The following is a 72089-nucleotide window of genomic DNA, read 5'->3' on the forward strand; positions in this document are numbered from 1 at the left end:
GGAAGAGATGCCATTATCTGAATAAACAGATTCCCCCCCAAAAAAAATGAAAATAGGGGCCTTAGACCTAATTTAACCAAATGATCATGCTTCAAGCCTGATGGCATGCCTCTGTTTTGTTTACAGAGACATGAATTTAGGGGTAGAACATCTGTGGGCAGGAATTATGGAGACATAAACCCCATATTCGTAAATCCTTTGCATGTAATTTTATACCCTGCTTACAGGACCGAGATGTTAGACTCATACCACGTGGCAGGAACACATGCCTGCCCAGATATGCACATGGAGAGCTCTCTCTGGCCTTCCAAATGCATTCACCTCTTCGGAGACTCCCTGACTGGCCTCCCTAGTGCGCTGTGGTCAGCCCCTTGGGCCCATGTGGTCCTAGAATGTGAGATTGCTGCATATGTATTGTCTTGGGTGTTGAATGTGTAGAAGAAACACTTTCACTAGGACAAAAAAAAAAGACCGATGAAAGTTAATAGTACAAAAGATAATACATTGAGAAGATGTAGAGAGGCAGAAAGGAGAGAGAGACAGAGACAAACAGAGAAGGAGGGAGGGAGGGAAGACTAGAGAAGCTAAGAGCAAAGCTCTAAAAGTACTAGGCTCCTATCCCCTCCCCTCTCTGTGCCCCAGATGGCTCTTACATTCGGTCACACTCAGCTCACAGTCTGGCCTTGAGCACTTATCCATGGGACACCATAGCTGAAAAAATTCTCTTTTCCTTCCGCCAGTAGGAGGAAGGGGCTCTGTTCAATCTTTTAATTCAGTCATTGTCTTACCATTCTCATAAGACAGGTCTCCATCACCAGGAACAGAGACTTTCTTCAAATCTTTTTTCTTTTTTCTCCAATAATCCAAGTATTCTCTCTAGAAGTCAGATATTACAGTTATGAACAATAGTTACCACATACACAAGTACTGTGTTAAATCTTTTATCTCTTACTTAGAATCTTGACATCTTAGTCTTCACTCCTGTAAAATAGATACTGTTGTCGCAACTTTATTGATTACTGAATAAGATACGATATAGCTTTAGGCATGAATATAAACACATATAGTTGATAATTCTACATAAAACCTGCTGTTTTCCCTTTGCTCCTGTCTGCATCTTTCTCTGTCCTGCTTCTGTGGGCTCTGATTTTCCATGGATATCTTCAGGTAGGAACTTTGAGTACTGAATCCTGGGCCACTTTTTACAGTTTCCTCCTTTTTTCCTTTTTACAATAGCTCCTTATAAGTTCTCAGAGCACTTTCCAACTTAAACTGAAATGCACACCTCCATTTCTTTTGGTTTCTTACATGCGTCCCCTTTCCTTAAAAAACAACTAAGTACCCTTTGTTCCCTGGGTTGACTGAATTCAGAGGGCCCAAATCCAACTCTTAAGTTTTTGAACTGTATAGACTAAGAAGTAGCAATTACTAGTCACTGAATGTCAATGGTTAAGAGACTTGATTTTCAGCCTTTCATAGACCCCAAACCCCACTTAAGTTTATTCCTTGCAGCATTGGAGTCCCCGCCAGACTCTGCAACAATGGTCAAGATCCTCATGAGTAATAGCATCAAGAAATAAGGGTTCAGAAGTATGACAGACATTTTATCATCCTAAAAACTGATGTATATCTAATAGAAATTCCACTCCTCATTTCAACACAAGACTTTGTATATCCAGATCACTTGGAATACTATGATAACTTAGGCACAATCAAGTTTAGAAGATGCCTCTGTGCTCAAATGTTGGGTCTGGGAAAGAGCTAGCTGGGTTTTGTTGTTAGAAAAACAGATATTCAAAGGTTGGGGTAGCAGACACACTATCTCTGTCACTTCACTTTAAAGTTAGTTTTAGATAAAAAGATAACTTAATAATGGGGCTGGTTGTTGGGAGGGTCAGGCTTCTAAAAACCTTAACACGCTTTCAACTTTCCCCGGAAGCAGGTGATGGGGTAGTTACAGTCCACATCCTCTGCTCAACAGAGCAGCTTCTCTGTTGGCACATTGCTTGGCAGAGCTCCAAGGAAAGCTGTGTGATGACAGCGGGATTAGGATGCAGGAAGCAGGGCTGGGTCAGAGGCTCTAAGTTGCCTATTTCTCCTAGTCCCTTAGTATGGTCAATTCCACTAATGCAGCTCATCCCTAAAGCCAAGCCTGCTAATGAGCACTTGGGCGTTTGAATTCCCATCATATCAAACAATTTCATTTGAGACCCTTTTCCATCTCTGCCATACTTGTAATGATGGGATCCCTTACACTGTAGCTTCCTTGCCTCCCTTGAAGACCAGAGCATCTGTGTAGAAATAATACCATACATGGTGAAGGCTCCATCTTGTTGAATATCCAAGATGTGGAATTCATCACATTGAGCTCTATGTTTATCAATGATTTCATGCTTGAAATTGTTTTATAAGCATGGCCCAATAGGAATGAGGCTCTTATGGTGGCATCTCTATGCTAAATTCTGCTCTTTGTGGATCTGGGTATATTTACACTTACAGATGCTATATTATATAGAGTTTCTAGTGTAAATCAGGGCTTCTGACTGTGATTCCTGACTTAGACGCCATAGCTTTCTTCAAATTTATTATCTATAACTATGTTTTCTTCCCATTAGTTTTTCTGTGTATGTTCTCTTTATAATTCCAAAACACCCAATAACTGCAATCCTTAGCACATTTCCCAGAATGATTCTTAAGATAAATAATAAATGTTTTAAAATCTCTTTAAATTTCTCCATATTATTTTGGAAAATTAAACAATGAAAAGTTTTCTAAATGTTAAAGTGAACTTGATATGTTTTTAATATTTTGTCATTTACTTCTCCAGAGGACACACTACTTTAAAATTTTTCAGCGCTGTGAAAAAGATAAAGAATTATGATTTCCTCTGTTTCAAATGTGGATAAATGAATGAATAAACAAATGGAGGAAAGAGCCTTCTCTGGGTTCAGCCTTCATAGTGGGCTTCAACAACATAAAGAACAAGAGCTTTTAGACATTGCTTCCCACTCTCTAGAACCATGAGGAAGCCAGTCTAATCAGCGTATCTGTAGAGGGACACGGGTGTCCTAGACACATTGGTCCTTTTTATTGTTCTCTTACTCTGAATGATCAGTTTTCTTTAGCAATTCTTCTGCCCCCCTTGTAAGCAATCTCTGGAGTTTACAGGTGATTCACATCAAAGTTAAGGGAACAACTGGAGGTGGTATGGTTGACAGCCAATGCTCAGAATGTGGTTGAAAATGCAGGTTACGATTCTGGAAAGAATCCTGGACTGGAGATTCATTCAGAGACTTAGTGTCGAGTCTTAGCTCTGTCAGTTAGGAACTAGATAAGTTCCTTAGACTCTCTGGGCCACAGCTTTCATAACTCTAAAAATACAAATTGCAATAGGATGATAAAGGCTAATACATAGGGGAATTTGAAAATTAAATGAGGCATTAAATTTTCTAAAATGAGATTACTGTTAAATCCATATAAATATAAGGTAAAAAAAAAAAAACTGCTCTGAGGATTACCAAAGCCCCTAAAGTGGTCATTTAGCACTTACATATTCCTGCTCTGAGGCAGGATCACACTTAAATTCTTCTCTTCAGATAAAAATCTAAATATATTGCTTGAAAATACCTTCAGAGAAGGCGAGGCTGTAGAACTTGGCTCCACAGAAATGGTTACACTAGACATTGAAACAAAAGTGTTTTCAATATTTGCAATCATGATTCTCTTGATTTTTATTTATTTCCCCATCCAACATTTCTTTCCTTCTGCCATTTTGTGCTGCTTTTTTTTTTTTTTTTGGCTGCCTTGGGTCTTTGTTGCCGTGTGCGGGCTTTCTCTAGTTGCAGCGAGTGGGGGCTACTCTTTGTTGCGGTGCAGGGGCTTCTCATTGCGGCGGCTTCTCTTGCTGCAGAGCACAGGCTCTAGGCGCGCGGGCTCAGTAGTTGTGGCCCGCGAACTCTAGAGAGTAGTTTTGGCGCACGGGCTTAGGTGCTTTGCAGCATGTAGGATCTTCCCAGACCAGGGCTCGAACCCGTGTCTCCTGCATTGGCAGGCAGATTCTTAACCACTGCACCACCAGGGAAGCCCTTTTGTGCTGTTTAGTAGCATGCCATTCCGTGGCCGTTATTATTCTCTTCCTTCTCTCTGGTAAATTCCTCCAGCGGTTTCCTTCATTTTAAGCAAACCCCACTTTTCGTCTTCTCCCCAGAGTCGGCCATCTTGACTTCTGCACAGGAAGAAGATTCCACAGTGTTCCTCAGCCACTAACTCCAACACATGTAACATTCTGAGAAGGAAGCTTTCCTTCATGTTGCAGTTGAAGCCCATGTCCTTTTCTTATTTCTTCAGAATAAGTTTCAAAAGAGCTGGCTGCCATCCTTTAGGTCTGCCCTTCCCAGACATTACTTCACAAACATCTCAGTTTTCAGTCTGTTTTGTCAAGCGTGAGTTCTAGAAGTTCCTTTAACCTTTTCTCATCAGGTATATTGTTCAGCCTTTTAATAAGCAGCATGATGTGATTGAAAGAATATGGGCTTTGCAGTTAGACCTGTGTTTGAATCTGCGCCATGGGACTCGGAGTGCCTAACTTCTCCGAACTGCTGTTTCCTCAGCTGTCAGGTGCGGTTAATGGGACCTATGTCACATGGTCCTTGTCGGAATTGATGTAATGTTTCTAGTGTATAATCGATGCTCTGATAAATATTAGTTCCCTCTCCCTGTGACTCTCCTCTACATCAGGTCACTATTTCCTACTAGTTTGGAGCCTAGGATTGATCGGAATTTGAAATAATTCTGCCTACCCATCACCCCCCAAGACATTCTTTTTATTCCCTCCATTATACTGTTTCATCACTAGATCTCCTCTGAGGTATTCATGCTATTTCCATATGCCCTCTGATGCTATGTCCACACGGACAAGCTACTTCCAAGAATCAGCTCTGAAAAGAGAACACCCGGAGGAAACAATATGCAAAAAAGTCACTTAATTGGCTTTGGAGGAGTCCAGGATAGCTTTTTTTTTTTTTTTTTTTAACATCTTTATTGGAATATAATTGCTTTACAATGGTGTGTTAGTTTCTGCTTTATAACAAAGTGAATCAGTTATACATATACATATGTAGCTCTTGACCTCATTTTCACCTCGAAGAGTTGCCCAAGTTACCTCTGTGTGGCTTCTTGGTGGCTCTCTCCTACATAGGACCTGTCAGATGTCCTTCAGATCATTTTCAGAACTGAGTTACTCATTCTTGGGTTTCCACCTGAGATCTAGATGAATCCCAGGATGCATTTTCACTGCTGCTCTGTGTGGCACCTTTGTGCAAATTATAAAAGGCACCCATTCTCAGCAGGTGCACCGCCATGCCTGGGAGGATAGCCTGAGGGTTAAAGGGTGGACTGAACTTTCAGCACCCTTGTACGGATTTAACCTTTCTGTAGAAACCAGAGTGTTGGCTCTGGTGTGGTTTAACGTCAGAGAACAGATGCTGAAGAAGTACTCCCTGTCTTTGTCTCTTTGGTGTCATCCAACGTTAACCTTCCTTTCTCATTCTGTTGGCCTGCTCCTTTTCCTGTATCTGTTACTCCCAATACAATGTGTAATAACATTTCATTCCCTGCTTCAGTTTGCCCCAGTTGCTTCTACTGATTCTAGCTGTTTCTTTACATGCACTTTTGAATACCTGCCTTGGTTTTTATTTTGTGTAGAGTTACTCTGTGTTTAAATGCTAGGCAGTTTGGGATTAAGCCAAATAGATTTTCCTGAAATTTCCAACATTCTATTCAGATTCTTTTGAAAAGCAAATTGGCAAAATCGATATAGTTAATTCCTTTCAGGGTTGTTTCTGCCTCTTCTCCACTCTTCCTCTGGAGATGACTCTAATGAGCATCTAAAATGGCCTAAGCTGGGCTTCCCTGGTGGCGCAGTGGTTGAGAATACGCCTGCCAATGCAGGGGACACGTGTTCGTGCCCCGGTCCGGGAAGATCCCACATGCCGTGGAGCAGCTGGGCCCGTGAGCCATGGCCGCTGAGCCTGTGCGTCCGGAGCCTGTGCTCCACAACGGGAGAGGCCACAACAGTGAGAGGCCCGCATACCACCAAAAAAAAAAAAAAAAAAAAAAAAATTGTTTAAAATGGCCTAAGCTGAGGTAATAGGAGGACAGTGGGGAGGGGTTGCCAAGAGAATTCCATAATCCACACACTGAAAACTTTCACAGGAAGTGGAAGTTCAGTGGTTCTGAGAGGAGTCCTCTGCTCTCTTCCTTAGAAGGAAAGAAGATCCTTTTCCACTAAGCTCACAACTTTGCATAAGTCCCACATAGAACAATAAGGAGGTGCTTTGAACAATTCAATTGTCCAAAGCTTAGTCAAACCAGTTCTGGTGATCAGTGAAGTTAGAAGTCTCAGCCAGCTTGTTCTCATATCCAATAACTGATGGTTCTTCTTAAATTCATCTCGAGAAGGTAGAAGAAAACTTTAATGCAAAAAAAGGGATCAAAATTAAGAAATGAGGAACCAGAGACAAACTTTTCTGACAGCTTGATGTACTGCACTGCAGATAAGTCTTGTGATGGATATGCTTGGGAGTGCCATTATTAAATTTACCTTCCTTCTATTTTTCTTCATCTATTTCTAATGTGACCATTAGGCCAGTGCCTCCCTGGGAACATAATAATAAAACAACTACTGAGTGAAAGAAATAGGAAAACCCAATAAGTATTCATATAACTTCAGCTTGAAGCATTTCTTTCATGCTCTACAAATCACCAGAAGCCATGTGACGGGAACCGTTCCTGATCCATTTTAGGATGTGCAGGGCATCCCAGGAAAGTTTTCCTGTTTATTACTTCTCTGAGTGTGTTAATACGTATATATTTTTACTTGGAGATAGTTAATATCTGGAATAGTTCTTCAGCAGGGAAAATAGTGGTGAAAGATTGGATCTGAGGAGATGCTGCAGAAAGAGAGTTCGTAGGGCTCAGTAGAGACTTGAGGGAAGCGTGCCGGGCAAAGGGGACCATGAATGCAGAGGGGGCTGGTGGAAGATAGATCTGAGGACCTGGGGGCACCAGTGCTTCTGTGGCTGATGGGGAGATAGCCAGAAGCCGGGCCTGGGGAGGGGGTGGAGAGATGATACAGTCTCGTTTTGACATGTTGGTTTTAGATGGCAGTGAAATATCTAGTCTGTGTATTTTGTTGACATTGGGAAATAAGGGACTGAAGAGAAAGTGAAAGGTCAGGGCTAAAGATGGGGATCTGGGGCTCCTCTGAGTACAGGTTCTGATTGAAGCCACATGGGTGCCTCAAGGGAATGAGCAGAGGGGGAGAAGAGCCAGGAGCCTGGGGCTGAGCCTTCGGGGCACTAAGTGATGGTGCCTGGAGGGAGGAGGGGGGAGTTGAAGAAGAAAGAAAAAGTAAGTGGAGGTATTTGAGAGTCCTGTGGCCTCAGTCCCATGCCGCTGAGTCCATGAAGAGGTTGGGAAGCCCATCAAGGTGTGGAAGGCAGCTGGATCCCCAGAACTGGGACGCTGCTAAGAAGTTCGGTAAAGTACAGTGGTGTTTGATGACTCATAAAAGGGACAAACAGGGCTTCCCTGGTGGCGCAGTGGTTGAGATTCCACCTGCCAATGCAGGGGACACGGGTTCGTGCCCCGGTCTGGGAGGATCCCACATGCTGCGGAGTGGCTGGGCCCGTGAGCCATGGCCGCTGAGCCTGTGCGTCCGGAGCCTGCGCTCTGCAACGCGAGAGGCCGCAACAGTGAGAGGCCTGCATACTGCAAAAAAAAAAAAAAAAAAAAAAAAAAGGGACAAACAAAAGCTAGGATTCGAGAAAGAGGCACACTCGGGGCAGAATCTGGGTCTGATCATCTTGAATGAATGAATGAATCAGTCACATAAGCAGATATAGGTAATCATGGGTTTTTTTCCATAAAAAAGAGGATAATAGCATAGTACTAAACTGTGCCTATAAAGTCGCTGACAGGCCTAACACGTACAACAGGCAGAAGGGAGAAGAGGAGTTGAGAAAAGAAAGGAGAAGCATCGCTGAGGAGGAAAGGAGAAGACAGGGGTGATGAGGAAAGATAACCAGGGGTTCCTGGAGTGTGAAGTCGGAGAGGTAAACGACCTCAGTGTACGGGTTTGGCCTTTAATTTGTTTGACTCTCTAGCTGTTTCCCAAACATTCATCTTCTCCTTCGGATGGAACTTTAAGCTTCTTTGCAGAGACAAAAAACCTCTTTTGTATATCTCTTTGGTACCTAATGCGGTTCTACAGCATTTATTCTACACTTAATGACAGATTGAGAGAAAGAGAGACACGTTTTCAGTCATTTCTACAAGTGTATAATTATCCAGAAATTTAGTTGAAGGAAACCGTTTTTTTTTAATTGCAGTATAGTTGATTTACAATGTTGTGTTAGTTTCAGGTGTACTGTAAAGTGATTCAGTTGTATATATGTGTGTGTGTGTGTATTCTTTTTCAGATTCTTTTCCATTACAGTTATTACAAAATATCGAGTATACTGTACTATATAGTGCTATACATTGTTGTTGGTTATCTATTTTATATATGAAACCTCCAGTTTTGATAAATCAAACTGTGGATAAATCTCCACTCAAAGGAAACTTTTAACTTGGGTTTTCGAAATCATTTACCCAACCTCTTCCTCTAAAAGAATGTCTAGATGCATTGCTTGTGACATGTCCTTTAGAGCCAGCTATACAAACATCCTTCCTAATCTTAGCAAAATACAGACACACGGGCCTCAAGGTTTTGAAATATGCTTCTCTCACTTCCCTTACTCTGAGTTTTGTTCCATTTTCATAAGAATACCTGTAAGTATTTGCAGATGAATTAAAGACAGCATTGTTCTGGAGGGAAATCTGATGTCCATGTAATTTTGTGATAGGAGGACTTAAAAAGAGAGCTCAGGCTTATTGATGGTGAGTGTACACATTGGAAACAAAAGCAAAGCTGGTGAGAAAATTTGGTGGAGGTGGTTAATTAATTTTGCACCTGGGAAATGCCTCTATAGTTAGCCTATAAGATCTCCTTTAAAGAATCCCAGACACCTGGAAAAATCAACGTTTTTATTTTCTACCAATTTATGTGCAGCAGTGATCTGAATAAGAAAATGGTTTTGAAAGCATCAAAATGTAATTTTCTTATCATTTAAAAATGTCTGCACACATTTTTCTCAAACTGTTAAGAAGTAAAATTCACCTGTAGGTAGAGATCAAGATGGAAGTGTTGATAAATATCCAGAGGCTGAAGACTCGGGAAATAGCCTTAGGAATGGCATCTGTATGTACCCTTAGTATGTTCTACCACCAGTGTTCCTAGAAGGGCAATGAATAGACTGTTGAAAGGGCACCAATGTTACTTGTTTTATTAAATCTATAAGGGTTGCTGGCATCCATTTCCTGGCAGTCGTTCCTGTTTTTAGGGGTGATGTCAGTGAGGTTGCAGAGCAAGAGATACCAGTGTGTCAACCATAACAAAGTGCCTCTAGATGTAAAAAAAAAAAGTAGAACTACCATATGACCCAGCAGTCCCACTCCTAGGTGTATACCTGAAAGAAACAAAAACACTGATTTGAAAAGATACATGCACCCCAACAGTCACAGCAGCATCATTTACAATTGCCAAAATATGGAAGCAACCCAAGTGTCCATCAACAGATGAATGGATAAAGAAGATGTGGTATATATATACAATGGAATACTATTCAGCCATAAAAAGAATGGAATTTTGTCATTTGCAGCAACATGGATATGGAGGGTATTATGCTAAGTTAAATAAGTCAGACAGAGAAAGACAAATACTGTATGATATCACTTACATGTGGAATCTAAAAAATACAACAAACTAGTGAATAAAACAAAAAAGAAGCAGACTCACAGATACAGAGGAGAAACTAATGGTTACTAGTGGAAATGGGAGGGGAGAGGGGCAAGATAGTAGTAGGGGATTAAAAAAAGCATTATTATGGGATTATATGAAATCATGTGTGTGAAACTTTTGAAAATTGTAAAGCACCTTAGAATTTAAAGAATCTTTTATTTGATTAAAAAAAAAAGTTTCTGCAGGAAGGAAAGGGTACCACTCGGGTAAATCTCTCAGGAGGATAAGAAAGAAAAGGGAGGTCCAGACAGTCTTGGTTCATGTGATAAAACTTTCCGACAGAAAATGGATGAATATCAGATAAGAACTTTTATCAGACCTCATGGATTTTACAGCCACATCTCTGTGGGAACAGTATGCAGCATAGACTCGCTAAATCCCAGGCATGGATGACGGAAAGCACTATAAAAATATAGACTGGCACCCTGAGAAGAACAATAGCCAGTCTTCGTTAATCACATTGATGTAAACACTAGACATTGTGGTCTGCTTGTTAAATGACACATAAGATAGTATGACTAATGAAAGTATAGCAGTAGCCCATGAGCTCCTGGCCCAAAAGGAAGCTCAAGTGAATTAGGCAAGATATCGAATAAAGACATGGTAGTGGTCCTAATGGAAAGCCAAATATATGCTGATCCACTTTTCTATGTCTGCTTTTGTCAGACTTTCTTAAGACTGTGGAGGAACCTTGAGCATGACTGCAGAAGACAGATACCTATAGTCAGTTAATTCCCAGCTTTAGAAGCAAGAGGAAGTTGGCAACCGAGGAGATGCTTTCACTGATATGGGCAGGTGTTTCCAGCAAAGATCTTTGCAGATGAAATAAAATGTATGAAACAGAAACTAAACATTATTCAAAAGCTAATGCAGTAATTCTTCAACATGTATGTAAATCAGCTGTTTTCCCAACTCTGGAAGACAGAACAATGTGGAAGGGTGTGGCATGTTCTATTACATGCCATTAAATTGATGAGAATTAGAACATCTGAGAATCCATCAACACCACTGAAAGACAGGTCATAGAATCAAGTAAGGGGTAGAGTATGTATATAAATGACAAAATAGGACCAAAAGATGTCACCGGGTGGTGTTCAGATCTGCTCTTATTTAACCTGTTTTACCTCAATCTGTAGAGGATTCAGGCTATAAAGAAGAACATGAAGGACCTCAGACAACCCAAGTTTTCAGTGACCAGAGGTGGACTCCAAGATCTGTAACATTGAGTGGTTGCTATTTTTCTTAGGCACAAAGTTGAATTCTGGCTCCTGGAAGCTGATGTTTGGGAGGAAACTATTCAGTCTGTGGATGAAGGGAGGCAACACAAAGCCAGCAGTCCCAGAACAATGAGACCTGCTTGTCCTCTAGTTGAGGTTTACGTAGACCCTCTCTTTAGGAGACTAAACAACTGTTTTGGCTTCTCTGTGAAAATAACCATCACATGAGGGGTGACTCTTGGGGAAAAGTTGGAAAGGCAGTTAACCTCTCCCGCAGGAAAGGCTTGCCTCTCAATAGGAATACAGTTTTAGGAGCAATCTCCAAACCTGAGGAAGATATTTCCTGGATTCCCGAAGTTAGAGACTGAATTTGGGGGTTGCCAAATCCTCATAAAACATCAAGGGTCTACTAAAATATAATAGGAAATGATCGAGAAAAGAAAAAAAGACCAAGAAAATGTAAAAGATTTTACAGAATGTGTATTTTAGATCCAGTTCTCCTACTACTAACCACGTGGCCTTGGGAAAATCTGACCATTTCTTTGGTGTCTCCAGTTGGGATCGAGGGGAATTTGCTCCTCCTCAGTAACTGGTGTGCCCTGGAGAAGGGTGGCTTGCTCCTCTGGCTGATTTAATTGTAAATTCGGGTCCAGTAAAAGAGAAGCAAAAATTCCCTACAGCCATATGTATATGTATATATAGGAGCCATAAGAAGGCTCCTCAGGGAATAAGAGGACAAGATTCTAGGTCCTTTCCCACTCCCAGACCAGAGCACCTCTGTCCTTATCATTTATACAAATTGATGTTCTAAGATTGTGTGTGGGAAGAAGGGGAAGTGGAAGGGTTCTTTGATGAAGGAACACTGGTCACCCACAATGGGCTTCCCTGTATTATATGCAGGTCACTGTCAGTTCTCTGCTTTCAGGGAATAAGCTGGTACCATCACAGGCTCCGCATGCCAGCTCTGGCCCTGAACTAGGCAAACAAAATATGTTAGGATGCTGAAGAGCAAACAACTGTCTGACTTGCCTGGTGAGTACCTTAAGCTCCTGTAGGTTCCTGTACCCAGGGGGAACCAAGAATAAGCATGTTAGGACACCAATAGAAGTGCCATTTTATGGCTTCAAATGGGAGCTCTAGAGGTTGTCTGATCAGAGATGCCAAACTTTCACACCCCTCAGAAAGCTTTCCCCAATGGCAACCCCAGCCTGCCTGGGAAGGTACTACCTAAGAGTAACGAAAATTTCTCCTGTTGTTACCAAGATTCCTTTTGTCATGGTTTATTCAAGGCCCTGGAAGCTTTGCTTACTACCTACTCTCCTGCATGTTATTTTTATTTTTTTTTTTGCTGTACTCTGGCCTCGGACACACAGGCTCAGAGGCATGGCTCATGGGCCCAGCCACTCCACGGCACGTGGGATCTTCCCGGACCGGGGCACGAACCCATGTCCCCTGCATCAGCAGGCAGACTCTCAACCACTGCGCCACCAGGGAAGCCCTCCTGCATGTTATTGAAGCTAGGTTTTAAATTCTTCACTTCAAATTAAGGTGTAAAATTATTTTCCTCTATCTTCATCTGACCTGCTTCTAATCCCATTGTTCTTTTTGCTGTCTGAAGATACTCTACAATTTCTCCAACATGTTAATTCCTGGGCTGTAAATTGGATAGAGGGCAGGTACTCAAATTCTGTAAATGCCCTGTGGTTACAAATCCCAGGTGTCCTCTGTCTTGGCTCAGCCTCCACATGACATGCGCGCGTGCACACACACACGCACACACACAGAGTTCAGAGGTCACTCTAAACAGCAGTATCTATGAGGTCTCTGGCAGAGGGTACTTTGCTGTGCACTGGAGTAGAGTACTGTGTGGCTCAGAGGTTCCTCCTGCCTTTACATCTCAAGACAATGTTCTCAAGTATATTTTCATATACACAAGTATCCAATTTACTTTCCCTTTCCTTCTCTTTTCCAACTCTTTCAGAGTTTCAAATATTTATTTATGGTTACATTGGGTCTTCATTGCTGCACGTGGGCTTTCTCTAGTTGCGGTGAGTGGGAGCTTCTCTTTGTTGCGGCGAGTGGGCTCTAGAGCGCAGGTTCAGTAGTTGTGGCGCACGGGCTTAGTTGCTCTGTGGCATGTGGGATCTTCCTGGACCAGGGCTCAAACCTGTGCTCCCTGCATTAGCAGGCGGATTCTTAACCACTGCGCCACCAGGGAAGTCCCTCAGGTTCTTTCAGAACATGTCTTCCCACTTTATTCCATGCCTCTTCTACCATTTTGCCCCATTGCTAGAGTGGCCCAGGCAATACGCATGTCAGAGAAGAGAGAAACCATGTGTTTTGAGGTAAAATGTAAGAGAATGAAGCAAGAATGCCATTAATCTCCAACCCTTGAAAATGCCTAGAAGCTCCCATTCAGACCCTCCTCAAAAGTTTCCATCCACTGTCTTTTATTAAAATCCAGTATTCCTCAAATGTCAGGTTCCAAAATGAATTTCAAAATTGTTTCTTAGGAATTTTTAACTCCTTTAATTAACTGTGAATAGCTCAAGTGTTTCTTTCTGTCATTTCTGTTATAAATGTGCTACATTTTAGGTTATAGACTTTTGTCCCCAGCCTGAGAATCTAACCACCATTTACACCTTCGTTCACTCAAGGGAAAATATCTTACAAATTTGAAAAAAAATGACACCCAACTCAACTGTTGGACAGCTTCTGTTCTAATAAGGGTTTGGTTAGCCCTGAGCAGGAGGAAATAGTCCTCTAGCTTGTGAAATATAGCTAAGGAAAACATCACAGGTATAGCAAGGAAATTTCATTTCTGAGACCTTGGAAAGTAATTGGACTTGGAATTTAGGGGTGTATTTAGGATCGATAATCAGCAGTCTGGATACCAGCGTTCTGATTCTGCTCCTGAGGCCATCTTTATCTTTAGGGAAGTGTACTGCTTGCAGCTCAGCATATTTCGTGAACCCTTATTTGCCTCTGAGTCGAATACAAGGCTTCATAGTAGGGCACTTAGTAATTGCTCCTTGAACTGAATTTCACCCGAAGCTAATTAATGGTTCTTCACCATCAGATTTGGAGTAAAAATGAAATTAAATGAAAAGCATTCTAAAGTACTCAGGTTAAATCGCCTCAAATAATGATTTAAATTGTCAGTGAGTGGGAGGGTGCAGATCTTGGGGGCATTTTCAGTGGCCGTGTGCGGGAGATGGGAATGTGTGTGTCCACACGTGCATTCTTAACATAGTAGAAGGAAGGAAGTTGTGAAAGGGAAGAAAATAGAGCCATTGACTGAAGAGCCATAAAGCTGTTTTTAGAATGACTGCTTCTGTTGTATTGGGGAACGCTTCCTTTGAGAAGGGGTATATTATGCATCCTCTTTCCATTAAGTCTATTTTGGGAAGAAATTACAGAGGATAATATATTACCAACTCCCAGGGTTCTCTTATCAACACAGGCTCTATTCTCATTACACACCTGCTTAGAGCAAAATGAATTAAAGCTTCTGCTGTCAGGGACACCATCGCAAGACCATCAAAATCGCCACTAAATCACTGTATTTATTAAAGCTTCTGCTCTCGGCGACACCAAAACGCAAGACCATCAAAATCTCCAGTAAATCACTGGAGCTTTTTATTAGGGAAGCCACTGATTTTTTGAAAAGTGTTAACTCCACCCCTAAAAGCCATGTATGAGAGCAAGCACAAGGGTGCCGGTAGTTTGAGCGTTCAGTAAGTTTCAACCGTGGCAAAGTCTAGGAACTGTTTTCTAAACAGTGTAGGGCTTCCTACTCCGGGTGAAGATTTATCTGCATTTGGCAACGACTCCCAGAAGTTACTGCGGAACCAGAAGTTTACTTCTCAGTAGTTTTACAAATTCTGTGTTTAACTCTGTCTCTATAGAATTAATTCATGGGAGGCGGGAGGAGTGGGCGGGGGCAGAGGCTTTCAAGGCGGGTTTACAGAGTTGCGTTTTTAAAGTAATAGGAGCCATTTTCCCCCTGACCACAGCAGTGTGGTGAAGTTCTGTCTCAGCCTGAACGCAGTTTGCATCGGCATGTACATTGATTAAAACATGAAAATAAAACAGCCTCAGTGTTGAGCAATTTTTGTTTAAAAAGTCGTTTAATCATTAGACAACCACCGTTTTCTTTTGCCCTTTAAACCTGCCTTCAGTCAGCTCGGATGCTGGTTTACAGCCTCGTTAACTGCTGCGATGACAAAGGAAAGGTTAGCAGGATCACCACCAGCCGCAGGAAGCTCTGAAACGCACCCGCTGTCACATGAAACATTCAGCAAGACGCTCCTTCAGCTGTTTCCCAACACACATGCAGCTCTGAGGGAGGTATGTGGCGAGAAAAATGCAACCTCCAATCCCAGAAGCGTCTCTGTTCATTCAAGGAAAGAAAAAAATGTGTTCTTGCGTTTAATCTTCTGCACGGCTCTGTTGAACATTGTTAACGGTGAAACACGCAGGGTTCTTCTTGCCGCTGAAGTGTCATGTTGGGAGAGTGTACCATTGCAGGCTTCTAGGGAAAGGCCTGGATGTTCCTTTTTTTTTTTTTTTTTTTTGTAAAGGGAGGAGTTGCAGTGTTTTATGGCCTTCTTTCAACACATGGGAGTTTTATTACTCATTTTAAAAGTACAACTTAACACCATTTTCAAACCAGCCTGAGTTCCAGCCCTGGATTGTTTGCACAAAATGGCTCCTTTCTTCCTCCGAGCAGGATGGTCACAGGTGCCTATTAATTGCTATACTTGTAGGTACTGAATGTATTCCCTTCATGGTAGGAAAACCAAGAGCGTTTTCTGAAATGGAATTCTCTGAGCTACCATCCGTGGTAACGCCAGGCTCCGGGAAGGAATCACAACTTTCTGAAAAGACGAATTGCTCCTTCACTACAGACCATCTGCCTTTTGATTTCTCATTCTACCTCTGCCGGGGGTTCATTTTTGCTGCCAAATATATTAACCACACTGGAAAAGACATTCCTTCACTTTTAAGTGGCCGGGTCATTATTTCAGTTTTGAAGAAGGCGAAGACAAACAGTTCTTTATGCTTTATAGAATTGCGACATTAGACGTTTGAGATGGAAATCATGGAAATCTTGAGAGTTCAAGAGACTGGCCCAAGATCTTATAGCCAGCTAGAAGCAGAAAACGAGTTAGAAGCCAGAGTCTTGATGTATATAGTTTGTCATGCTTCCAGCTATCCAGATGCCTTTCCGAAATTAATACAAATATTTCCTGGTTTGTGCTCACGGAAGAGAGAGGCTTATTTGTCCCTATCCTATATACATATCCCCAAGACAGCTCTCTTTTAAAAAAATATTTATTTATTTATTTTGGCTGCCCCGGGTCTTAGTTGCGGCATGCATGCAGTATCCAGTTCCCCGACCAGGATTAGAACCTGGGCTCCCTGCATTGGGAGCACAGAGTCTTACCCGCTGGACCACCAGGGAGGTCCCCCCAAGATAGCTCTTAAGTTACCAGCATCCTCATCTTCTTCAAATTAAACAATCCCAATTCTTTTTCATTTCCTTTGTTATTTCCATTTTTTAATCTTTTCACCATTTTAACACAGTCTGTGCACAGCAGACTTTCAGATTCTGAACTAAAATATTCAGGGAATTGGCCAAGGTTTTGTATAGGTATTTGGATATTGTGTCTACGTTCATGTATATGAGTTGTGTATATGTATATAAGAGCAGTTTTCTCTGCTCTCAAAAAATCTTCTTAGGTAAAGACTGGGTATCCTTTCGGCCAGTTTGTTGAACCATTTCTCTCAATAGCAAAACCCTCTGTTTTCCATTCTTGTATTGCAGCGTTGTATCTTTAACAATGCTGATTTTTTGAGCTATATGCATCGTGACCACAAAATTTAAATAATTTTCATCTCTGAAGATGAAAGGAAGCTCTTGCTAATTTTTAAGACCTATATAAACTCACCTTTGTTTTTTAAAAACAAAACTTGCTCTTTCCTGAGGACATACATATTTAAGTAGTTAATTTGCACAGGTAGATAACCAACTAAACCTTACATCAGTTCTTCAAGTACCTTACACCAGTGACTTCAAAGAATACACCTTTACTCAATTTTAAACTAAATTCAACTGAAAATAACTCTGTATTTAAAGAGGATAGTCAGTCAACTCAGTGGGGAAAAACAGTTGATCAGACTAGCTGTTTGCCCTTACCCAGATCAAATCACTGATCCACTGAACAAATCTTTGTAACGTGTCAAGATACAGCTTTTGTTAACTACCATACACATTTAAGTATGGGGTATATGGCAGGGAATAGCAGGTTTTTGTAAATGGTGATAAGAACTGTAGAAGGAGGAAAACCATGAAGAATAGAAAAGGATGAGAGGGAAGAAGACAGAAATGATACCCTCAAGAAAAGCTGAAAAATTATGGATTACTTTCAGAGTAAAATATATTGGACACCTCAATATAGTTGAATGCTTATGAGAGGAGATGCTTGCTGCAATTCCTTTGTTCCTTGATGTATATCCTATACCTGAGCAAAATGCTTCTTCCCTGTGAGCTGGACAGTAGGAAGTAATCTATCTTCAACCTTGTTTGGTTTGTAAACAGCTCCATAGAAAAGATCTGTTGCACTCTGGAAGGACCTTTTCCATGTCCTCCCTCTCACCCTCAGAGGCCAGATAAAGGGCACAGCTGTGACCACCACCTTATTCCTTCAAGGACTGTTTACAAAAGATTGAAAAATGTGCCCAGGGCCCATCCCCTCCCCTCCGTGGAACTAGCCCCACTCAGGTGGGCTGGCGAGCAAGCCTGGCTTTAATAGAAACAGAAGAGAGTGTGTGGGTGGGCCTGACATCTTTCAACACATGCTTTTTGCTTTCTCTTACTGAATTTTTAATTTCCATGAAGTGTCAGTGGAAAAATGGACACTGGTCTTCTTTCTTTTTTTCTGCTCCTTTGCAGGGATTGGGATTCCGTGCTTTGAGATAATGAAGTAGGTTGTCATTTCCTCCCCTAAATAATACACTGCAAAGTGGAAATGCAAATTTCCTATGGAAGCTCTTAGTAGCAGGTGGTATTTCCTTAATATATTGTTTTTGACCTTTGGGGAAATTGGCATTATGAGCTGACTTTGGAAAATTAAAATAGCATCAAAGTCCTACATTTTAAATGAAACAATGTCTTAGTTAATTTGAAAACATTAGGCTGGAGTACTACACCAGGAAAAGACGTAACATGTTTCGCTTTTCTGTGTTATTTTAAGATTTGAATTCATGGAGGACAAGAAAAGGGACATGGCAGAACTGCATTTACTAATTCATTAAGAGATTTTTTAAAAGAAGGAAAAATATGTACTTTTAAGTTTTGCTTTAAACCTTTGGGGTTGACTAATGCTGTGATACATTTAGTCAGTTGTACAAAGAGTTAGGCGTGGGACTATTCAGATGGCAACTCTGAGTTGAGCTGAAGGTAAAGACATCTGTATTTTTCATTTATTTGCTCAGCAGCACTAAACTTCAAGCTTGTTTCTTGTTCAGCATCAAAGAAAAAGTTGTTTTGTGGTTACTGAATATTTTTTTCACTTACATATTTCATGTAAGGGACTCAAGTCACTAGATCTTTGTATTCCTTGTAGCTGTTTTTCTGCCCAACAGCCCTTCTGCACGCCATCTTGTCGAATAACGAAAACATAATTTTATTCTTTTTCTTTGCCTTTGAAGAAAAAAATTTAAGAAGTCGAAATACCATTCACATTTTGGAATTTCCTTCTTTACTCCCTCCCAAAACCATCATCTTACAACCATGTAAAGTGATCCAGTGTTGAAAGCCTTAAGAGATTCTCGCTCCTATAAATATCCTTTATATGGTTATAACTTCTTTGTTTATCAAGGGCAACAAGAATGAAATCCAGGAGCTAACAAAGTTGATAGATAGATGTATGTGTGTGCACACACGTGTGTAGGCAGATTGATATATATACAAAGCTTTGTGTGTCCAAATATGCATGATATTTTCAGCAAACAAATTGCCGATCAGGCGTCTGTATTCTTTTCCCTCTAAAAATTCTGAGCTGGGCTTCCCTGGTGGCGCAGTGGTTGAGAATCCGCCTGCCGATGCAGGGGACACGGGTTCGTGCCCTGGTCCGGGAAGATCCCACATGCCGCGGAGCAACTAAGCCCATGAGCCATGGCCGCTAGGCCTGCGCGTCCGGAGCCTGTGCTCCGCAGGGAGAGGCCACAGCAGTGAGAGGCCCGCATACCGCAAAAAAAAAATAAATAAATAAAAAATAAAAAAAATAAAAATTCTGAGCATGTGGACCTATTAGTAGCTAGAGGCCAGATCACCGCAACCAATGGAGGACTAAAATATTTATCAAATCCAAGAAATTGGAGTTGCTTGAATAGTTTAAACTAATAAATTTGGCTAGTTTAAATAGTTATCTTTGTTCGTCAGTTGTACAGAGTTTGTACAACAATTTGGCTTCAGGGTCCAGGTTTTTGAATGTAAGAAATCTACATTTTCATCCTAAGAAGCGTAAGGCAAGATACTTAGATTTCACTGAAGGTTCACATTCATCGTCATTGCACGACTCTTTCCCAGAAGAAAGGGAAAGTGAGAGCTGGGGTCAAAACCAGATACTGTAACTAATCTTTGGACTCTCAGAAAATATTAATTTTCCAGATAGTTAAAGATTAACATTGTTAAATTTTTAACTTGAAATTTTGATAATGTTGTATATGAAAATCTGGCTAATGGATATGGTTCGTGTGTCTCTGGCTACATCTATAAATGCACTGAATGTAATTGTTTGTGTTCCTTGATGACATTTGGTCATTATTGTATCACTAGACTTGTCAAGTGGCAAAGATCATATTCTTTCATCCTTTATTCCTTTCTCATTTCTTGAGTACCTACTGTATGAGACAAACCTATGTGCCGCTCTGATCCTAGTAGGCACTCAATGAATGTGTGTTGAAGGAATGAAAAAAATGAATGAACAAACAAGCTCAATGGGTAGTTAGAAGGATAGATTCAGTTCATCAAACCTCGTTTGGGGTGTAGGACCAAGCAGAGTGCTAGCTGAGACTATAGATACAGTTATATGATCATAAATAGTATGGTATATAGGGGTGAATGTATTCCCCACCAGACGTGGTGCCCTGTTCCATGTTTGCAAAGTACTCCTAACATGAGAGCAACCACTTTCTCATGAAATGGGAAGAAATCTGTGCATCTGCTGGACTCTCTGGGCATTGTGACATGGCTACTGTCTGCAAAATCCTAAAGCAGCCATCTCCTCCAAGGGTTTCCTCACTTTCCAAAAAACAGTTCCTATAACAACTACAGTCAATGAACTTTTTTCTTTGCCACTGCCCTTCAAAACATCCATGATTTTAGCATCCTCAGTGCACATCACAGACACCAACTTGCCAGTTTATTCCCCGGGCTTCTGTCCCATGTAGGCCAAGTCTGTTCTTGGGCTGTGATAGAGGAACATTCCTCACCACTTTGAGAATTGGGGCTAGGGTGTTTGGGGAGGTGAATTGTATTTGTACAAATACTTTGTCATCATTACACTCCTATGCAGCGTAAGTGGAGGGAAAGTGTGCCCTTTGGAATAGACTAGCCTGTGTCTGTTTCATCCATTATTAGCTGCTTGGGTGACCTTGGAGACCCGAGGTCCGCTGGTCAGTCCTCATAAACATGGTGATATATATAGGAAAGACCTTTGCAGAGCTCCACAAAAGCTTGTTCCTTTATTACTGTAACCTTATCAGATTATATATACCCAACCAGATACAACTCCGAGCTAGATGTCTTTTTTTTTATTTTAATAAATCTATTTATTTGTTTATTTATTTTTGTCTGCTTTGGGTCTTCGTTGCTGCTCACGGGCTTTCTTTAATTGTGGCGAGCGGGGGCTACTCTTCGTTGTGGTGCACTGGCTTCTCATTGCGATGGCTTATTTTGTTGCGGAGCATAGGCTCTAGGCGCACAGGCTTCCGTAGTTGTGGCTCGTGGGCTCTAGAGCGCAGGCTCAGTAGTTCTGGTGCACGGGCTTAGTTGCTCCTGTGGGATCTTCCTGGACCAGGGCTCAAACCCCTGTCCCCTGCATTGGCAGGCGGATTCTTAACCACCATGCCACCAGGGAAGCCCCTAGACGTCTTTTTTAAACTTTCCTTGATGTTTGTTCTTTAAGCATAAGCAGTACTACAGAGTTCCCCTTTAGTTTACCCCTGTCCCCACTGCTGGAAGCAGTGGCTTGATTGCTGGTCAATACCAGGGGACTTTCAGAGTGTGCACGACTTAGCATCCTGAAGATACTACTGTAGTTGTTGAGTCTGGGGGGAAACATTAGGAAAAGTAGATTGTGCACATAGGCAAGCTTTCACATCAGTTCTGCATTCTATTGATGTCGAACAATAGGTTGGAAACTTAGCTTGATTTTAAGATTATATTTATACAGGGAATATTATCAATTATTAGAACCATTAGAAGAGTTAGTAAGCAGTAAACATGTAGCGGAATGTCCTCTTTTGGATGCTTGCTTAGCAGTTGTTAGCACAAAGTAGCTACTCAAAATTTTGTCAAATAAATGAAATCTCTTTGACAGAAATATCTGCATAATGGCAGTGTGGTATATATGATCGTTATAGCCTAAGGGCATCTGTTTGATTAGGGGTTTTTTTTTTTTTCTGTCTGTGTAACACTCGTGTAGATGTAATGTGAATAATGCTGCTGTATCCTAAGAAAAGTGTTATCTCTTGACTCTTTTTAACAGCCTAAGCATTCTAAAGGTAGTTTTCAAGCAACATGTAGCTTTGAAAAAGGAGAATTAAATTTGCATTTAATTGAAATTCTAATGTTGTAACTTGCTGAAAGTTATTTTTGGAGGGAGGTAATTTTTGAAGAAAATAAAGTGTTGTGTTTTTTTTTTAATCCTACTGTCTAATTGGTAGTCACTAATTAAATTTAATAAAATATAGGTTCCTCTTAAAAGAAATGCCTGACAATAGCACATTTTAAAGCCTGGCTGTCTTTCCCAGCAGCCCAGGGTATTTTGAAGACAGGAGAACAAGGCAAGTACTTTAAGCCGTGAAGTCTTGCAGGGTTGCAGTTAAGTGCTTTAGGCGCTGCATTTTTGATGCAGCGTCATATTACAGTAATATTACGAAAAAAAGCTACAGGGAATTCTCATACATGCCTAACACATATAGCTTAAATGTTCACATGGCTGGATCCATTCAACAAATGGGATGTGTGGGTCAGATGCAGTTTGCAAGCCACTATTATTAAGCTGTTTTACCATTAAGTAATGGTTCCTGGTTAATATTGTGAATGCGTATGTTCTTTGCTCCTCTCTGTAAATCTTTTGTTCCACTCCTCTTTTTTTTTTTTTTTTTTTTTGCCTTATAAGAATGTGGGGGGAGGACATCCCTATCCACAAATCAAGTGCTTTAAATAGCCAGGAGAGAGCCAAATGAAGGAAATCAGGCTAGATAACATCTTTGTAAAATGTATGCCAATGAACTCTGCATCACACAATACAAAGGAAATTGCCATTGTCCTGTGCAAGTTAGGTGAACAAAGCACATAAAAAATCCTGTTCTCGTTGCCATGCATATTCCTGTGCAGCCAAAATCAGAATCTTGAAGGCCACAGAAGTGACACATTGGCAAATCAGAGAGGGGGGGGTTAAATTTATATTGCAGAGACTCCAGTAATCATTCACCAGAGTGAAACCCAGTTCTTTGATGTTGAACAATGCAAATCACCAGCCAGGAGGGATGCTGCCCTTGCTGGTGCTGCTTCTATTGCTGTTACTATTACTACTACACCACCCCTACCCCCTACTGCTATTAAATAATGATTATGAAGTTTTTACAGCAGCAATTGTGCCATGTGTGTTAGAGATGTTAATCATTTTTAATCACAACAGCCCCGCGAGGTATCCACATTATACAAATCAGGAAATTGAAGTTTAATTTGCTACCAAGTCACAGGGCTTGTGCATAACTAACTGGTCTAGACCTGATTTTAGAAACCATTCTGGTTCTAAAGCTTGTTCTTCACCACTGCCTTAAACTTCCTTTGTGTGTGTGTGTGTGTGTGTGTGTGTGTGTGTGTGTGTGTGTGTGTGAAGGGACCAAAACTCTGCAGGTACCAAGACGTCATCCCCAAACCTTGACAAGGTAAATGGAGTTTCTTCAGGGAGAATTTCCTCAAGGCCAAATAGCTGCCTCTGGAGTACTCCAAAGCAGTTTCCACATCCTGGAAAAAGCAGCTACAATCAAAGATTGCACCTTACAAACATCCTTCCTTTATTTAAAAAAAACTACTACCACCAACAGTCCCTCCTAAGATCAGAGATGCACACACCGATCTGGCAATAAGCCCAGACCTACCAAAACGCATATATTATCTAGAGCTACAGGCAACTCATTCACAGAGGAGGGACAGCCTAAGGCCTAAGCCTGGGCAGCCTAAGGCCCCAAGCACACTCACAAGAACCCTAGCCCGGGTTCTGCTCTTCTACAGGTTAGCAAAGCAGAACTCCGGTTGACTGCCCTTAAAAGTCAATCGACATTTAGTCGACTTCCAGACTATGGGCGGAAGCTCCTGTTATTTATTTACTGCCCATCTCTGGAATCCCTTTTGGACATGACCAATGAGTTACAGCTGGTTTTCAGGCAGCGTGGCACACTCATTAACTGTCAGGAACAGCTACACCCTTCGGTCGATGATGAAATGAACTCCAATCTGGATTCACCAAAGGAAATTCCAAACAGTCCGGGAAAGCAAAACCCACATACAACCATCTCCATAATAATCATAACACTGAAATGCGTACATTCTACAAAGAGGCCTGTTCTTCTTCTACCTCCTGGGAAGCAGCTTGACAAAGACAAAAGTCTTTATGCCCTAGTGCAGGACAAACAAGGCAGAGAAAAATCTTGTGCAGGTGATTTCAGAGTCAAGAGGGCACTACCTGCCAGCACTCAAAGACAGGAGGGATGGTACAGGGAAGAGTATCAAAGCCAGTTGATTGCTGTTCTAGATCTATTCCCTCTTTTCCTTTGTTCACAGAAAGTGACCCTTTTCCTAGCCCAGGGGTAAGTCTGATTTGTCTGTGCCAGTCATGGTAATCCCATTCTTCTTGCAGGGAGAGGAGAGCAGAGCAGTCTGCTTGGGACCAGAGGAAGTGACAGACAGTCTCTCCTCCTGGAGACACTGACTTTCCTGGAAGCGCCACCAGGAACAGCCATACCCATTTTGTGACTCTGGGGAAGATAGAGTGAGAACAAATGTAAGACAGCAGAGCAGGATAGAAAGAATCTGAAACCCAAGGATTTAACCAGCTGCATTTAACCTGCTGAATTAACCAGTTCTGGAGGGGTATCATCTCCAGCCTTTCTGTTTTGTGTGGGGTTTTTTTTTTTTAATTCATAATGATAATATCCTTATTAAGACAGTTTGAGTTGGGGTTCCCTATTGTACCCAAAAGCATACAAGAGGAATTTTCTTTGGTGGGATACTGGAGAGATTCATCAGAATTCATTACCTACATTTTTATAAACTGGTTAAATTTCTATTACCCTTCCCCACATAACACTGATCTACAGGAAATAGAGGGAGATAAAGCCGTATTTAATATGTCTTCTCATGTTTTAAAAATATACCCATGTCCCTCTCCCCACTCTTGGATCCCTGGGAAAAATATCTCCCTCGTGTCAACTACAGTCTCGTTGGAGGGAAGAACTGTAGTTTAAGCGTTGTTTTCCTATGACGATGTTCCTCAGAGTAACATCCAGAGAGCCAGTTGCTTATTTAAAAGTCAGGTTACTGGTGCCTCCTGAATCAAGGAGTGGAGTCAGGAATCTGCATTTCTTCAGCGTCCTTTTATGAAGTCTATGAAAGGGTATCACCACCACCTGAGGAAGAGGATCTGGAAGAGGAGGAGGACTTCCTCCAGGCACTAAGAGGGTGTAGACATCAGCTGAAAACCTTTTTTGAATATTTACTCTATGGAGAAGACAGGAAGTGTGCTAGGAGCTGAGTGAGGTGGGTGGGCAATTTCCCTGGGAATTTTCCATTGGTGGCGCGGTCTGCTTAGGGTTTGCAGATACAGCTTCTCTGAGACTGGAGCATGGAGTGGTCCACGTCCATACCTTTGACTAGTAATTGTGCCTTAATGTAAATATATATAAATATTACATATATATATATATATATATATATATATATATATATATACGCAGGCTTTAAATGGAGTGTTTTAAAACGACTCCCTCTCTACGGCAGTGTATATTTATATATATCGTGGGTAAAAAATAAGTGTCATGGGTGGTCACATTCCAAAGAAATGAACACATGCACAAAAGCACCAGCCAGTGAATGCAGAGGCCATACAGGACAAGGGATTAAAGGCAAGAGACATACAGATTTCTTGAGTAGAAAGACACAGGGAATGAGGAGAGATGTCTGATGATGTAGATGAGGAGTCTGTATGGAAGGATCTCTATGGCATCTGATGGGAAGCAGGCATCGTTATTTTTCCTCACGTCATGCTCACAGACAATAATATATATAATACATGAAATTACAAACACCACAGGTACGGGAACTGTGTCTATTATTTCCTATGTCATAAACACCGTGGAATTTATAGCTAACATTTTTTAACACCGTCACATGTTAGAGCAAGTGATAAACAGGGAAAAAAAACAAAAATAATTTATTAGCGTTTATCACAGAAATCTTAGCCTTCACAGACTTGCCCGAATTTTTTTCCATAAACTTTTCAAAGGGAATAAGGGAAATAAAAGATAAAGGAAAGCATATATATACATAGGAGGACAGGATTTCTACTTCTATAGAAATCTAGTGTGAAAGAAGATGCTATTTACATTTCTTGACAAGAAAACTTTTTCCAGAAGAAAGCTGTTACTATGAAAATAGTTACCTAATACTGATTTTTCCTATAAATATATTAGAAGCCTTCGTCTGAACTAAGATCTTTTAATATCATTACATTAAAATGCAGTTTTTCTTATTTGATCATTTTTCTTCTTAGTGAAGTCATAATCCTAGAAAGCTAGACTGTTATTATCTTTTTAAATAGATGCTCTTTTTATGGAGGAGAGAAGATGCTGCATATAGCACTGATTTTTTTTTTTTTTTTTTTTTTTTTTTTGTGGTTTTTGTGGTATGCGGGCCTCTCACTGCCGCGGCCTCTCCCTCTGCGGGGCAAAGGCTCCGGATGCGCAGGCTCAGCGGCCATGGCTCACGGGCCCAGCCGCTCCGCGGCACGTGGGATCCTCCCAGACCGGGGCACGAACCCGTATCCCCTGCATCGTCAGGCGGACTCTCAACCACTGCGCCACCAGGGAAGCCCAGCACTGATTTTTAATAAGAAAATAAGCACAGAAGAAGCTGATCACTACAGCAGTGTGGCATAGTAGAAAGAGCAAAAGATGTGGAACCATGTGACCTGGGCTGCAGTTGCAGCTTCGCTCTATACTGGGCTTGTAATCCCTTGTAAGCCATTTACTGTCTTTAGGGTTCCGCTTGCTTGTGTGTAAATCTCAACAGCAGATCGCTGTTGTGGGGTAAACCAGACAGTACACATTAAATCACTTTGTAAACGGTACCTTGCTCTGTTATTCATATATGATCAACAGAAGTATAAAATGAAGAGTCATGTCACCTTATCCTGAATTGTAGTTAAAGAATGTTCCATGGATGTGATCACGAAACAGAGTTCGGAGAGACATTTCTGGAATGGTCTAAACAAAGACATGTAGTTTTTAGGATGACAGTATACCGATGCTCGAATCATCAGTTTTAGAGCAGTTGAGCTGAGTTAGAGCTGAGCTGGGTAGTGCAAGGGGTTGGTTGCCTGAATCTCCCCTTGAGTTTGAAATAGAGATTTCGGAGACAAGCCAAATGAAATGTGAGGTTCTTCTGAAGAAGGAAGGGAGATGTTTTAATTTACAGATTCTGAAGAAAGGGACATTAATCCAGAGAAAACCTCCAGGGAGGGTCCAGGAAGAAGGTATTCTCTGGAAAGACATGCGTGCTGGGTACACTCTGGAAGTGTGAGAATGTGCAAGGAAGAGAGCCCACTTCTACAACTGTTTAAAACGTTCAAGGACATAAGCTAATGCTCAGGAATAGTTAACATTTCTCGGATTGAATATTAAACCTCCTCCAAGAAAAACAACTCAACTGCTAAAGTCAGTCCCAGGCTAAGGCCAAGAAAATACTGCTAAATTAGGGTTCTAGGAGAGATATGACTCAGTTAAGTACCATAGAACTCTCAACCCATAAACTATCCCTTTGTAGTCCTTAACAGCGTAAGAGATTACAAATAAATTTACTGACTCTTTCCTGAAGGAAAGGAAATGCCTAAAATCATGATTCAGCTTTTTAAATTCGGTTTCCATGTGTAACTAGTACTGGCTCCTCAAATCATTTTATAAAACGATTTTTTTAAAAAAATTTATTGGAGTATAGCTGATTTACAATCTTGTGTTAGTTTCTGCTGTATAGCAAAGTGATTCAGTTATACATACACATATATCCACTCTTTTCTAGATTCTTTTCCCATATAGGTCATTACAGAGTATTGAGGAAGGTTCCATGTGCTATACTGTAGGTCCGTATTAGTTATCTATTTTATATGTAGTAGTGGTAAAACCATTTTTAAGTGTTTTAGTCTACAACCCAGACAGATGTTCTCAGCATCAAAGAAGTTTTCTAAGTATTGATTCTAAATCTCTTTCGTTACAATACAAGTAATTAGGACTACTTAAAAATCACACGATTTCGGGCTTCCCTGGTGGCGCAGTGGTTGAGAATCCGCCTGCCGATGCAGGGGACGCGGGTTCGTGCCCTGGTCCGGGAAGATCCCGCGGCGGCTGGGCCCGTGAGCCATGGCCGCTGAGCCTGCGCGTCCGGAGCCTGTGCTCCGTGATGGGAGAGGCCACAACAGTGAGAGGCCCGCATACCGCAAAAAAAAAAAAAAAAAAAAAAAAATCACACGATTTCTATCCCATGCAAATGGGCAAACACACAAAAAAGGGTATTACATGTGATACGAAAAATTGTGTCTCTAGTTCATCAAGTCCAAATCCAGTTTCATATAACCACTCTGAATAATCCATCAAATGTTAAGAAGACATTGTGTCTTAAATGGACTTTCAAGTATGTCCCCAAAACTTGGAGTATTAATTATTGCTCATCTCCTATAGTATACAATTTAATTTCCATTATCTTATAGATGTCTACTTTTATCCATTATCGACCATTAGTCTTTCTCTCTGGTAAAGTTGGCATTAGCTAAAGTTTGAATTTAGTCCATAGCATCTATGCACATGTGTTTGATTTGTCAAAACCGAACAGCATAGTGTTTCACATATTTATTCATTTTAATTTGGTGCTGTTAGCCACGTGTGCATTTGCAAAGTGAACTAGCTTTGTGAATGGTTATATACAGAAAAAAGAGATATGTACAGAGAATAAATAAATAATTTGCGTCTTTAAAAAATACCCAAAAAATGCATAGTGTTTCTGTTTAAAAACCTGTAGGATGAGTACATAGGTCTGAAACACGATTAATTCTTTTTCTGTGAAGTAACACTAATCTCACAATTTTTACTCAGCTCCTTTGCCTAAGGGTGAATTCTTCCCCCCAAATCTTGGAGATGAAATTTTTTCATAAAAATTGAGATGAAGTCTACTCGTGAGACAACGTATTCTTTACCCGACCTGTGTGTGACTGTTTACTATGGAATGCTTTATATCCCCAAAGTACAGCCATCTTCTGTAAGATAAAAGTGCCTATTAAATGCTGCAGCTCAGGAGCACACCAAAGTATCATTTTAAAATTAACCATGGTTTTAACAACACTACTGCCATAGCTGCATTTTTGTTTTGTTTCGTTTTCTGACTTTTTTAAACTTAATTCTAATCTTTAACTTTCCAAAGTGAAAACAAAGAAAATTCCTTTCTACCTGAATTTTTCGTGATAGGGATGAATGGTACTTTTCCTCTATATCAAGTCTTCAAATTTCTTGTATTTTTTTCTTCAGTGAACTTACCTCTACTTTCTCATGTTCCCTATTAGAGGGAAAATAGCTCTTCTTTCTTATGATTATTCTTTTTTTTACTTTGATGAGCATGCCTCTCTACACTTAAGATTACATTGAACGTAGGAGAAAATTAATCTAAAATTGCACGTTATACTTTTTAAATATTTTATTTATTTATTTATTTATTTATTTTGTTTGCATCAGATCTTAGTAGTGGCATGAGGGATCTTCCGTTGCGACACTTGGGCTCTTTGTTGCAGCACTGGGCTTCTCTCTAGTTGTGGCGTGCGGGTTTTCTCTTCTCTAGTTGTGGCGCTTAGGCTCCAGAGTGTGTGGGCTCTGTAGTTTGTGGACGCGCAGGCTCTCTAGTTGAGGCGCGCAAGCTCAGTAGTTGTGGCACGCAGGTTTAGTTGCCCTGCGGTTTGTGGGATCTTAGTTCCCCAACCAGGGATCGAACCTGCGTCCCCTGCATTGGAAGGCAGATTCTTTACAACTGGACCACCACGTTATACTCTTAATATCCTCATTTGTCTCCCCCATTAGACTCTAGGATCCTTGAGTCTAGGAAACATTTCATATTCATTTTGTATGCACAGTGCCCATCTGATGTGTAGTTTATCAAATATCAATTCAAATTTAATGAGCCAGTGAATAACTTCATCAGGTCAAATTGTAGAAGGTTGGCTTTGGAAACTAATCAGGATGCTGAGGGTTTTTTTAAGGATTTCTCATTGATCTTTCTCCTCCATTCTGAAGGTGTCTGAAAGGTACCAGAAGGAAGGCAAAAACGCCAAAGTATTGGCTCTCAAATCTGTTTTCATGAGAACTGCTGTGGCTCGTTGCCATACACATGCAGGCTGATGTTAATAAACAGTAACTAGAGTAGATTTTGACTATTCTCATCCTTGAACAGATTAAACAAGGTCAGCTGCAGCGAGGGCACTTTACTATAATAATCCAATAAATACTTTTGAAATGATGCTTACTTTTGTCTTTTGCGATAAGTCCAAGAGTAAAGCCAAGTTGAGTAGAAAATAAAGAACACCTCCCCTTCTCCCCAATACCAAGCAAAAATTCCAGAGATTTTGCCAAAACTCCCCATAGATTTATCACTTGATAGGAGACATTGTACAGAGAACTACAAAATCTCCTTTACTCTCTAAGGGCCAGATGTTACTGTCAAATTGTAACCATTTGAGGCTCCATGTGAGCACATGTTGCACAGTCAACTCTAAGTGCACACAGAAGGTGCAAAATATAGAAGTTGTGACCCAACCCAGGCTTTTTCTAAGCTGGAGACAAATTGGCACTAGCTACTTACTTATGATGGATGGTTTCTCCTCTTTACTAAGGCCTCCCACCACTAGGGGGCAGGATCATTCTCAACTGAGGAAGCCATTAAAACAGGAAGACTCTCAGCCCAGTAAGAGTGGTATATGCAGTAGGCGTGAGATTTGTATATAGCTACAGCTGAGTTTCATCCTCACATTGTTGAACCAACATTTGATCTGAAATTCTTCCAACTTCAGACACACCTTCCTATCTAATTACCAAAAACATTCCTTAGGGAGATCAAATAATTTTTTGACCACTTGGCGTTAGAGAATGCTCTGAACTCAACTTCCGTATAGGTATGTCACTAACTGAGAGTTGACCATTCATTTTAAATTGAACTAGAAGTCACGGTTTTCATAGAAAGCCACCCTGAATAACCACCAAGAATTCTTATATGCCAATCACTCCAACCATTCAGTTTCAATGAAGAGATCGAGTTCAGAAGGGCTTGGAGTGGGTATGAGAAGTTAGCTAGATGGTCACAAAGACAGACATGGTGCTCTGGAAGTAAGGCTGCAGAATAAATGAGAACACCAGAACATCACACCTGGTAAAGGCAAATCCCTCCTTTCACCACAGAGTCTGGCAGAAAACTTTGGCAAAATAACTTTAAGGGTCAGAACGCGGGGTGGAGAGTCATAAGCAGGGAGATTGAGTGCAGGATCTAGGTTCATAAAAAGTACAGAAATCTGTTGGCTGATACAGCCTAATGACAAATCACAAAAATTATATAGTTGAATTAGCGAGAACAGCCACCTTACCTTGATTCTATTAGGTTAAACCATGTGAAATTGTTGCTGTTTGGCTGGTTTTGACTGACAAAAACTCAAGTCCATATGGTTCAACCTAACAGTATACACCACACTGAGTGAATGCTATGAAGATGCTCTGACTCCAGCTATCCTGGTGATACGGGTATGATGGAGGATTTGCATCTAGAGATCAGAGACTGTTATTTTACATTCCCTGGAGCTCTTGGTGTTGCATTGAGGAGCCTCAGGGACATCTTGGAGAGACAGGGAGTGGGTTGGGAGGCCATGTGAATGAGGCATCGGCACTCCAGTCAGGAGTACCATTTTGTCTGCTTCCTGTTGTAGGATTCCACATGGATAAGATCTGAGTTGTAAAAGAAGAGGGAGAGAGGGTCTTAGGCTTTTTTTTTTTAAGGTTCACAACCTATAGCACATACAGTTCATTTTTTAAAGGGACCAAATATAAATCTCGACATTCTGAAATACTGAAGTTTTAAGGCTAAATCTAGAGCAACATGAACAAGTGTGTTGATTACCTCATTTCATGAAATGCAAGAAAGAATTTTCATTCTTGATGATGGTAGTCTCCCTCCAGTTCGGTTAATGTCATATTCAAATATATATATATATATTTGGGTATACATATATTCAAATATATATATATATATATATATTCAGAACTGCACTGTGAAATTTCAGAGACTGAAAATGAAAAGCATATTTCTCACACATAAATGAAAGTGAATCTTGGTAAATGGTTATATACAGAGAAAAAGGTCATCTTTTGAGACTTTAAACTACTTGGGACAAAGGGTCAAAAAGGATATCATTCAAATCACAAGTCAAAAAGAATTCCTGTCAGTTTGTACAGTACATGACTTGAAGTTGTTGCTGGTCTTCCTGGTTCATGGCTGTATTTGGAGTGTTTACGTAGAGACTGGACAGTTTATATAATCTGAGTTGTGTCTACTTATTCAATTTGATACTTTTTAATGAATTTGGTTCAGAAAGCAGTTGAGGTAATAGAGCAATAGGTTGATTTGTTTATTGAAATTTTCTCCAAATGGTGGGGGAAATTCATCAGTCAGCTCAGGCAGAAGATGGATCTGGTTGCACTTGTATGGATACAGGCATAAACATAAGCACCCCTATCTCCATGAGCTGACTTAGGCCATAAAGGACTCTTTGGGAAGTTTAAAAACAAATATCTTTTTAGCAGGATACCGTATTTAATTTTAAATTTTAAATGACTGAGCTTATCCTGTGAGCTGTTATTTTGTGAGCTGTGAAATGCCCCTTAAATGTTAACTTTCATTTAGAAATGAGAGTTAACATTTTAGGGGCCTTTCATGTCTCACAAAAGAAATGAGGACTTTTAAATTCTTTTTTAGTAAACAGCTAGGGGATCTGTCTTGCCCTATACTGCTGTGAGAATGCAAAAACGATCTACATGAAGTTTGTGCTAGGAAAGAGAAGTACCTCTTGACTTAACAGTGGTCTTATGATTTTAAAACCAAGGGAGCAAAACCACCTATTGCTAGCTGGCAGTAAAACAGAAAATATAATTAGATTAAAAGTCTACTACTTACATAAAACCAAAAGACCCATCTGCACAGAGATCCCATGAAGGACTATTTTCTTTCAAAGGTCAATGTAAGACCTTTTGCATAATGATCATCCTTACTTTACTATACATTGTACCTCATTTTTTTAAAAAAAATTGAGTGGTTAAACCCAGTTCAAGCCTCTTTTCATTTAATGTTTAAATTAATATTACAATGAACTACTAATGTTCAGGTTCTTTGTTATGAAGGATTTTCTTTCAGTACTTACTAGAAGGGGTAGCTTAGCTGTCTAGGCATCAGCTTTAAGATACCTAGACTCCCTGGAACCATAGGCTGGATTCTCAGGAGAGCTGGGGAGCCCCTTAATTATACTGAAATAAATTTCCTACACCAGTGTCTTTCTACAAAATCTTAAAAAACAAAATACTCTGTGGACATTAAAAATTCAATAACTTTTCCCTTTCATTGGGAGAAATACTGGTTAGCTGTATGATCTCAGAAATCCCAAAATAGGTTCTTTCCTTTTTCATATCCTTTGCACTTTCTTAGCATGCTGTATCCTAAGCTATTTACAGACTTTAACAATAATATTTATTTGTTCAAAGATTGTACTTTCAATTTGTCTGAACTAGTCCAACATAAGAGTTAACCTGCAGAAAACTGCACATTGAAGTCCCCGTGGTTAGAGGGCCCTTCTTAATCTTTTCATGATTCATTCAGTTGATGGGTTTTTTAATTCTCTTCACAGTTTTATTTTAACATTATATTAATTCAAAGCATTTCTTCAAAGTCCTTTGTTGTTGATGTTCTTTTGTTCTGGGAGGAAGCTCTCTTCCACCCATTGGATTTTAGAAGTTAAAATGCAACCGCGGAATGAGAGATTTTCATTACAAGCTATTTGAAAAGCGTAACAATCTTATAAGGAACTCAAAATCTGAGTGCTTGGAAAGGTTGGCATGCCAGGTCTACAGAGTGCCTAAACTGTATAAACTCCCCGTATGCACAGACTTAACTAGAAATGGAGCCATCTGAAGTGTCTAAATCAGGGGACTTCCCTGGTGGCACAGTGGTTAAGAATCCACCTGCCAATGCCTGGGGACACAGCTTCGATCCCTGGTCCAGGAAGATCCCACATGCCTCAGGGCACCTAAACCCGTGAGTCACAACTTCTGAGCCTGCGCTCTAGAGCCCGCGCACCACAACTACTGAGCCTGCGAGCCACAGCTACTGAGCCCACAAGCCACAGCTACTGAGCCCGCACATCACAACTACTGAAGCCCACGTGTCTAGAGCCCGTGCTCTGCAACAAGAGAAGCCACCGCAATGAGAAGCCCACGCACCGCAACAAAGAGTAGCCCCTGTTCGCCACAACTAGAGAAAGCTCGCGCGCAGCAACAAAGACCCAATGCAGCCAAAAATAAATTAAAAAAAAAAAAAAAAAAGTGTCTAAATCAGGAGCTTGGAGGGCTTTGCTATCTGTTCAATAGAACAGTCATTGTGAAACCCATGCCTTTAAAAGGGATGTCCTCGGACACTCCACAGCAGATAATAAAGGCAGAATCTCCAAGCGGGGACGGGGAACAGCTGGACCTTGCAGGGCTGCCTCTTGCCCCCCAGGGTTCACTCTCCATCAGCAGCCTAGGAGAATCAGAGCTAGCCCTGCTGACGAAACCATGAGGCTTCCTGGCTGTGGTAGGAGCAGGGAGGGGAACCCTGAGAGATCCCAAAGAGAAGACTGAATCTGGAGGTGGGAACCAAGGCCATGAAGTATAGCTTATCCTCCTGGGTTGAATCGGATTTGACTGTTTTTAAAAGGTTGAGAATGGGTTTCCTCAGAGCATTATATGGGGGATTAAGAGAATTAGGAGACCCCGGTTGTTTCAGCTTTAGAAAATGATCTCTTGGAAGTTATTTAAATTCTTCTGCCTTAGTTTCCCTGTGAGCAAATGAAAATAACAAGACCTGGGTCCTTCCAGTCACAAAGGGGCAGATGTTGAAAATAAAAAGGATGTTAGCTTCTATATGGGAGATGCATGTGTAAAATATTACTCATTTATTAAGGTACAGGGAAATATACCTGCTAACTACACTCAAGATTAATATGCACAGTTGATAGTATCCGTTTTTTCTTAGAAAAATGTAGTGGTCGACCATGCTTCTAATGGCAAGAACCCTGGGGGGCAACTGGTTTCTAGGTATCTGAGCTAGCAGATGCCCCAAGGAAGATAAGAGATTTGCAGTTTGTTTGGTGTCCCCCCAAATTTCCAGACAGCAGTTTGTTTCATTTCCCTTTTTATGAATGGCAGTAGTATTGTGCTTCCATCTGCATTTTCTACCAAAGCCATTCATAAGCATAAAAGCAAAACAAAATAACAACAACAGAAAACGTTCTCGGCACAGTCTGGAGCCATTGGGTGCCAGAGGCTGGGAAAACATCCTGGCAGCCAGAACCCCAACCAGCATTGAAAGTCCTCAAGGGTCTGTTTGTTTGGTGGTCTGAAAAGTATGAAGAGCTGTGTGGAAGGGCAGCTGGTAGAAGTTCTGTGACACGAACTAGGCTGGGAGCCAGGGCTGGCAGGGTTTCAGACATTGTCTTTCTCCTCATTGAAGTGTCAGGACCTAATTCATGGAAAATTGGGTAAGCTGGCAGCCCTTTCAGAGGATTTCATTGAGACCCACAGTGTGCAGGAGTCACATGAATGTGGGCTCCTCGGCCAGAAAGGGAGGGGGACTTCTGAGCAGTAGAAACCAGTCAGCCTGCAAGAATGTGCGAGGATTTGAAATGGTTTGGGAGTAAACATGTGTACAGGTGTAATCAGCAGGAAAGAAGAGAGGGGAGAAAAGTGGTCTGTTCCTACAAATGACTCTTTTGAAATGAATACTCTCTTAGCACACACATTTGAATCCTAAGAGGCAAGAAGTCCTAATCTTCCTTGGTTGGATTCCACCTGGAGAAAACATCATCTCAAAACCTGGGCTTTTATGATGTCATCTCTACTGTGGTTTAAACTCAAACTTTTTTTTTTTTTTTTTCAGTAAACAAAAGTATTTTTCCATTTCTTTTATTTTTATCTTGTTCATCTAAAAAAAAAAAAAAGCTCTGATGATTCTTATAAAACACATTTACTATAGTGGCCATAAGACATCACACCATCACTGAAATTCTGAGAGGAAAGAAAATGAATAGAAGCTCTACCCCTTCACAATATAGTGAACTTACCTTAACTTCTGTAGCAATTTTATTTCTTTCATTTGTACCACAGAAGCATGTCACTGCCCACATCAAAGTGGTTCAGTTGTATTTGCAAATCTCAGGGATGTGTAGATAGAATAAATAAGGCTTATATTCAGACATGAGAGTGAGTACTGGAAGTAATCCATTAAAAAACTTGGGCTGGGCTTCCCTGGTGGCGCAGTGGTTGAGAGTCCGCCTGCAGATGCAGGAGACGCGGGTTCGTGCCCTGGTCCGGGAAGATCCCACATGCCGTGGAGTAGCTAAGCCCGTGAGCCATGGCCGCTGGGCCTGCGCGTCCGGAGCCTGTGCTCCGCGATGGGAGAGGCCACAACAGTGAGAGGCCCGCATACCGAAAAAAAAAAAAAAAAAAAAAAAAAAAAAAAAAAAAACTTGGGCTTCAGATCCACCTTTTACAACACCAAAGAATAACTTAAATATTTTTCTAATACTCTAAATATTGGACAGTTAATTTAGGCTGAGTAGAAGGAAGTTTCCTCAGGTATTTCACTCAAAAGAGGGGAGTTTGCACTACATCTAGAATTAAATACGTATAGATGATAAAGATACACAGATATAGGTGTAACAAAATATTCTGCAAATGATAACATCAAGAAAGTGAACAAACCCCCAGAATGGAGAAAAATATTTGCAAATCATATTCTGACAAGGGATTTGTATCCAGAACATATAAAGAACTCTTATAACTCAATAATGAAAAGCCAAATACATTTTTAAAAGATTTGAATAGACATTTCTCTAAAGAAGATATACCAATGGCCAGAAAGTACATGAAAAGATATTCAACATCACTAGCCATTAGGAATATTCAAATCGGAACCACAGTGACATTCACCTTCACACCCAGTAGGATGTCTATCATTAAAAAGACAGACAATAACAAGTGTTGGCACATATGGGGAGAAATTGGAATCCTCATACATTGCTTGTGGGAATGTAAAATGGTGAGGCTGCTTTGAAAAACTGTCTGGCAGCTCCTCAAAAAGTTTAACGTACAGTTACCTCTGTGACCCAGAAATGCCACTCCTAGCTATGTACCTAAGGGAAATGAAAACATGTACACACTAAAACTTATACATGAAGTTTTCTGATACATGAAGGTTCATAACAGCATTATTCATGATAGCCAAAAGTTGGAAACAACCCAGATGTTCATGAGCTGATGGATGGGTAAACAAAATGTAGCATATCCATACAATGGAATATTATTTGGCCATAAAAAGGAATGAATTACTGATGCATGCTATAACAGAATGATCCTAGAAAACATTATGCTAAGTGAAAGAAGCCCATATATTGTATGATTACAAAACGTACAAAAGACCATATATTTACATGACATGTCCAGAATAGGCAAACTTATAGAGAAAGAAAGTAGATTAGTGATTGGTTAGGGATGGGAGGTTGGCTAGGGAAGCAGGAGGGAGTGGGGAGTGGGTGATAATGGATACGGGGTCTTTCACAAGAGGTGAAATTGTTCTAAAATTAGATTGTGGTGATGTTTGTACTACCCTGTGAATATACTAAAATACTTTGACGTATACACTTCATATGGGTGAATTTTATGGAATATAAATTATATCTCAATAAAGCTCATTTTTTAAAAAAACAAAATATTAATAAATTAGGCCCTTTCACCTCCTAAGTTTTGTGATATACAGGCTAAAACAAAGTGAATAGAAGAGCAAGTTTATTTTGATGTAATTGGTATGTATTGCAGACCTTAGTTGGGAATTGTTTTAATGGAGATAACCTGCATTGTATTTCTTTAACATGTGAAGATAATGAATAAACACCCTTTAACCTGAGATAAACCATCTGAACCTTGAAATTTTTGTCTTTGCAGACAAGTGTCTATGTTTAAAACATGCATACTTGATTATTTTCATTATGTGTGTTTCCTTTTAAGTTATAACGGTTCTTTCTTTCTTTCTTTCTTTCTTTCTTTCTTTCTTTCTTTCTTTCTTTCTTTCTTTCTTTCTTTCTTAGCCTCAACAAGTTGTTCAGAAGAAGCCTGCTCAGGTAAGAGATTGTCATTATGCTTTTTTCCCCCAGTTAATATAAATAGTGAAAAAAATATGACCCCCAATTAAACCTTTAATTCGTATTTTTCTAGTCTTGATTATGTCAGCATTGTAGTATTCTTGAAAATTGGTTGTATCCTTCATCCTTCAGACAAAGTCAAGAATACATAGACTGAGGTTTTAAAAAACTCTAAAAGGTCAAGGCCTGAAGTATACAGAACAAATTAAAATACTTTAAAAAATAAAACCTTTTAGTGCCTCATATAAAACAAATACTTAATCTTATCATGTGTTTTGCCAACTCTTAAACATCAAGTTTTGTCCTTTCTGTCTCACTATCCGTATTCCGTTGACCTGATACAGGACTTATTAGCCACAAAATATATCATGATCCATGACTGGAAACATATCTATTCATTGAATTATTCCATAACATTTGGTGATCCCAAAACACTCCCAAAAAAGACTGGGACATTGGTAAATGGTTATACTAATTTTGCTATTGATGAACTCTCAGGTCTCACTTCAGTTAGGCTGAATCACAGTCTCTGACGTCTTTGGCAACATCAAAATTAGGAACCAGCTTTACTTCTCTTGTTCCATATGCCTGGAGTTCCTTGTCCCAACTATAATCTGTACATAGAAGCATAAGAAGAATCATGCTTATTGAGGAAGTATATCTTTTTTTTAATTGATTTTTGGCTGAAGTCAGTTTTGAAACAACCTTGGTATTTTTTAAAATTTATTTATTTATTTATTTTTGGCTGTGCTGGGTCTTCATTTCTGTGCGAGGGCTTTCTCTAGTTGTGGCAAGCGGGGGCCACTCTTCATAGCGGTGCACAGGCCTCTCACTGTCGTGGCCTCTCTTGTTGCTGAGCACAGGCTCCAGATGCGCAGACTCAGTAGTTGTGGCTCATGGGCCCAGTTGCTCCACAGCATGTGGGATCTTCCCAGACCAGGGCTCGAACCCATGTCCCCTGCATTAGCAGGCAGATTCTCAACCACTGTGCCACCAGGGAAGCCCGAGGAAGTATATCTTGAAGAATAAATTAACCATGATTGCCAAGTACGTGAGCTTTATTAAAATATGAAAATATCTTGCTGTTCTCCCTTTCTGGGTTGAAAGAGATGCCCGGGAGATCTAGGTGCATCATGCAGAACCTGCTGAGGTGAGTTATTAAGCAGTGTCATGGGTTACCAAGTTCTTTGTAGATCTTTCATATAATTTAAGTTATCCATGGGATCTTTTCCTTAGAGGTCTCTAAAACTGTACCTTGCACCCTGTTCTCTTGGGACAATGTTGCCTTGCCTGGAAAAGACCATTCAGACAATCTCCTGTGTCTACTATTCTTTACAAATGCAGCTTGAAAGAGAAATGAAGCTTCTAAACAGATATAAAAGCACACAGGGGAAATGCATCTGAATAATTACACATGTGCTTTAAATAGAATAAAAACAGAGTTTCCATGAAAAAAAATCATCCTCATAGCTGTTCCCTTTCCCAAAGGCCAAGAGTGTTGGGGGCACTAAAAATAAGTACACTGTGTTCAAGTGTTTCTATGCAATATTAAACAAAACAAAATGTAAACCAAACTTGACATTTTTAAGTAGGAGATCCCAAATATATTTAGCCTCTCATCCTTCATCAGTAAGGAAATCAGTAAGGAATTTTTTTTTAAAAAGAGCAAATGAATTTATAAATCTGTGCATTGGGGTCAAAGGAGACTGCAGTGTTCGCTGTTGCATCATGGGCTGTGAACAGGAGATTAATAACCTTACGTGGTCTGTTAACAACTTTGATTCAGTCTCTGTTCTTGGGGCTTAGGGAAGATAAGGTGAACGAAAACTTAGTCACATGCATCTGAGAAATGTGTAGTCTGGTTCAGAGGTTCTTACCCTTGGCTGCATATGAGAATCACCTACAGATAATATAAATATAATTATATATATATATATATATACACAAATATATATATATATATATATATATATATATATATACAGTTGTATATTACATGCCATATACAGTTGACCCTTGAACAACATGGGTTTGAACTGTGATGGTCAACTTATACGTGGATTTTTTTCAATAAATACTACAGTACTACACAATCGATCCATAGTTGGTTGAATTGGTGAATGCAAAATCATGGATATGGAGTAAAGGCCAACTGTGAGACTTGAGCGTCTGAAGAATTTGGTACCTGAGGAAGGTCCCGGAACAAATGCCCCTCGGATACTGAAGGACAGACAACTCTGTGTGTGTGTGTCTGTGCGCATGCATGTGTATAAACCCTACCCAGTGATGATTTCGGTATCTGTAGTGGGTCCTGGAACCAATCCCCCACAGATGCTTAACTGACTGACAGCTCTGTGTGTGTGTGTGCGTGTGTGTGTTTGTGTGTGTGTGTGTGTACATCCTGAACCCTACCTAGTGGTATGTGCTGGAACCAGCCCTTGTGAGGCAACTGTGAGTATCTCTTCCAAATTCTATATTTACTGATGTCAAGTAGGTAACTTGAAATCCACTATGGTAGGAGTATTTACACCATGGAAACTGGAAAACACTACAAATCAGGACTTTTTATTTACTGGAGAGCAAGTTGTTGAACATTTACCTACACACCACTAGCCCCACCCTTCAGTGATTCTGATTATTTGATCTGGAAACGCAAGCATTAGTATTTTTCATGAACTCCTCAAGTGAGTCTAATGTAGAGCCAGGGATGAAGATACTCAGTGAACACACATGAGAAGACATTTGAACATTTGTTGAGCAAATGAGCACAGAATATCAATCTATATGACGCACAATGGGATACAGATGAATGAGTGGAATGCCATGTGTTGTTTAAAGGGATGATCCCCAGAAGAGTTTCAATTTTGTTGTTGTTGTTTAGCTACAGAAGAGAAAATAAAGACATCGATTAGGGAAAGAAAGGAAGATGTTACAGATGAGATGAATGGCATATTCAAAAGTAAAGAGGCAGAGACAGATAAATCATTGGTGGAGATTATCAATGTGGCTGAAACTGACTGCAAATTGGGCAGTAATATACCAAGAAATGATGTAAGTGACATCATAAATTTTTGTCCTAAGAGAATCAGGCATATCAAAGAAACCACAGATGGATTGGGTTGGTCCTCACTGATCAATCTGGCTGTGTTACAGACCTACAGACCCTGCTCCAGATTTGCCCTTGAAAGGAGAGTTCAGACTCAGAAAAAAGAACATGAGCTCAATGGGCTTCCTAATCTATATTGTCTAAGGACACAGTGATGAATTATATAAACATGGGGACTACACAGAAGTTCATGGAGGATAATGTAAATTTTACATCACATTCAAAAGAATCTCTTCCTTTTCCATCTGTTTCTTTCAAAATACCCTCCCAGATGGCTTTTCCATGTAGCAGTCTGGATTAACTCAGGCTCATATCCTTTCTTCATCAACACTACTTTGAAGGGTTACATTCAGGTCCTGTTTTGAGGTGGCGAAAATTTTAGCACGATTAAATATTTTATATCCCGAGAAAAGGACTCAGCAGTGTATAAGGAGACATAGTTTTTGCTTTCTGGCCCCATCAATGGGTGAATTAATCTCTCTGTTCCCTATGTATCCATCTGTGAACTGGGATAATGTTATTATGAGTCTTACCTTACTCCCAAGAACATTTTGAAGATACTTGTGTACATTCCAGGGAGTATTATTACATTCTGACTTATTTTTGTATGCTAGGTTTTTTATTTCCAGAGATTTTTATTCTCAAAAATGTTAGAATTCTAATTAGTTCAAAACTACTATCTTTTTGACCTCAAGTGTTTTCACTGCATCTTTTTAAAATAAGGATTTTTTTTAACTTAGGGGAAATTTTATGGTGATTGCTACATCCTATCATTAGGACTAAAGCAGTTAGAATCACTTGGCTTATATGTAATTCCATATTTGTGGAAGTACAAAGACTCTCTTCTGAAGTATCCTAATGCCATCAAATTCTGAAACCTCAGAACTTCAAGGATGCCACTTCTTGAAACTGGGATACAGAAAGTCACAATTCATTCTAAGGAGACAAATTCAGAATTATGATAAATCTTATTCATGTGCATTTGTGTATATAAGTACATGCATCTTGAGAGGAATAAAAATTTAAGGAAAACCCTACTGCAGGGGTTTGTGCTTGGGAAGTCCACCAGGTACCATTAGCTGCAAACCTTAATAATCTTAAAAATCTAAAGGGGAAAATCTCTAATATTTACGTTAACTGTTTCTTTTTAATTCCAAAACCAGTGAAAACAAAGCTTACTGGAGAACTCTACTATATTTTCATTTAAAGTGATAAAGTAAGAAATTAGCTAATTTCCTAGTTTTATAGCAGTTTGAAAGTTGATTTCTCAGCAACTTGGATTACATTCTCAACTTGAGTAGGCAACAGTGGTAGGTTCTGTTTCTGCTGCTGTTGTTTTTACAAGAGAAATCCCAAAGTGTATCAGGTTATTATTATTGATAGAGGGGGCTTTGTGTCTCAAGTTTTTATTTTGATAAGAAAAAAATCTCACTCCATCTCAGACTTCTGAAAAGATCTTGCTGGTTTATTAAATATCTTATTGTCTCTTGATTTCCCCCTTTGAAGGCTTTAAACTGAGTTTAGAAGTGAGTCCTTATATATAATTCAGACATATTTTCTCACCTGAGCCCTACCCAAAGGGTAAAAACAGCTTTTAAAAATCCTAAGATCTCCTTCCTTTTAACCCAATTTCCTCATTGTTGTACAGCCCTGGCAAGCTCCAGCTCCAGCAATTAAGACAGGTAGAAACCTGCTCCTTTTCAACTTCCCAGTGAGAGAACTGCAAAGTTTTCAGTTTCTAAAAGACAGGAAACAAAGCTTTCTGTTTCGAAATAGAGCTTTTACCTGGGAGTAACATCTTCTGTGGGTGGTGTATATCGGGGCAAAGAAATCTCAGTAAGCCTTGGTTATCATGGGATTTTCCCCCCTTAAAAAAAAAAAAAAAGCTGAATGTTTTTACAGAGACTTCAAGGGCAGTTTTAAGGATGTTTATATTTCAGACAACCTAAACCTTGTTTAGAGCAAAATGAGAGATTTCACTTTGGGACAAGCAGGTTGGTGAATTTCAGTCAACATCTTGTTCTCAAAGAAGGCATTCAGTCTAGGCGTACAAGGGAGGAAGAAGGAAGAAGGTAGAGCTCTCACTCTCACTGAACTCATCCTTTACATGGTATCTTGGCCAGTACAGTCAATAGTTCATCATAAGTCAGACTTGAAGAAAAGAGGCACTCTCTACTCAGGGAGAATAGTGATTTATACCGCTTAAGTCATAAAGAGTACTGATTTAGTTATTTTCCAACTTACACCCTTTCTAGCTGGTAAAACATTTTGTGGGCCAGTAAATGTTTGGTACCAACTGGCAAAACATGAAGAATTATATCAAAGCCTGCCCTGAGTGGGACTGTTTTGTTGTACAGGAAATACTTTTTGATTTAACCTCTGACCTCGGACATTGCAAAGGTCAAGGGAAGAGGAGAGCCAAGTAGAAAGCAACATTTAACCCCTATAATAAAGTAGCTCAAGGATATAGCAGCACAGGGGTGGGGCAGAGGAAGCATATCAAAATGATTATTAACCGTAAACATATGAAGTCATTAGCTTAGTTGTAATAAAGGAATATTGGCAAGATGAAATCAGCTGTTTCTTGGCAGGGGAATGTCTTACAGAGATGACATAAACTTCTAATGGAAGTGAAAGAACATCACTCAATTTGGGGCAAGATATAAAACTCCAAAAGGCGAAATATAGTATTTCTGGATTTGACAGATTTCCTATAGGAGTTTTTGGGTTTTTTTTTTTTAAGTGCGATTGTTTTTAACTGTGTGGTAAAGCCTGTGGATTAGGCTAAAAATAAAATGGCCATGTCGGCCTGCTTTTCTATGCATATTGCAGAATGCTTTTCCTGTGCATTTTGAAGTGAATTGGATAAAAACCGATTATTTATTCAATATGTAAGCTTTCTTCTTATTATCCAAACTTGCTGACCAAAATTAATATGAATAAATAGTAACTGGATTTAAAACATCGCCTTTCTAAGAATTTCCTTAATGTTTGAATAGAAATATGTTGCTTTATCCAAGAAACTTTCTGTACCTTCAGAGAATGTTTGCTGGACACTGAAACGTCTTATTGAAGAATTATTTGTTAGCTTAGTATTATTACTGATATTTTCATAGTCTTATTCAAAAGTCCTATCTCAGGATAATGAAAAATGTTTGGTGCAATAATGATTAAAATCCAGAAATATTCTGTTCCCTGGCAACAAATACAAGTTATGAAAAATTTTATACACATGGAAAACAAAGAGAAAAGGTTCTCCTAATCTGTGCCATTAATAAACATATCCAGAATATAACCACTAAGCAGCCTTTAATCTATCCACTTTTATTTAAAACTACTCTGCATAAAAGGAAGAACATTCCTCAACAATTCTGGAAATGTTGAAATAAATTTCCTTCTTCTGAGAGCTTCCTTCATGCAAAAATCTTTTTGTTGCATCTTTAGCTATTTTTTTAAACATGAGACTCCTCAGTACGAATTAGATCTGGCATGGAAAATTGATCAAGCTTGTGATCCTCAGAAATCGTGACTTCCAGGATCCTGAAACTTGCAGTTAGTTTATACGTAAAATGAATTCCCTATCTGAAAAATGTGACTCCCTCCTGAAGATATTTTTAAATAGCCTTTCATCCCGGAAAGAAATTCATAGTATCCCAGGGATAAATATTACCTCTGTTTACAATATTTTCAGTGATGGAACTCTGACCAGAGGCATGAATAAGACAAACAGGAGTGTATTTTACAAATCTAAGATGTCTTATTTTGTTTTATTTAGGAGGCATTGTTTAATAATAGGGGGGTTTTCTTTTCCTTTCTCAAAAATCGATCATTGAATCACAGGTAAAGAAAGGAACACAGAATGAGGAGCTATAATTAATCATCATAGCTACACACTGTAGTCTTACAGGATTTTTACTCTTTTTTTCAAAGTTTTCCCATTTGGTTGTCACATTTTTTTCTCACACCCTGCTGGGCAGCGAGATGAGTATTGTCATTACTGGTCTGACACAGTGAGAATAAGGCACAAGTTATACACCCATTAATGCCAGGGTTGGTGCCTGTGGTCAGTGACATCTAGGATCAACCTTCTTGACTTCAAATATCCCCCAATAAGACCTTATACGGGCTTTATTACATTGATGGTGGCACATGCAAGGTAGATGCTTGTATATTTGTATATATTGGGTTGGCCAAAAACTTTGTTCGGGTTTTTTCCGTAACATCTTATGAAAAACCTGGGCGAACTTTTTGGCCAACCTAATACATAAAAAAAAAATTTTTTTTTAATAAGATCAGGTGCAAATACCATAAACATCCCAACTTCTAAAATCTCCTTTTGAAAAACATATTTCCCCCCTACCGTTTCTACCAGAATCCCTTGCACTTCCCTGATCATAGGGTTTATGTAGGTTCCAGTGGATATGTTTTTTTTTTAATGCGATATAAAGTTTTCCTAGTTGGAGGAAATAATCACTTTCCATTAAGTTAAACAGCCCCAATCCATTTAAAATTAAAATATCTGACCCAGAAATAGAAAGAGTCTGCTTCGTGGTCTTGAGGGTCACTTAGCTGCAGATGGAACTTGAAAACTTGTTTCTGGTCACTGCAGCTGAGGAGAGCCCATTGTTTCTGTTCCAGCGGGATTGGCTCGAGATAGTCACGAACGTGAAACACTCGTGAGTGTGGCATTCCAAGTGCTTAAGGAACTGGACATACTAAGATGACAAAAAGAATGTCATTAAACCATAACTACGCTTTCTAAATTACCAGGTATTGGTAGGTTTACTGGCAAGACAGCTTAAACTACAGATGTATTTGTAGCCTGCAGCATTTTATGATAAGAGAGTTAGAGAATTCTTTGCAACCAAGGGAAAAAAATAAGGATTTATTAAAGCTGGCATGGACTTCTATGCCTTTGCACTCCTTATACACACAAAGAGGGGCACCACGGTGACAGCACTCCTAAAGTTTGCGGGGAGAGTATTTCCACTTCTTGGTTCCATTTTAAATTCGCTGGCCTCCTTTCCACTGCAGATCTGCTGTTTAGTCTGCATCTGAAAATTAAACCCAGAGCTTCAGCTGTCACATTAAACACTGAACCTTCCTCCAGCGCACACCCTCACCCATGCCTGTGTGGTAACATCTATGGTTAAACACCTAAGACATTGAAAAATTCCATCCAACATTAGGGGATCAGGGTGGATATTGGGATGTCTTCTTCCTCCTTTTGAATAAGTTAGCAGAAGTGTACCCAAGGGTATGCGCCACATGCATTGTGCTGAACCAAATTAAAAGGATGGAGATAGGTGCAAACTATATATCTAGGTTTCAGTGGGGGTTTTTTTTCCACAAGCGTAATGAATACAATGAAAGAGTTACACTTATTAAATTCCTTTTTTGGGGGAACAAAAGAAAGACCAAGGCAAAATGAGTGCAATTTTTCCAGTAGTCGTAATAAAAATATAGTTCTCCAACTCTGCCCACTTTCTTTCCTTCTCTTCAGTTTTCTGCCAAAAAATCCATGTTTCACCCCAGTGTGGTACAGCCTCAGTGGTCTTTGTAAGGTAACTGAGTGGATGGCTGGGGGCTGTTCCGTATTTAGAGGCCTCAGTGGCTGGTACTCATAAAAATGTCACTGTGCACTTTCACTTTGAAAAGTCCTTTTATCCTACATTCGTGAAGCCCCATTCCAACGGTAAGCCTCCTTGACCAGACTGTGGCTGCTTGGCCTTCCCACCTCACCAGCCAGCGCCTAATGAGATGTGGAGAATGTTTGGCTACGGTCTCTCCACCTCCTTAGTGCCTCAGAGCTGCTCTTGGATCAAAGATCCTTTGGGCGTATGTTGCGAACATGAAGCAACTTAAATAAATATTTCAAGTTGCAAGCTATCACCTGCAGTAATGGCAGTGTCGTCTAAGTTAACTGAGGAGGATTGAATCTCAAGGGTCCCTACCAACTACTCTGCTATGAAAGTAAGATCCCTGAGGGACATCAGAACCTGCTGCTTATTCCCGTCATCACTGGGTCCTGTCCACTCTTTGCACCGCAGAAGGGCCCTGTGTGAAGTCTGGTCAGCCGTGACAGGGCAGCTGAACGTGGATTTCCCGACTCCATCTTCATTCATCCATGACCCACATGGCTCCTGGGAAGGAAAGCAAGAACTCTTCTCTCCCAGCCTTATCTCGCAATCTGCTGTCAAGTCACCTGCCCCAATTCAGTAAATGAATTGTGGAATCAAAACAAGAAAACGAAGAGGGTTTTTCTTCTCTTAATGACACTCACACTTTTGTCACAGCAACCATACATGTAGCAAAAGGCCAAGTCACTGGGAGGGTGAGAACTGGGTCTTGCAGAGGTGAGAGGTGCCACGTGCCCCGCCAACATCATCCATTTGGCACCCATGCCGTCCTTTGGAGGATGGCCAGTCAGGGCTATGCCAGGAAGAGAGAGCTCTCCAAGGACCAAACATTGAGAAAAACCATCGTTCTGAGCGTGTGAGAGCTGCATGACCTCCAAAAGTTTGACAGAGTGAGGCTCCCACCCTCTGACATCCTAGTTATGTACCCAGTACTAACTGACAGCTACTAGTAGAAGCATTTCAGTGTCGGTGGAAATAAAATAACTCTCCATGTTGTGTTAAGAACCGTTAAGTAAAGGAAACAATATGAGGATGAGTGACTATCATTTTCAGCTGAGTTGTGTGTAAGGGATTTGAATAAACCACTTACATATCAGGAGCTTCAAGAGCTCAAATCAAGCAAAGTTTCTGGGAAGGTTTTGAAAAGCTGATCACATTCCATCTACTACAAGGTCTTTGTAAATTCATGGCCTGAAAATTCGATTTCCTTCCAGATTTGGAAGTACTTTGGTTTCCAGATAGTCTAGAAAAATCGAGCAGTTAGAAAGGGAATAATTACAGCTCCATCCAGGGGGGGTTTCCAGCTTGACTGCGTTCTATTAATTTGTTAACCAGGAGAGAAGGAATCACATATATCTGCCGGCGTGTACTCTGTGGTCTGTTTCAGGATAGTTACCTAAGTCCACACCTCCTGTCATAATGAGAAGTGAGTCATTTGGGGATGGTGAAGAGTGTATCTGCCGAACAGCTTAATGACTTTCTGGAATTTAAATATTAAGTGAAAAAACAAGGTCAGAGGGCAGCTGAACCTTGGCTTGTCTCTCTCACGTCCGTCCGTGGCTTTGATCCTGCTACATCCTCCTTTGTGGCCGGGACTCTATAGAGAATCTCAGGGTCATGGCCTGTTGCCTGTCAAGAGGTATAAACGTGCTGCTTAAATATGTGAAGCCTGCCATTTGGGGGTTGGGAGCAGATGCGAGGTAGCTTCAAACGTTCCACGTTTCCCACATAACCCAAAGCAGACTAAACAAAACCGGTGTGAAATCTCATGACTTGATGCTGCGGTGGTTATATTTTTTAAGCTGTAATCCATTCGTGTGTGTGTTTATTCCCAGGATTTACAGCTCCTTCAGTCTTGGGGGAAGAGAACGTTTTAAACCTTTTGCAAAGGGTTTGCAGTAAGCAGTGGCCTGTGGTTAAAGCCCAGAATAGAGAGTGAGTGTGTGAGTGTATGTGTGTGTGTGTGTGTGTGTGTGTGTGTGTGTGTGTGTGTGTCCGTGTGTCCGTGTGTCCACGTGCGCACATTCACGTGAGCATGTGAGTACACGTTCATGTGGGTGTTTTTCCCTCCCGTTTGCTGCTTTTACGCAAAAGCGTCACACATGGTAGCATTTAGGAGTTCCTTCACAGCTGAAGTGTTTCAAACACTAATGAATGGAAGTTTGGTCATATAATGCAGACAATCTTTAAGGCATGCTTTACTGAATGGTGTACTGTAGTGACCTGGGAAAGGAAGAGAGGTATAAATTGTGTCAGTTAGCCACCCAGACAAAATGAAGCCATGTGGAAAATCAAGTCTATTAAAGTATGAAGACTGTTATAAGCTGTTTTAAGCTGGCCATTCTTAAAGTTTGCTGCAGGAGTGAATGTTTACCTCTTCTCCCAGATCTTTTTCACATGCCGTCTTATGAGACAATGTACAGCATTTGATAAAAATCATCCTCTCACTAAGGACGCTTTTATCAGAAATGTTTATTGTCTCCGCTTTACCACCCATGTCCTGAAAGGTACTGCACGTTTGTTAAGTAAGCAGAAGGAAAGAGAACTTTGCAGCTCAAGCCGGCTTGCAGAAATTCCAGCAAATTCCAGAGCCATACGGAATCAGAAAAAGGAAAAGAGAAGGAGAAATTAGATTTATAGGAAGAGGAGGCCCTGCAAAAACATATATATTAGATTTTCTCTGCTTGGCCAAACCACCATTAAATGTTTGGTCAGTGTGGATTTAGTATTGAGATTGAGCAGTTAATGCCAAACTTTGGTCATTGTCTTAAAATGCGCTTTAATAAATACAAGAAGGAGGAAATCCATTTGGAAAGGAAGTGAGTCGTCAGCTCTTACAGCCCTTTCTCAGGCTCGATTCTGCCCTCACGCTGCCTCTGGTACGTGGCAGTGGCATCCTGGTTACACACAGCTGCCAACACCCATCTGACTCTGCCCAAAGCCTGGCTCGACTTGCTCTGCAACTTCGGGTATACGACTCACTGTACCTTGATTTTCTCATCTGTAAAATGGGAATAATAACAGCCAGTCCCTAAGAGCATCAGCTGTGATTACCAATATCTGCAAGATGCGTTTTCTTTGTCCCTTAAGAACAGATCCCCTTCACTTGATTTGCTGGTTTTTAAAACTGATGACTGGCATGCTGTCAGGAAAAATTTATCCATTTCTTTTTCTCTCTGATTGGTGAGTAAGCTCACACGGGCCTGACATTCTCTGGACGGCAGACAATTGAATTTGCTGAGCAGCCGCCATGATGTCAAGCCTTAAGTCAACAGTGGCTAATGACTGCTCTGGGAAAAAACAACACCTTGATTCCTCAATTACGGTTTAAGAAGCCCTGGGAACGAGGGGGCTTGCCAATCATCCGCATCCTCTTTTGAAGCCAGCATAATGTGCTGTGGAAACAGGTCACCTCTGAACTGTTTGTCTGAACAGCGCACACAGTGTAATGGTTGTGCCCTTTGTGTGTTCCAGGAGGAGACTGAAGAGACATCCTCACAAGAGTCTGCAGAAGAGGATTAGGGGGCGCCAGCATTCAATTTCTACCTCAGCAGCAGTTGGATCTTTTGAAGGGAGAAGACACTGCAGTGACCACTTACTCTCTGTCGCCATGGTCTTTCCACTTTCATCTGGGGTTAGGGGGCGGGGCGGGGCGGGGGCGGGGCGGGGGTGGGGGGAGAAGTCACGTAACCTTAAAAAGGACTATATTAATCACCTTCTTTGTAATCCCTTCACGGTCCCAGGTTTAGTGAAAAACTGCTGTAAACACAGGGGACACAGTTTAACAATGCAACTTTTAATTACTGTTCTCTTTTTCCTTAACCTACTAATAGTTTGTGGATCTGATAAGCAGGAGTGGGTGGGTGAGAAGAACCTCTGAATCGGGTTTAGTCAATCACTGCACTGCATCCAAACCAGAAACGTGTCACCCGTGTGACGCTGGGCATTCCGCTAGAAGAGGCGCGGTGGGAAACACCGGCAGCCTCTACACCACCCAACCCGCTCGCAGTAGTGAAGCTTCTGTTTAGAACACCAAAGATAGGACTAGATACTACTTCTCTCTTTTCCATATAACCTTGTAGACACTTACTTGATGATTTTTTTTTTAATTTTTACTTTTATTTCTAAATGAGACGAAATGCTGATGTATCCTTTCATCCAGCTTAACAAACCAGAAAAGGTGATGTTCACTTTTCAAAAAGGGAAGTAAGCAAACTCAGATTACCAACTCCTTTATTTATGGGCGCCACACATATCAGCAGGAGTAATAAATTTACTCACGGCCCTCATTTTTTTTTTTCAGGAGCCCTCATCCGGGTAGAATCTACTTCCTACAGAGCCAAATGCCATTTAGCAATAAATCACACTTGTCAGCCTCAAAGCATTTTAAGGAACCTAGACAAGTAAAATTATCCTCTTCGTAATTTAATGAAAAGGTACAACAGAATAATGCATGATGAACTCACCTGGATTATGAGGTGGGAGGAGCGAAATCCAAATTTCTTTTGCTATAGTTTATACTACCATTTAAAGAACGACAACAAAAAAGCAGGCTCTCTCTCTCTCTCTCTCTCCATTGTGTATCAGTTTCTGTGAAAGACCTAAATACCACTTACCTCAAATGAAGCTTATGTGTTACTTCAAGTAATACGTTTTGACATAGGATGGTTGGCTGAGGTGCTTTACTTTGATTTCAGCTCACCATCTCTTCACTCAAACTGCACTTTTAGCCAGAGATGCAATACATCCCCACTGCTCAATACTACCTCTGAATGTTACAGTTAATTTACAGTTTAGTACTTACTACATGCTGCTATACACAAGCAATGCAAGAAAAGAAAAAAGTAATGGGTAGGTGATGCTATTCATCTACAGTTCTTTTTGTACACTTAGTTACAGTTAAAGAAGCAGTCTCCTTACTGTGTTTCAGCATGGCTATGTATTTTTCTATGGTTTTTTTTTTTTAATTAAAATTTTACAAATACTTGTTTCAGCTTCTCTGCTAGATTTTCCACATTAACTTGAATTTTTTTTAACCAAGTCGCTCCTAGGTTCTTAAGGATATTTTTCCTCCTTACACTACACATCACACAAAATTTGACTGTAATGTTTAAATATCACCCTCCAAGTTTGTACCTCACATGAATCGTTTAAGGAAATGGACTAATTGACTTGCAAAGACCTACCTCCAGACTTCAAAAGGAATGAACTTGTTACTTGCAGCATTCATTTTTGTCAATGTTTGAAATAGTTCAGACTGCAGCTAACCCTCGTCAAAACTATTTTTGTAAAAGGCTTTTTGATAGAAAGGAACACGTTTTTACATACTTTTTTGCAAATAAATAAAATAAAGCCAACCTTCAAAGAAACTTGAAGCTTTGTAGGTGAGATGCAACAAGCTCAGCTTTTGCATGATGCAATCAAAAATATGTGTTTTGAAGATTAGTTGACTATGAGAAAATGCTTGACAGATATTTTCATGTATTTTACACAAATGTGATTTTTGTAATATGTCTCAACCAGATTTATTTTAAACGCTTCTTATGTAGAGTTTTTATTCCTTTCTCTCCTAGTGAGTGTGCTGACTTTTTAACATGGTATTATCAACTGGGCCAAGAGGTAGCTTCTCATGACGGCTTGTGTCAGTCTGGCTTTTAGTACTGATGCCAAATGAAACTCAAAACCATCTCTCTTCCAGCCGCTTCGGAGAGGTAGTTTCAAAGGCCACATACCTCTCTGAGACTGGCAGATTGCTCACTGTTGTGAATCACCAAAGGAGCTATGGAGAGAATTAAAACTCAACATTACTGTTAACTGTGCATTAAATAAGCAACTAAACAGTGGCTCATAAGAAGCCCCATTCCGTATCTTGGGTTGGTCCTTTTGAAACCTCACTGGCCAGCTCATAAAACTAAAGCAGTTGCTCGTGTTGGCCAAACTCGGAGCACCTGGCAGTTTCCATCTCTGATGAAATTACTCTTATTTCCTATACGTTGTACAATCAAAACACACTACTACCTCTTAAGCCCCAGTATACCTCATTTTTCATACTGAAAAAAGCTTGTGGCCAATGGAACAGTAAGAACATCATAAAATTTTTATATATATAGTTTATTTTTGTGGGAGATAAATTTTATAGGACTGTTCTTTGCTGTTGTTGGTCTCGGGCTAAGTAAGACTGGACATTTAACTTTTCTACCATTTCTGCAAGTTAGGTATGTGTGCAGGAGAAAAGTATCAAGACGTTGAACTGCAGTTGACTTTCTCCCTGTTTCTTTGAGTGTCTTCTAACTTTGTTCTTCATGTAGAGTTGCTGTCTATGATTGTACTTTGAATCGCTTGCTTGTTGAAAATATTTCTCTAGTGGGTTATCACTGTCTGTTCTGCACAATAAACATAACAGCCTCTGTGATCCCCATGTGTTTTGATTCCTACTCTTTGTCATGACTCCATTAAATGAGTAATAAAGTTTGGTCAAAACAGGTCAAGGAGAGAGACATTCACAAGTCATTTTGTTTTGTGCACCCACACCTCTACGCACATGAACATAAAGTTTTAAAGTACAGGGGCTTCCCTGGTGGCGCAGTGGTTGAGAGTCCGCCTGCCGATGCAGGGGACACGGGTTCGTGCCCCGGTCCGGGAAGATCCCACATGCCGCAGAGCGGCTGGGCCCGTGAGCCATGGCCGCTGAGCCTGCGCGTCCGGAGCCTGTGCTCTGCAACGAGAGAGGCCACAACAGTGAGAGGCCTGCATACCACCAAAAAAAAAAAAAAAAAAAGTTCTAAAGTACAGACAGCCCTCTGCAGGTTCCGAATCTGTGGATTCAACCAACCACGGACTCTTTAGAGCCGACTGTACTGAGTCATTTCATATAAGGGACTTGAGCATCCTTGGGTTTTGGTATTGGCAGGGGATCCTGGAACCAATTCCCCGTGGATTCTGAGTGAAGGCTGTATCATACTTCTTAAATCAACTGCCCTAAATTCACCTTTTGTAGCCTGACATTTAACGCTACAAAGATGACCTTAAAGAAATGTAAAGGAAGAATGGTCTACAGTTTAAAACTAGAGAATTTCCATTGAAGGCCTGCATCTACAAAGTTTGTAATGGGAGTAACTGATATGTCAGTTATCTTTGACTTAATATCTGTAGAGGTCCAACAGCTTGGTAAAAAGAATAAGAAATGAAAGTCACAAAGTGTCTACTGAATAGGAATCTTTTTACTCTATCAAACCTATAAGCAGAGTCAGAATCATTCCACCAAGTTCAAGATCATCTTTATAACTCTGCTGGTGGTTAGGAGTAGATCCAGGATTTTTTAAAGCCAAATCCTCTGGGTTGTGCTGCCACCATTGTCACTAAAACTCTGTTTAGTTCTTAGGAAGCACTTTTTCATTTTAAGAAATCTCCTGTCAGGAAATTTATTGTCAAATTTACTACTTCATTCCTTCATTTATTTATTTTCACAGCCTATATTTTGTGAGTGCCTACTTTATGCTTTAAGTCCCAGACCAAGAGGGCTTTCAAAATATTATCTCCTTGGAAAAAAAAATTATGCAGGTGCAAAAATACAGGCAGCGTGCAAAAAGAACCAAGTAAATGTTGAAGCAACAAGTTGTAAGAATTTAGAGGAGGGAAAGCTGTTTCCTGCTGGGGTGGGTCATTAGTTCAGCCTAATAACAGACAGGCCAAACGTATTTAATGTAACCCATATTTGGTCTCTTCATTTTTATTAATATAGAAAAGCACCTGAGAAGAAATTCCTTCCTGAAAACAAAAATAAACAAACCAAGAGAGAATCTTTGGCTTGAAAAAGACTAAGAAAGGACATACTATGTCCAGAATAGGATAAGTAGATAAATGGGATTAAAACACTTCCCATATTTTTAGAGTTAATGCTCATTAAGTGATCTCTGAGTAAGCTTTTCTTTCCTTTTCTTTTTAGAAAAGTTAAAGTATTGCTTTCAAACAATAAGTAGTACACTTGTGAAAGTTATTAAGAAATCTCTTAAGTTTAAACCTAAGTTCAAGGAGGGTGTCCAAAAAATCAGCCAATGCATTCAAATATCAGAGGAGCCTCTAATATGTACTGGATATCATTTGGGACAATAAAGGTAAATGAGACTTCATCCCTACCTACAGAGAGTCAAAACTTCTCCTGAGGGAGCTGGACTCAAGGGAGAGTTGTGTAAATAGAACCTTACTGAGTTACCCTGAAAGTGGCTCAATGCATCTTGAACTCTCTGCCAATATCAGAGACAAATCGCAGGCCCTCTCACATGAGGACTGTAGCGCCATCATCAGAGAAGGATCCTGGGGCTGCAGAGACACTGAGTCTCAGCCAGTGTAGCATTTCATAAGCGGGGGCTGGCGGTGGAGGGGAATGTTCTAACAAGGCTAGGGGTGCTCGACTCTGGTGAATTCAGGGATGGTAAGTGGTTCAGGTGTCTGGGCAGCAATAAAAACAGCACTACAGAATGAATAACAATCCAGGCAGTGGGACGTGATGCAAGCTGATTATAGACCAGTGAATGAAACTTCAGAAAAGGGAAACAAGAAGCCCAAGAGAGGGGACCAGGGCAACATGGATGCACTTCTTATCAAGTTTTATTTACATAAGGTTAATTTTTTATTGAACAAGAGTAGTTCTTCAACTTAGGCAAGGTCATCCTTGAGCAATTGCTCTTCAGCTCTAAGAAATCTGGCCGAAAAGGGGAAGAGAAGTTGAAAAGAATAAAAATTACTTGTGAAATAGGGAATGCAGATGGAAAACGACCAGAGTGAGAAGGCAACAACAGAGGTCTACACCCACAGTCTGAGTTTAGCCATCTGTAAAACTTGGCCATCTGGTCTCTTCCTCAAGGAGGTGTGAAATGGCTGCAGTACGACCCTCTGCCCCCCTCCTCCTCCTCCTCCTCCTCTGCGTTCGGGACTCCATCCATGCTGAGGCAGCCATGCCTCTGTCCTACTCTCATACCCAGTCCCGGCAGAGCCTATGGGAAAGGCCTCATGTCAGTGAGCAGCACCCCACTTTGTATCCAGTTTATAATAGTTGGGTTCCTGTCTCCTGCCTCTGAGCCTGATTCACAACCTTAAAACCCGCCTCTACCCTCATTCATCCAGGGGTCATCCCTGCCTCCTACCAGCCTTCCAGGACCCTAATCCTCCCCCTGTACTTGAGCCAACCCCTTGTGATCTGTTAGTCCCATCTCTCCTCTCATCTGATTATTTTCTCACTTTCGGATTCCACCTGTTTTGCTGCTGCCCTAATCCTAGTTTAAGCGGACATTCTTGGAAAGCTGGAGTAACAGCATTTGAAAATGCTTCACTGCCAGAACCTAGATGTGGAGGGCGGGTAGTGGAGGGAGGGTGGGCTACCTACCTAGGAAGAAACTTGCTGCTGGAGGAAAAATAGAAGATGCAGATCTAGCCCTAGTGGTCTGCTTCCTCTGAGAACCCAGAGAGGCGGGAGGAAAGAGGAGTCCTCTAACTCCCGCCTGTAACCTCTCCCTGAATATTTGAGATCCCAGGAGCTCTAGTGACCTCCCAAGCCATGTCACTGACTGGCGTTTGCCAGTTCTGCAGGCCATGTCAGTTATGTCATGAGGAATCTAAGGAAGAGAGCTGCCATTTAAGTAGCATCACTCCAAAAGATGCAGGTCGTTCAACCCCCTTGCAAAGGTGGTGATGACCAGGGACACAGGACAAGACACCCCGTTGCCCCATATGGTGCAAAAGGTGTGGACTCTGGAACTAGAGTTTTTTTTTCATCTTTGAATAGAAATAATAACAGCATCTATCTACAATCATTGTTGTGGGAATTCCCTGGCAGCCCGGTGGTTAGGACTGCCGTGGCCCTGGGGTTCAACCCCTGGTCGGGGAACTGAGATCCTGCTACAAGGTGCGCAGCGCGGCCAGACAACGCATTGTTGTGAGGATTAAAGAAGTCAATATAGGTGAAATGCTGAAAAGCACTCAACATATAGAAGGTGCTATACAGGGTTGGTTGTTATTTCTGTTATCTGGCCTCTGGCAGCAGGGTGGGCTTAAAGCTAGCATGTTTTCCTCTAGTTTCTACCATTATTTGATCTTTGCACACAGGGATATCCACAGACATGGTCCAAAAGGTATCAAGGTTTTCAAACCCTATTTTGGTTGTACATTCCATGCATGGAAATCATTAATATAGGTACAGACTCCTTTTTCCCACTGTGGTTTGCATTGTGTTTGATCTCGGTGGATTTGGTTACTAAAAGGAATCACCCCTGAAAAATCAGCAAAATGCAAATCACCCCCATTACAGCGACGGTCTTGGGGGTCCCTGATGCCCCACAGCTTCATTGCTTGTGGGGTCTCTTCCTTTCTGCCATTCAGTCCAGCCCTCAGCCCTGGCTGCTCCAGGCTCCTGACTTTGTTCTTGGTTGGATGTATCACAGCGTTGGAGGAGGGGGCTTCTCGGTGGTCTTCCTCCTCCCAGATCGTAGCACCTAACTCCAGTTCTCCCTCCAAATTCCAGCCTCCACCTATAGCCCCCCGGCCTAACGAGGCTAAGCTAAATGCGCTTCTACAGCCAGCCTTTGCCCCTCACCTTCTCATTAGCATTCTTCAGGCGACCTAATAGTTCTCTCTGCCCAGTCCTCTTCCACTGAACTCTGCACCCCCTTTAGATTTCCCTTTGGTCACCTAAGGATACTAGTCTCCTTGGACCAGTCAGGAATAAGTGACTGCTTATTCCAGAAGAGAAAAAGAGAGTAAACACGGAGATTCTCCTGTTTCCAATTTCCCCTGGTGACTGAACTGGTGGTGTGGAGAGGAGCCAGCCCCATGTAAAACATGAAATGGGTGATGCCCCAAAGAAAAATCCAAATGCACTTCCAGCAGGGAAAACAAACCCAGGAGAGGGGGAAAACAGCTGCTGCTTTTTACAGTGGTACAGCCAGTGGGGCCCACTGCATAACCAGAAAGTAAGGTGTGGTCAATGTGAGCAAAGGATCCCGAAAGTCACGTATTTATCATCAACATGAATGGAAGAGTGATACCCTAAGAGTTGCCAAGTGGGCAGTGGCCAGAAGGAGCAAGAAAGAGACCTTGTTTTAAGGCAAGATGTTGCTATTTCTGACCATGGTACAAGTTGGCCTATCTTGACTGGAACAAATAATGACAATTCTTTTGGCATCTTCATTTTTCAGTTACAAAGCACTTTCACAAATTTCGTTTCTTTTCATCTTCATTTCATCATTTTCATCTTCAGCACCATGCTGGGTGACATAGCAGGTGTTACTATTATTATCATTATATTTACTTTAAAAATGGGTTAACTGAGGCTCGGAAAGCGTAAGTGAGTGGCTTGGGGGGCAGAGCTGGTAAATGGCAGAACCATAAGTCCCTGACTCTGGTTCTACACTCTGTTCTCTAGACTATTGTACAACCGTAGACTATCCTATCAATCACTGCTCAGGATAAACCTTCTTTCGGGTGCACATCCCTAACATATTTAATTCTAGCTTCCCAGGCTCAAATTCAATTTGGCCAAGCTGGTTTTCCAGGAGACCACCATCATTACAGCACACCCAGTCTTGGAGTCTTTGCCCCACATCAACTGGAACTCTTCCATGGCACTGCAGAGCATCTGAACCTGGCTATTCACCCCATTCATCAATCCAAGAATATAGTTCCAGAGTCTACATATATGAACTCTTACAGATTTAAGGGATTATCTAAACTGTAGCAAGCAAGACCGTTAAGACTCAGGACATTCTGCGGGGCTGCCAGAGTTTAAGGTCCCATTCCTTTATCTTTAGTCAGCAAATCTGTAGGCTCAGAGAAGTTCCCTGTGGCCTTGTACTCTTAAATCAGGCACTTGGCAGGCTGATATATGGTCACTATTACAATGGGATCCATTTGGCCATAAAACAATTACATTCAGCCTAATCCCCAGCCAATTTAATACTGTCATGGAAAATAAAACCTGCTATTCAACCAGCTAACGAAAATGTGAAACTTTCACAGACCCATGGGTATATTGCACTGCCTGTCCAACTATTGCTGAAGTCACCTTTCCAATACTAAGAAATTCAAAGACCCCTTTTTGTTTTGTTTTGTTTCAGATGTTTTTCTATTTTATTATTTTGTTTTAATAGATCTTTGTTGGGTATAATTGCTTCACAGTACTGTGTTAGTTTCTGTTGCACAACAAAGCGAATCAGCCATATGCATACACGTGTCCCCATATCTCCTCCCTCTTGTGTCTCCCTCCCACCCTCCCTATCCCACCCTTCTAGGTGGACACAAAGCACCGAGCTGATCTCCCCGTGCTATGCGGCTGCTTCCCACCAGCCGACTATTTTACATTCAGCAGTGCATATATGGCGATGCTACTCTCACCTCGCCCCAGCTTTGCCCTCACACCCCACATCCTCAAGTCACCTCTTGACTGTGATCGCTTTCTCTCCAACTCTGTTGCCACTTCTACACTATCCCCTCTTTAAGCTCTGGCTGTGTAGTCTCACCTGCCCCCCTCAATTCTTTCTCCACCCTCAGCAAGTGTGATCTTTCTAAAAACACAAATCTGATCACAAGCTGAATGCCTGCAGACAAAGTTCAAAGTCTTTCCAGTGGCCCGAAGTGAGTGGCATGGTCTGGCTATTATTCCTCCTCCAGCCTGAGCAGTCACTGGCCTTCCCCACTGTTCCCCTACGATGTTGAACCCCTTTGCACAGGCTCCAGTACCCTCTGCCTGGAAATCCTTCTCTTCTCCTGGCCTCTCTTCCACCCTAGCAAGCCTCCTCTTTGTTCTTCAGTCTCAGTTCAAGTATTACTCTAGGGGACCCTCTCTGCCTTTCTCCCTGCCCACACCCTCCACACAGTCAACTCCTCTGTATATTCTCTTGGAACACTCTGGACTTCTCCCTGGTAGCAATTCCTGCAGTTGTCACGAAGCTTTTTTTTTTTTTTTTTTGCGGTACGCGGGCCTCTCACTGTTGTGGCCTCTCCCGTTGCGGAGCACAGGCTCCGGACGCGCAGGCCCAGCGGCCATGGCTCACGGGCCTAGCAGCTCCGCGGCATGTGGGATCTTCCCGGACCGGGGCACGAACCCGTGTCCCCTGCATCGGCAGGCGGACTCTCAACCACTGAGCCACCAGGGAAGCCCTGTCACGAAGCTTTGTGTAACATGCCCCCGGGGGATGATGAGGGAAGATCCACCTTACCACCTTTGCCTCCCTAGCACCTGGCACAGCAGCTGGCCACAGTAGGCCCTCCCAAAATAACATGCACGAATGAATTAATCAACCGCGCCGCATCTCCACGGGGTTATCTGCTCAGGGAGCAGAGCTGAGATCGAGCAGATAGCCCAGTGGAGACCGGCAGCCTCTCACAGGCCTTTCCCCAGATCTCTCCTGTCCTCTGGGCCCCTGCTGACCTTCATTCAGATGTCACTTTTCCTGCCCTGTGCAGGGTTCTGCACCCCAAACCTCTCCCCCGTTGTCTCCCCATCACCCCCTCAACACATCCAATGTAATCTCTCCTTGACTCCATTTCTGTCAGTTCAGCTTTAGGCCAGCATGTTCATTTTTTAAAAAAAACAACTGGTAGGCAAATGAACTAACAACAGATTCTACCCAGACAAACACGTAGCACAGTGTCTGAGACATAGTATGCACTTGAAGCTGATAGTGGTTGCTTTAAACGGCTTGGTCTCTATTTTACTTTCCTCTGCCACAGCATTCCAATTTTTATTTGCTTTTTAATTTTTTGGAGGAAGTTCCTCTCCCTCACTCTCAGCCTATGAGATTCCCCTGGTGGCAGGGGAGAGCCTGTGACTTAAGCTAGGCCAGTTGATCTCTTTTGACCTCCTGATTGGTTCAGGCACATGACCCAAGGCAAAGCCGTGAGATTTCATGTCACCACTTTTCTGGGACTAACTAGGAAAATGAGCCTTTCTCACTCTGGTGGAATTAAAGCTGGTAGGATGCATGTCTGTAACTTCTGAGGGGAGGCTGGCGAGGAGGAAGGTGTGTTGCCACAGCATGGGGTGAGCTTGCCTGAGGATGAAGCCCACACAGACAGGAGGCAAGATTTGGAGACAGTCCAAGTGTGGAAGACATTATTTGAGCCTATTGTGGCCAGAGGCAAATAACGTTTCTTCTTTCCTTGAAGTATGTCAGATTTGGGTTTTTCTCACTTTCACCCAGAAGAATCCTGACTCTGCCATAAATTAAAGAGTGAAGAAATGAATGAACAAAGTGAGAGTCAGCAGAAGTGACCTTCAGAAGGCCTTGATTCTAGTGGTTCTACCACCCTCAGAGTGTAAAACCCTGGACAAAATTTGAATTTCAGCTTCCTTATCTACAGGCTTAGGAAGGTGGTTGGATCAGATCTTTAATATTCCTTCTAGGTTGAAAATTCTAGGCTTCTGTGATACTAAGATGTCCACAAAGGCTAAACACAAAGGAATCAGTTCCAAGTGATGAGAATTTAGAATAAGGAAAGAGTAATGGATGGGGGGAACCCTTCCTGGCTCTCCCATAGCTCACGTGTACATGGCTTCCTATTATATTTCCAGGTTAGAGAAACAAGGAGCTTCCTGGACTGATAATAGAAGCTACTGGAGTCTGAAAGCAACAAATGGCAAAATAGCAACCTCATAGTCAGCAGTGGAGTTTCATGAGAGAGCTTGTCTATTTCACAACCACTGCAGTTATATGTGTATATATATATATGTAACACATTTACATACATGTATATATGTATAAAATGTAGATATATATTTATATATTTCACTTAATATAATTTAAGTTAAATAAATTTAGCTTAATTTAATGTTTATATTTTAATTTATATATTAATATATATTTATATATATATATACTTAACCATAAATATGTGTGGGAGATATGTCCTTCCTTAAATTTAAGATAATATAAAAAGTAATTCATAATTAAGCATAAATAATAATAACAATATACAATGCCAACTAGGGTCTAGTAAACAAAGTAGAGCTAGTGAAGAAAGTAACTGAAACAGCACATATTATCACCCATAGATGAATGAGCGATAATGTGACTATTATTCTGGTAATAGATTTGGGACCAACACTGTTTCAACTTGTAACTAAATATGTCTCTGGAACACCATTGAGGTAAAAGATACACTCTGTTTAACCAAAGTACTTTTCTTACAAAAGAAAAAACTGCCACATGAAAATAGACAATGGGTCAGAGTCTAATCTCACATAAATCAATGAAAAATTTCCCATGATTATTATTAATAGCATCATGATGTATCCATTTTCCCTCAGAGTTACATAAACTAAAACTCTAGCATCACAGATAAAACACATAAGCCATCAAAGTAGAATAATTTTGTTCTTCTATTTTTCTCTTTGATTTGCTATTTCTTTGCCTGTCACATACTTGAACTAAAAAATGAAATCTTGCCCAGTTTCCCAATAATCACAGAACGACCTTAAACAATCATCTTTCAACTAGCCTTAGATTAAAATTTTAAGATCACCTTTAAAGTTCTCTTTCAACTTTTTCCTATCATTTGGAAGGGCATTCAGCGCACATTAGCTCTGGTCCAATGAAGAGCAGCAGTAGAAAAGGCATGAAGTAACCACGATGCTTCTCTCATGCCAGCCGAGGGGATGGAGGGATTGGTGGCGGAGGGCACTGTATTGGAAACATTTTTGCTTCACATAATTCAGAGCCGGATCTCATGAGTGATAAGGTAAGTTCAATTTTCAGTGTGGTCTTTGTTAACTATTATTCAAAGGCTCTGAAGAAATAGGAATATATAACAACTTTCCCTCACCTACTTTTCAAGCCATAAATAAGAGGATAGGTTACAGCATGTGGCACAAACCATTCTGAAAGCATTTTACTTTCTTCTTTCATGGGGCTATAAAATTATATGGTGCATTCTCAACTTCGGAAATTGCTGGAGGAAAAGAGCTGAGGAAATACTTATTTCCTACAGAACACAGGAAATATGCACAGCCTTCTCGCTATCTCTTTTTCCCTTAACTTCTGGATTTAGGCCAAGATTATTTAACTCATTAGCCTTTCACTCAGAAATTGTTAAGCACAGCTGTCCAGTTGTTTTGCTTGTTATTTTTCATACATACTCAGTCTGTGAAACTAAAGTGGAACTGTACACAGTGACAGTGGCTTTCATTCATTCATTCATACATTCATTCAAATGGTTACTGAGCACCTACTACATACCAGGGCACCATACCGTGTGCTGGAGCTAGCAAGACAAAGAGTTCAGTCTCTGTGCCCAGGGATCATGAGTTCCAGCACAGGAGACTGAAAATAAATAGCAGCAACAATTCAGTCCATGAAGTCAATGTCAGAGAGAGGGATACTCCAGGAGCTGCAGGAGGTACAGGATCCACATTCAGGTGGGGTCATTGTCGAGAAAGGCTTCTCCAGGGGCACATCTCAGCTGAAGCCTGAGAGATGAGGAGGAGTTTAGTCAAGCAAAAAGGAAAAGGAAGCAGGGGCTGCTCCCAGCAGATCCAGAGCACAGTCTAAACCCCAGAAGCGTCCAAACGACAGAACTGTGCCAAAAGGATTTTTGTTAACAGCTATCAATGTTTCAATTTCACCTCTGGAATGACGGAAGAATGATTTGCCGCGGTGATGGCACCATGTGTTCCTGAACCAGTGATGGATGGCGTCACAGCAGAATATCCGGGCACGGACAGGAGGAAGCAGATCAGAGCTGAGGCCCAAAAATGACTCTGTCAGAAGCCATTTCATGTTGTGAAAATCCCATAAATTTCCTGAAACAAAGGTCAATTATACTTCAGATGAACCGACTGAAAGAGAAATGTGGACTGGAAAGAAGGGTGGTGGGAAAGCAAGCAGATGACACAGACAGATGTCTCCAAAAGGGCTTACGCACAATTTTTCCTTCAGTTTCTATAGTTCCTGTTGACAGGTGCTTTTGCAGTTCTATGACGATTTCCTAATAAATAAAAACTTTAAAAAATATTGCATGATGCTTTGTTTCTTGCATTTTAAGGAGATGAAGAGGCATATCAAATTCATATCTTTGTTATGAAGATTGAGAAGCAGAATTTATTCGATTGAGTTTAAGCTTACTAAATATTTACATTTGGGGATTGAGGGGTTTTTTTTTCTATTTTTAAGTTAAATCCAGATGTTTTCAATCCATGTAAAATGACAACAGATATGTAATACATTCCTTAAGAATCCATATAAAGCTTAGCACAATGCCTAGCATGTAATAAGTGCTCAATAAATGTTAGCTATTACTATTGTTGAGATATATTTACAGAAAATAAATACAAAATGTTTTCTAAGACGTATACACTCTTTAAAAAAAACAGGACAGTCACATGGTGAAAAAAGCAAATAGTTTGCCATAACTTACTTTGAAAATCAACAGCGACTTGCCCCCTCCCACTCCTACTCTCCCATCTTATTCCTCAGATGCAGTTAAGTGCCTTTAACTCTTTTAGTACTTGCTTCAGGGGGTTGTCTCATATTTCTAAATTATAGGCCTATATATCATTTTATTGAGAAACCAATTTGAGGCATTATCAACTGAATTCTTTCCACAGCAGATGAGGGTTTAGATCTCTTGAGTCATTCTATTATTCATTCAGTCAACAAATAATTATTGAACACCGACTGTACCAAGCACTGAGCAGGCGCTGAGGAAGCCCCGGTGAACAAAACTGACCGAACGCCTTACCTGCAGGGAGCTTACATTCTAATGGGAAGAGAGACATTAAACAGACAACTAAAATACATTGTATGCCAGGTGGTTTTAAGTTCAAAAGAGAACAATTAAGTAAGGAGGGGCTAGGTGGAGGGGCTACAGTTGTTTTTTGGGGTTTTTTTGCGGTACGCGGGCCTCTCACTGTTGTAGCCTCTCCCTTTGCGGAGCACAGGCTCCGGACGCGCAGGCTCAGCGGCCATGGCTCACGGGCCCAGCCGCCCCGCGGCATGTGGGATCCTCCCGAACCGGGTCACAAACCCATGTCCCCTGCATCGGCAGGCGGACTCTCAACCACCACGCCACCGGGGAAGCCCGGGACTACAGTTTTAATGGGCTACTCTGGGAATGCTTCACTGAGAAGTTGATTATTTGACTCTAATCTTGGGAAATTTTCTTATAGTGTTCCTTTGATAATTTATTCACCTTTGTTTCCTCTATTCTATCTTTTGGATGCCCTGTTGATCAGATAGAGCTGGTTTAATCCTCTACGCTGCTTGGATATTTTAAATATATTTTAAAAATTTCTCTCTGTTTTGTTTTCTGGGGATTTTCTTGATTTTATCTTTTCAACTCTTCATACCACAGGTATGTGGAGGTCTTCTTTTTTTTTCTTTCTTTCTTTTTTTTTTTTTTTAAGACACTTGAGGTCTCCTGGGAAGTCACCTCTGACTTCTAGGCTCAGGAGAGAAACCAAATTGATGACATTTTATGCCCAGAGAAATGGATGGCAGTCCACTGACCCATGTAATCACCCTGATTTCAGCCCTAAGCCTAAATACCACCCACTACTCTACATGGAATTCCAGAACCCTAAGTCCTTCTGGGATTCCTCTGGGCAAATTTGATTTCTCTTGTCTCTATCTTCCTCTGGGTACGGTGGAAGAGGCAGCTTCTTCTGCTCTGCAAAATCTGCGGAATCTGTATTCCAGAAATATGTGGAAATCTCTTATTTTTTATTGATTCCAATTGCATTCTTTGTGTACTCATGGATTTATTGCTTTTACATGCCTCTACTATGATTCTGATGGAATCTAGGGAAGAAGAGAAAATTAATGTATTGTGTAACCTGCTGTCAACAACTGAATATGCTTGTACAATTTTTAAAGCATTTTTTGATTGCTAATTTCCATCATATATGCATACATTTATGTAAATTTTCCATATATTTATCCCAAATATATATTCATATATATATGTCTGTATACACAAATGTATGTGTATATCTGTATGTACGTGTGTGTGTGTGTGTGTGTGTGTGTGTGTGTGTGTGTGTGTGTTAATCTTTTTTCCATCATTCCACTCTTTTGGAGTTAAGATATGTAAACTCAAGAAAGATCATCAATCTCAAAGACATAAAGTCCCATACATTATGTTTCAAGGTGAACAAGCATAGCATATTTTAAGGCCTGTAAGAATGGCTAGAGTGTAGGTTTGTTTTAGGAAGAGGGAAATGATCACAGAAGACTCTGGAGAGAAATTTTTTAAAACAGAGCCAGATCCTGAAGGACCGTGTAAACAAAGTTAAGAAGTTTGAAGTTTATTCTATGATCTATAGGGAACCACTGAATGAGTTGAGCAGAGAATGATGTAATCAGATTTATACTTTAGAAAAATCACTGGCTACAGCAGAAAGAATTAAGTAGGGTGCAAAACGGAGATGAGGATCAGGTCGCAGGTGATGGCAGTGATGCAAGCAAGTGATAAAGGTGGTCTGAACAGAGGCAGCAGCAGCAGAGATGGAAAGAACTGGACCAATTTGAGAGATATCTGGGAAGCAGAGTTGATGACTCTTGGTGTTTGTTAGAAATAGGAGAGGAAATGGAAAGAGGGGTCCGGGAAAATTGCCAGTTCTGACCTAGGCAGTGGGTGCTGGTGCCATTCACTAAGATAGGAAGCTTAGACAGACAGAGCAGCAGCTTAAGAAGAAGCTGATGGAGAGAGAAGAGACTAGGATCCAGAAGCCAGCCATATCCCCCGAGGCAGCCCACAGCCGTCCACATGGAGGGAGATGCCATCTCACCTGAAATGTAGACTGAAGCACTGATTGATATATCCTGCCAGACACTCGCCACAGATGGTGATTTGGGGACCAAAGTGAGAACAGGACTGTTGATTACTTCAGAGTCCACAGAAAAGACACCACAATTTCCAGAATTTATCTCCAAGGGACAGAGGAAGTTTACTCCCACTGAAAAATTTTTCAATTGTATTTTTGTGGCAGGCCATGCATCGTGGATTCAACATGCTGATTACAGCTACGTGAAAGTGTACTCCCCAAATCGAAGATACACATTCTATTCAAGCACACATACAACACTTATCCAAATCGATCCCATACCAGTCACAAAGACAGCACGAAATTTTTCAAAAATTTGATGTCATAGAGATTACATTTTAACCACATCATCACTAAGTTAGACAACAATAGCAATATAGAAAAGGAGGAATACCACATTTTGTTTAAAAGCACCTCCAAACAATTCATGAGTTAAAAAGGAAATGATAATGGAAATTATGAAATATCTAGACCTGAACAACCATCAAGGTATTACATATCAGAACGTATGGGAGGTTTTCCCTGGTGGCGCAGTGGTTGAGAGTCCGCCTGCCGTTGCAGGGGACACGGGCTAGTGCCCCGGTCCGGGTAGATCCCACATGCCGCAAAGCGGCTGGGCCCGTGAGCCATGGCCGCTGAGCCTGCGTATCGCAAAAAAAAAAAAAAAAAAAAAAGGAACATATGTGGAACAGTTAAAGTGGTTCTTAGGTATAAGTTTGTAGCCTCAATATTTCTTTAAAAGAGAATTGAAGTGAATAAGCATTTACTTCAAGAAAGTTCATTAACTCACTCAAAAAAATTTAGACACCAAAGTCTCATCTTTTTTAATACAAAACATTATTGGGTATATTTTACCATAATAAAAAATGGGGGGAAGGGGAACATTATTGGGTAAATAAACACCTATTTGTCCAAGTAAAATTTATATCAGCCAAGTAATAAAAATGCTGACTTCATTCAATCTGCCTTCTTTGCTTTTTTATATCTATATTGATCAAAAACTTCAATAGGTTAGTAGATATTTGGCTTTTTCATATGTATTAGTATATATAATATCTATATGTACATGCAATATGATTCTCCGTATGTATATATCATAGTCCAACTCAGGCATTTTGCCTCTAAATAGAAAACAGCTCTGAGAGAAGCAAGATGAAGGAATAAATAAGGACATGGGCCCAGGGTCAGAGAGTACTGAATTCTGTCTCCACCTTAATCTTGTATTATCTGGGTGACTTTGGCACATCTACGTAACCTCCGAAAACTTCAATTTCCTTCTCTGTAGAGTAGAGTTGCTGTGACACTGGTACCAGCCACAAATGATTGTTACAGGTTACTGATACAGTGCCGGTATCGTCAGGGCAGGGGGGGTGGGGAAGCACTTGTGGGTGTTTTTGTTTGGTTGGGTTTTTTTACCATTCTAATAAGTATTAAGTGACATTATGTTTTATTAAGAGACTGTTATAAACTGAAGGTTTGTGTCCCGCAAAATCATCTGTTGAAAATACTAACTCACAATGTGATGATATTTGGAGTTGGGGCCCTTGGGGGTGATTACGAAGGTGTAGCCCTCGTGAATGGACTAGTGCCTTTATAAAACAGACCTTAGAGGGATCCTTCACCCGTTCCTGGAAGTTCATAGCGAGATGGCCGTTTATGAACCAGGAAGCGAGTCCTCGTCAGACACTACGAATCTGCCAGCACCTTGATCTTGGATTTCCCAACCTCCATAATTGTAAGAGATACATTTCTGCTGTTTACAAGCTACCCAGTCTATGGTATTATGTTATAGCAGCCCAAATGCGCTAAGACAGAGACATTCGTTATGATAAGAGCCCAAGGATCCCTATTCTAGTTGACAAGGGAATAAATATAAACAGTCCCTAATCAATGACTTCACTAGCTGTTTTTCTTTCTTAACTGGGTGAATTGCTGAAATATACGTATGGGCCCACAAATGTACGCAGACACACAAGCAAATCTCGCCACTTTTGTCAAGTGCACCCTTTTGGACTATCACGGAAGACTTTCTTCTAGGACTTGAGGAGTAGTGTGTATTCTTCTACACTTTTCCAAAGAGGAATAAGCAAGACTTGTAAGGTTTGGTCATCAGAATAATGACTCCCAAAGATGCCCATGTCCTAATCTACTGAACCTGTGAATTTGTTACAATACATTTCATGGCAAGGGGGATTTAATGCTGCAGATGGAATTAAAGCGGCTGATCAGCAGGTCCTGAGATGAGGACAGTATCCTTGGTTATCCCAGTGAGCCCAATGGAATCGCAAGACATCTTTAGAAGCGAAAGAGAGAGGAGACTCAGTCAGAGGGACGCAGCAGGAGAAAAACTCCACCTGTCATTTGCTGGTTTTGAAGATGGAAGCAGGTCACATACCAAGGAATGTGGGCCAGAAGCCACACATTTTCTAGAAGCCAGAAAAAAGCCAGAGAACAGATTTTCCCCTAAGCCTTCAGAAGGAACGCAGCCTTGCCAATGCCTTAATTTTAGTGAGACCAATTTTGGACTTCTGACCTCCAGAAGCTGAAGAGAATAAATCTGTATTGTTTTAAGCCACTGAGTTTGAGATAATTTGTTACAGTGGTAGCAGGAAACTAATACATAAGAGTTCCTTACAAGGCAAGAAAGATGAGGTGGCCCCTCACTGGATACATTTCTGAAAGGACTTTCTTCGCATTAATCCATGAAATCCAGAGTATGTTTGTGATCCCTGTCTTGGTTACAGTTTCTCAGGATTCAGTCCTGGGACATCTCAGCCCTCTGTGTTCTCCCTGACTCTGTAACTTCATCCACATTCATGGCTGTAGATGCCATTTTTATATAGGGCTGATCCACAAGTTTGAATCGCTCACCCAGCCCTCCTTTCAGAGATCCAGGCCAGAATATCTCCACTTGGGTATCTCACAGGGATCTCAAGCTACAGGGATCCAACACTGAACTTTTCATTTTCTACTCTCCACTCCCCATCCCCACACCCCCAGCCCGCCTTTCCCTAGACTTCCCCCAATTGCTCATGATAGAAAGTAGTCAGAAAACATTTGACACCTTTTCTCAACCTCCGATTACCGAGTCTTGCCAAGTCTGTCCTCAAATATGTTTCTAATTCACTCAGTTCTTGCCACGTTTTGTCACCACCCTAGTCCAAGCTATCATCGTCTTTTCCCTGAACTACTGTAACAGCCTCCTAACACCCCTGCTTCCCTCAATAGCCCTCCAGTTCATTCTCTACACTGCAGCCAGAGTGATTTTTTTTTTTCCTTTGGCCCGCCTCATGGCTTGTGGGATCTTAGTTCCCTGACCAGGGATGGAACCCGGGCCCTCAGCAGTGAAAGTGCAGAGACCTAACCACTGGACCATCAGGGAACTTCCAGAGTGATCTTTCAAAATACGAGTAAGATGATCCATGCCTCTGCTTAAGACCCTTTCGGGGCGTCCCGTTGCTCGTACAAGAATATCCAAACCTGCTTTTTTTGTGGCTGGAATCATGGAGGGTGCAGAAGAGAGGGAAAAGAAGGTTCCCAGAAACCCTTAAGAAAAAGCAAAGAAATTTCACAGAGCTGAAGATCAAGCTCCTGAGAAGTTATCCAAAAGATGCTTTGAAAGGCAAGGAGGAAGTTTATCAATGAAAAGGCTAAGCACTGTTACAAGGAGTATAGGCAGATGTACAGAAACAATATTCGAATGGCTAGGATGGCAAGAAAAGCTGGCGACTTCTATGTGCCTGAGGAACCCAAACTGGCACTTGTCATCAGGATCAGAGGTAGCAATGGTGTGAGCTCAAAGGTCCGAAAGGTGCTGCAGTTTCTTCACCTCCTCCAGATCTTCAGTGGCACCTTTGTGAAGCTCAGAGAGGCTTCAGTCAACATGCTGAGGATTGTGGAACCACATACTGTATGGGGGTACCCAAACCTGAAGTCAGAAAATGAACTGATCTACAAGTTTGGCTATGGCAAAATCAACAAGAAGTGAATTGCCCTGACAGATAATACATGGATTGCTCAGTCACTTAGTAAATGTGGCGTCATCTGCATGGAGGATCTGATTCATGAGATCTGTTCAGTTGGAAAACGTTTCAGAGAAGCAAACCACTTCCTGTGACCCTTCAAATTGTCTTCTCCACTAGGTGTAATGAAGAAAAAGATCACCCATCTTCTAGAAGGTGGAGATGCTGGCACCAGATCAATAGGCTTATTAGAAGGATGAACTAAGGTATCTACCTTGATTATTTCTATAATCTGGTCAGTTACTAAACGGTGACTGCTTTCAAATTGAAAGAAAAAAGAAAAAGACAATCCAAACCCTTGAGCATGGCTTAAAAGGCCTCGCATGATCCTCCTGCATCTCTCCAAATCTATCTCATGCCACTACCTCTGCGCAGCCACACGGACCTGCTTTTAATTCCTTGAAGATTCCAACCCCCCTCCAACCTCAGGGCCTTCATACAAGCTATTCCTTCTACCTGGAACACGTGTCTCCTAACTTTCCTCATGAGTCTTCATGCGTCGAGTTTCATCTTATCAGAGAGATCTCCTCCAACTTAAAGTAGTTCTCATAACATCCTGTTATTTTCTCCCATAGCTCTTATCAAAATCATCAATTACACACACACTTAATTGCTTAATTCCTGTAACCTTTACTGGTCTGTACACTCCCCAGACCATGTCTGCTGTGTTCATCTCTGCATTGCTCACCCCAGGCAGTCTGACGTAAGTGCTCAGCAATGTTTGATAAAGGAATAAATTCATAAATGAATGATGAATTTGGATGAAGTAAACAGAATTTCTAAAATCTTCTGTCACCTTTTAGAAATTATTTCTTCCTCTGTCCCCCACCAGACTCTCTTCGCCACTTACTCTTCCCTTCCCTAGCCAGTGCCTATGCTCCAAAACCTTTCTGCAGTATCAAAATACATCTATCCTGCCACATTCCCACAGGGACTCTGCCCTCTTCTGGCCAATATGGGAACTGATTCCATTTTACTGGAGCTTGAGGATTTATTTTCCTTCTCGGATATTTTTACCTTAATCAGCAACTTCTGGAAAACCAAGAGCTTGGCCCAAAATAAAGACGCCAAATCCATTTCTGTTTAGTAATGTGTATAAATAAAGTCCATTAACAAATTCACGAGTGATGAATCCTAAATATAACCATGGCAGATATCACCTGTTAATCCAGCACCTGTTTATTAACCATCTACTCTGGCTGTGAAACTTAGAACTTTTCAAGGAGCCCCAGACCCAACAGGGCAGAAAGATATTGTAACTAAGTTAATGAAACTGTCCCCTCTGTAGACAATTTCCCATCTCACTTCCCCCAGACCAGGACACTGAGGAGGAGGAGGATTCCTGGGCTAAAAATT

The 72089-nt window shown here is 41.0% G+C and overlaps 1 pseudogene; it reads left to right on the plus strand.

The window, feature by feature from the left end:
• The first annotated feature begins 70214 nt into the window (after positions 1-70214).
• LOC131766237 (large ribosomal subunit protein uL30-like) lies at positions 70215-70938 on the plus strand (annotated as a pseudogene).
• Positions 70939-72089: the final 1151 nt, after the last annotated feature.

This window comes from Kogia breviceps, chromosome 12 (assembly GCF_026419965.1).
Source record: "Kogia breviceps isolate mKogBre1 chromosome 12, mKogBre1 haplotype 1, whole genome shotgun sequence".
Lineage (NCBI taxonomy): Eukaryota > Metazoa > Chordata > Mammalia > Artiodactyla > Physeteridae > Kogia > Kogia breviceps.